At 44.2% G+C, this 71153-nt stretch overlaps 3 protein-coding genes across 5 annotated transcripts; 1 reads left to right on the forward strand and 2 right to left on the reverse strand.

Annotated features, from left to right (window-relative positions):
* Positions 1-4076: 4076 nt before the first annotated feature.
* Znf263 (zinc finger protein 263) lies at positions 4077-11230 on the reverse strand. Of its 2 annotated transcripts, XM_032913057.1 has the most exons (6): positions 10212-11230; positions 8988-9168; positions 8445-8518; positions 8043-8166; positions 6569-6685; positions 4077-6105 (listed from the first exon to the last, which is right to left on the reverse strand). In XM_032913057.1, exons 1-6 carry the CDS (start codon positions 10602-10604, stop codon positions 4952-4954), a joined length of 2043 nt encoding a protein of 680 aa, XP_032768948.1. In that variant the 5' UTR covers positions 10605-11230; the 3' UTR covers positions 4077-4951. The 2 variants fall into 2 exon arrangements, with proteins under 2 accessions (XP_032768948.1, XP_032768949.1); XM_032913058.1 differs by lacking the exons at positions 8445-8518; positions 8988-9168 and having other exon boundaries at positions 10212-11228.
* Positions 11231-27049: 15819 nt separating this feature from the next.
* Positions 27050-37180, forward strand: Mefv (MEFV innate immuity regulator, pyrin). Of its 2 annotated transcripts, XM_032913346.1 has the most exons (10): positions 27085-27361; positions 29305-30153; positions 31457-31797; positions 32157-32252; positions 33015-33233; positions 33632-33654; positions 35276-35391; positions 35563-35855; positions 36210-36241; positions 36404-36934. In XM_032913346.1, the coding sequence occupies exons 1-10, from the start codon at positions 27085-27087 to the stop codon at positions 36711-36713; spliced, it is 2556 nt and encodes an 851-aa protein (XP_032769237.1). In that variant the 3' UTR covers positions 36714-36934. The 2 variants fall into 2 exon arrangements, with proteins under 2 accessions (XP_032769238.1, XP_032769237.1); XM_032913347.1 differs by having other exon boundaries at positions 27050-27361; positions 36210-37180.
* Positions 37181-58556: 21376 nt separating this feature from the next.
* Positions 58557-59519, reverse strand: LOC116909347 (olfactory receptor 1361-like). The gene has a single exon (XM_032912895.1). It carries the CDS (start codon positions 59517-59519, stop codon positions 58557-58559), a length of 963 nt encoding a protein of 320 aa, XP_032768786.1.
* Positions 59520-71153: the final 11634 nt, after the last annotated feature.

Consider the following 71153-nt stretch of genomic DNA (forward strand, 5'->3'; position numbering starts at 1 on the left):
GGAGGAAGGGGCTCCTCCTAAGCCCCTAAAAGGAACGCATAATGAGCTAAGCTGGCCACGAACAGATTTATGACTGCCTACATGGTCTTATTACCCATAGGGAAGTACAACCAAAAAGAATTAAAATATTACAAGACGGGAGCTAGACAGTTGGCTCAGTGGTTAAGAACATTGGCTGTTCTTCAGGTGATCCACGTTCAATTTCTAGTCCCTATATGGTAGTCCGTTCTAGCCCAGGGGATCTCAGCTCCCCCTGCACCATGCCTGCCTGAATGCTGCCATGTTTCTGCCTTGATGACAATGGACTGAACCTCTGAACCTGTAAGCCAGCCAAGAATTAAATGTTGTCTTTATAAGAGTTGCCTTGGTTATGGTGTCTCTTCACAGCAGTAAAACCCTAAGACAGAAGTTGCTACCAGGGACTGGGGTGTTGCTGCGATAGACCTGACCATGCTTTTGTTTGGAAGAATGTTGATTTGGGGGGGGGACTTTGGATTTAGAAAGCCATAGAATGTTTTAAGTGGAGCTTAATGAGCCATCCTAGTAGGAATATGGAAGGCTTTGTTGTTGTGAGTTATTTCAATTGTGCAGACCTGGCCCAAGAGGTTTCAGTGGAGAACAACTTCAATATGTGGCCTAGAGACTATTTTTGTAGTATTTTAGTGACGAACATGGCTACTTTTGGCCCTAGTCTGAGGAGTCTGCCTGAGGCTAAGGAGAAGAGACTCAGATAAATTGCACTGACAAAGGAAGTCTCAAAAAAGCCCAGCAGAGACTTTGTTCTCTGGTTAAGTCTGATAAAGAGCATTTTGAACAAGCATAGCAAGCTTAGAAAGGAAAAATATATAAGGTAGAGTTTGAGTATTAAAGGGGCACCAGGAAGTGAAATAGAACTGAATCCTGTGTTCAAGGGTATTAAATTGAATTAACGGAGTGGTGACCTTGGGGCAAGATCCTACCCAGCTAAATTTAGATCCAGGCATGGTTCTACATACTTTTAATCCCAGGAGATAAAGCCAAGCAGATCTCTAAGTTCAAGGCCCATCTGAGACAGATGGAGTTATAGGTGAAGAAAAGCTTAAATTCAGGCACAGTGGTACACACTTTGATCCCAGTAGCCAAGCATGCAGATCTCTGAGTTCACGGTCAGTCTACAGAGCAAGATCCAGGACAGCCAAGCTTAGGCAGTGAAGGAGTTGGAAAAGAGGAAGCTAGTGATTGAACAAGGGGGCCATGTTCCAGCTCCAGCAAGCAGCAGAACACAGCAGTTTCAGCCATGTGGCTCTGGCTTTAGAGCCAAGAATAGAAGGGACTACAGGGACAATTAATGCTGGTTAACTGGAGCTAAGAAATTAGTGGTGATTAAGAAGAGAGCAGCATTGGGGTTGGGGATTTGGCTCAGTGGTAGAGTGCTTGCCTAGGGAAGCGGGTCCCCAGCTCGAAAAAAAAAAAAAAAAAAAAAAAAAAAAAAAAAAAAAAAAAAAAAAAAGAAGAGAGCAGCATCACTGTGATGAAATTTTCTGGGAAGTTATTTTCTGAGAACACAAAGAAGCTGTGTTCCAGAGACAGTCAAGGTTGTACCTCATGCTGTGGCTGTACTTGGTAATGTGTAAGAATCACCCAGGTGGTACTGGTTTTGAAGGCATGAAGGGGTCATGAAGAGCAGAAGGCTTGGTACTGAGAGGCCAAGAAAGGCCGTCGGTGAAAGAAAGTGCAGCCTCAGTTGTAGTTGATGGCCCAGGACTGAAGGGGTCATGCAAAGGAGTTGAGGCTTGACACCAGGAAGAGAGCCTGAGAGAGGCTTTTGGTGAAGTAAGTCCAGTGTATTATAGATGCCAGTACCGTGGGATGATCACCAAGAACAGCAGTGGTAGTGGATTGGATCAACCTGAGCTTAGAGAGGGCAGGGCTGCAGAGGTGACTCAGCTCTTTGGAGCCCTTTGGAGCCGCCCAGACCATGTATAGATTCCCGACACTGAAACAAGAAGCTTTAATATTGAAGTTGCCTTGGAGAGCCCAAGATGCTAAAGATGCCCAAGTCGTAAGATACCTGCAGAGGAAAGCTGCTAACAGGGATTGGAACCAGCCCAGGGCAGAGAAATTTGTTGCAGTCAACAAAGATGAGAAAGGAGTTGGAGATCTGAAGATCACTTTGACGTCAGACATGGAGATGCAGAGTTTGGAGTTTGCCCAGCTGGTTTCCTGTCTTGCTTTGGGGATTGCAGTTAAGTGATTGGATGGATCTCAGAAGAGATCTTAAACTTTGGACTTTTAACATTGTTGAGAGTGCTATAGACTATGGAAGTTGGACTAAATGTATTTTGTATTAGACTGTGTTTAGGTATGGCCCCCATAGATTCATATATTTGAACAAGTCTATAGAGGCCAGGGAGTAGAATATGATGGTTTGTATATGCTTGGCCCAGGGTGTGACACTATTAGGAGATGTGGCCTTGTTGGAATAGGTGTGTCATTGTGGGTGTGAGCTTTAATAAGCCTTGTCCTAGCTGCCTGGAAGCCGGTATCTGCTAGCAGCCTTCAGATGAACTAGTAGACCTCTCAGCTCCTCTTGCACCATGCCTGCCTGGATGCTGCTATGCTCCTGCCTTGATGATAATGGACTGAACCTCTGAACCTGTAAGGCAGCCTCAATTAAATGCTGTCCTTATAAAAGTTGCGTTGGTCATGGTGTCTGTTCACAGCAAAAAAAAAAAAAAAAAAAAATAAATAAATAAATAAAATAAAATAAAATAAAATAAAATAAAAAAAGGGGCCCTAACCCCTAACTAAGACAATGGCTCCTGAGGAATGGCACTATAGGTCCTCTGTCCTCCACATATCCACACAGTTAAGAAAACTCCAGGCTCAGGAGACTGTTCCTATCTGGCTCTCCTATATGTAGCACCAACAAACTCACTAACTTAGCTGGGGTGACACTTACCTACATCTGCCCAGGAAAAGGTACACAACGCAGCAGCACCAGCCAGGCCATGCACTATCTATCTGCATGGGGATTTTACAGTGTGTGTGTACACAATCCAAGTGATAAGCTGCTTGGTGGCACAGCAAGTGTAGACCATCCCATCCACTTCGTGGCACCAGGAGCATATTAGTCCTGTCCTACTCATGGGACCAAGACCCTGTTCCTACACTGCAGATTCTATATTAATCTGTAGTTAATCTACATTAATCTCCTCACCTTCCTTCCCTGCCCTCAGTCCTCAGACCACCACTTCTTACCAGCGGGAAGAAACTCCCTTAAGATAAAGGGAAATAAGACAATGATAATGTTTTTAAAAGTTGGCCCAGAAAACCCAGCTTTTGACACACTAATCTGAACCAAGAGCTGGGGTAAGAATGAGGACTGTTTTGACAGACTGCTGCTAATCCACTGGTCCACCATCTTTCCCCACAGAATAGCTAGATTAGTTAGACAGTTGGATAGATTTCTCTGGAGATGGTGAGATGGCTTCTTGGCATCTGACTGACTACTCCTAGAGTGCTGGGTTCTAAGTTTCTCCACTCTGTGGGAGGTGGTGGTGAACTCCTTTAATCCCAGCACTTGGGAGGCAGAGGCAGGCAGATCTCCAGGTTTGAGACTAGCCTGGTCTACAAATGAATTCCAGGACAGCCAGGGCTACACTGAGAAACCAACTTGAAGAGATAAAGCATATAAAAAAAGATAAACACTCCTATTATTCCTACCCCAAGCCCACCTTCTATGATATAATGCTTTCCTCCTAATTTTGTCCCGATTTTGATTACCACACCATCAATGATCAATGGTGTCGTGAAGACCATCATTAGATTCCCTCCTGGGAACAAGTTTTGCAAGACAAAAATATTCTGTCTTTAAAAAGCCTGATCTGGCTAGGCAGTGGTGGTGCACGAATATAATCCCTACATTCAGGAGGCAAGGCAGGTGGATCTCTCAGTTCGAGCCAGCCTGGTCTACAGAGTGAGTTCCAGGATAACCAGAGCTACCCAGAGAAACCCCATCTCCAAAAGAACCCACACAAGAAAAGAGAAGTTTGAACCATATGAACACAAAGTCCCTCAATAAAGATTCATACATATTCATGTTTCCTTGGAGATATTTATTATAAACCCTCCAAACATTCTCAACGGGGACATAATTCCTAATTTCTCTAGGATCTGTTTTTTGTATCTGATGAAATCATGGAACCTTCCACTCATAATCATGTCTATAGAGCTCTAGGTACCTTTCAACAGGTGGAAGAAAGTCTCAAATCTCTAGAAAGGTAGACTGTAATCACATACCCTTAATCTGCAAAATGCTGGGTTCTTCTGTGGATTCCACATTATGTTCACTCTAGTTCACTTTTTATGCCAATGAACACCCCAACCAAACTACTCAGAGGGGTGTTGCAATGGCAGAATTGGACTGCCCAGGACTTCCCAGCCAGGGCCTTAAAATAAAACAAAACAAAACAAAAAAACAAAACAAAACAAAACAAAAAAACCCCCTGCAACTTAAAACTGGGTCTTGTTGACCTTAAACTGGCCTCACAGGACCTAGCCCTTCTTTGGTCTTAAGGGCCTCAGGAGGCCAAGTTCTCCTGCTTAATGTCACAAATAAGGGGCTGAAGCCATAGGTAGCCCCAAAATTGATGGGATAGATACTAGACTCAGTACTGCACCCAAACCATACTTGGGAAAAACAATAAAGGTAGATGTATCTGAAAATAGGATGAACTTCATAGAAAACCGTCCCCGAGCAGGCTACCTCAAAGTCCTTAAATTCTTTCTTACTTCTGAAGACTGAACTTTTTAGTTTTAAGCTAGTTCTTCACCTCTGCACCTCCCTTAAAAAAGTCCCATTTTCTCTTTATATTAATTACCAGCAAAATACACCAAAGGAGGCAGAAAATATCAGCTCTGGAAAGTCAGCTTTCTGCTAAAACTGAGGCAAAATGAAATCCCACCATTTCTAACCAGTGTGCGTTCTTTGATGACTTGTAAGGCGTGAGCTCCGAGAGAAGCTTTCTCCACATTCAGAACATTTATATGGTCTTTCTCCTGTATGGGTTCTCAGGTGACGAATCCGGTTGGAACTGTGAGAAAAACTGTCTCCACACTCGTGACAAGTATAAGGTTTTTCTCCTGTGTGAATTCTCTGGTGCCTGATTAAGTTAGATCTGTGAGAGAAGTTTTCCCCACAAAGGATACACTTATATGGTTTTTCTCCTGTGTGTGTTCTCTGATGTCTGGTAAGGTGCATGCCCTGCCGGAAACTTTTCCCACAAGTGGAACATTCAAAGAGTTTCTTCTCCACTCTGTGGTTTGTAAGAAAGGGGGCACTGTCATTTATGCCTTGCCCACACTCAGGCAAAGGGTCAAGTCTCTCTTTCTCATGGGTTCTTTCATGAATAACAAGATGTGAACTCCGAGAGAAACTTTTGCCACATTCACTACAGCGATAGGGCCTCTCTCCAGTGTGGATCCTCTGGTGCCGAAGCAGGTTAGAGCTGTGAGCAAAGATCTCCCCACACTCAGGGCACTTGTAGGGCTTCTCCCCCGTGTGTGTCCTCTGGTGTCTGTTGAGGTTGGAGTTGCAAGAGAAGCTTTTTCCACAGACATTGCACTGGAAGGGCTTTTCCCCCGTGTGGGTACGCTGATGGCGGGTGAGGTGGGTATTCTGACTGAAGCACTTCCCACATTCAAGGCACTTATGAGCTTCCTCTCCTACATGTGTTCTGTGCAGTGACAGAAAATGTGGGTGTCCACCAAAGACTTCACCACACTCCACATCCATACACAGCTTTTCTGCTGCGTGTATTCTCTGGTGCCTAATTAGGTTTGAGTTATTAGAAAAGTTCTTGCCACACAAGGCACACAAATGGAGTTTCTTGGGCTGTTCTTTTGCTTGTACCAGTCCTCTACAACTTGGGGTTCCCATTAAGGCCTCCTCTATTTTGTCCTCTGGCGGACAGTCCCAATGTCCTTCTCTGTCATCAAGTCTTCCCTGCTCCGGACTCCAGGGCACCTCCCTTCTAGCCTGGCCAGGCAGCAGCACTGGAGGATGGGTACTTTCAGGGGAGACAGACTCAACGCGCCTTTCCTGGTTCTCAAACTTTTCCACTCCTAGTGAGAGAGAAAAAATAAAGCCCTAAGTTATTTTACAGTGGAAAAAAAAATCTCCACATACCTTTCAGCAAAAGGCCCAGAGAACAGAGTTCTCTCTCAATTTCCCAGCCTGTCCTTTTAAGTAAAGTATGCCAGAGAAGCACATGGAGATTCAAAGACTCAGAGCTCAGACGACTCTTAGATTACCATTTTTAGCCCCCCGCCCCCACCCCTACCTCACTTTCCAATTAGCTCTTCTCTCCTGGTATGGATCACAGCTAAGACTAGAATGTAGTCAGTCAGTCTAAGACTGAGCACCTCCTCAAATCCACAGTCCACATTCCTCACTTACCGTGCTGGTGGAAGAGGGTGCAGGAGACAAAGCAGCAGCTATTGCCCCATGTGCAACACTGGCCATGCACTCAAATCCCAAGATGTCACACACAGCCTTGGGGGGGGGGTGTCTATCTTCACTTCTTACCTAGAACTGGGTTTCTGGGGTTCATGCCTTCCTTGCAAGTCTGGACACTTGGATCCCATGGCTTCCCTCCTTGTTCCACTTGGGAGCTCGAGACCTCCTGACTGGGAATGCAGGACTCTGTTCACATTGAAAGAAACACATCAGCACACTCTTCTACTAAGTAGAGAAAACAAACAGAGCCTTGTTTCCTGCCCGGAGCAGAGAAACAAACTCTCCCTGAGTCTGACTTATATCACTTGGGAGTCACACTAAAAAAAGCATTTCCAGCAGTTACTTTCTAGGAAAAAGGAACTTCTCTAGGAGAAGACTGTGGATTTTTTAAAAAATATTTTCAAAGAACTTGAATTTTTAAAACCAGAATATACAATTTGTAATTCAAATTAGTATAAAATAAATAAAATAGGATGATCACTTCTTTGAAAATCAACTTAGTATAATAAGAGTGTTGGCTACTTATAGACAGAACTAAATTAACTGCAAAACTCTGGGAGAAAACATGAAATCAACTGGGAGAGAACCTGGACTCTTAGAAGACAGTGATATTAAAACTTTGTAAATCTTCCTGTGCTGTGCTAAATAGAGAAGCCAACACCTCGCCCAACCTCTAACAAAACAGACTCAACCTAATCTCTCATCATCGCTGGCACAGCAATGAAAAGTGATGCAACCCAGAAGGTCCCAAAAAAGGAAAACAAAAGGCAGCAGAGCTCTGCACAATCAGTGCAAATGAATTCACAGATCTACGTAGCCTTATATAAACATGGAGGGGAATGACAGCAGTGTGATTTCTTCTTGCTGCATGCTTCAATATAAACAATCGTACTGTCCACACTGCCTTACATTACCTCCAATTTTTTATTACAGAGAAGCTGAGGAACTATGTAAGTTATATATACTCCACTTACATTCAGCTATCAGTTTGTCTTATTTTATTAGCATCATTTTAAGCCTTTGCATAACTGTTCAACATACAGATATACATTAATGAATGCATTGTCTATCCTATTATGTGTGTATTCGTGTGGTGTATGTATTGTTCCAACTGTTCACAAGTTCCCCTTCCCTTCCTGGAGAGCCAATAAACTGGTAAGTCGGTAGTCCTGGATTTTCTGACTCTGACTGAAATGTCAACAAAGCACAGGAGGCATAAATGCTGAGTGAGTGCAGGAGCACTTCCACTGCACGGGAGAGGGAGGGATAGGGGTCTGTGGTCACTGGACATGATGTGTGCTGCCTCTGGAAGTTCTCTCCAGTTCAGACTCTGCCTTAAACTCTAACAATGCAAATACAGTCTAAGGATGCCATTAAGTCTACCAACTGTGCAGATGTTTAACTAAGTATTAAGATAAAAAAAAATGTTAGAGCAAGGAGTGGGGCTGTTGACAAAACTCAGAGCTCATGTCAGAGGGTGTGTGTTCAAGGAGCAGGACAGTCTGGTCATAAATGCCATCATCCCAGAGAGAGAAGTTCTTACCTAGTGTCCCCACGTTCTCATAACTATCTTGCACCATATCCCTTGAGGGAGCTCTCTTACTATGGTCCTGATGGTCCCACTCCTGAGAGATGTACATTGCCATGTCCTCGAGGCTCTCGGGCAACTGAAACAATACAAGACCCCCTTTAGCATCACATGCAATAATCCCTAAGGACAATTAAGCAGAGTCACAGTTCACAGGGTAAAACCCAGGAGTGCCAAGAACACTCATGTCATGGGGGAAGCCTGTAAGTGATGGGTTGAAAAGACAAAGAAAATAAGGGCGATATCTGATCAAAAAGAAAATATCCTCCTAGTAGCAGAGGGGAGCCTCCCACCCCAGAAGCAGAGGAGAAGAGGAGACTTAATTCTGGGGAGAGGCAATGAGAACTTCCACATCACCTGGGTCCCAGTCACATCCTTATCGTCCACATTCCCTTCAGGAGGAAAGAGAGAGAGCCAGGGAGCAGAGAATGCTGAAGATAACAGAGAACACAATGAGAACAGTAACACCAAATCTTGGCAGCCCACAGATTATTACAAGACAATACGCACTCCTCAACTACAAGTCTCAGCTTTTAGGACTGACATTAAACAGAAAGTAGCAAAAGGTGTACTAAGGTGACTTAAAGTAATGGAGTTATAGTAAAGGCATGTGAGCCATCCTTCATCCTGGCCAACGGATTCTAATCACACACTCCCACATCTCATCTCACTGTAATTTGCCTGTTCTGTACACAAAAGGGCTTTACTAAGAGATTCCCCCTTTCCCTCCCATCCAACCTTCACAGAATTTATACCACCACTTTTAGGTTTTTCAGAGCACAACTGAGAACCGTCATTCAGAAATCCTTTCTCCTTGACAGCTGTACTACATTCTTCGAGGGTGAGGGGCAACCCCAAAGCCCCTCCTCCCTCCCACCTGCCCAGATAACTGTCCCTCACCCCTCTCCTTTACAGCCTGGGAGTCCCTTTTGGGGCTGGGGTCTAGCAGCTCCTGCAGCCTGGGGCCAGGGCTTCGCTCAGTCTCCATTGGCTCCAGCTTGAAGCTCGGTGACTCTCCTGCTGTTTCCAGTGGCAAAGGCTCCTCCAAAAGCACTTCTGCTCCCCGCCCTTGGTTTGTGACCTGGGAACCAACCCACATCACTCATCATCACAACGGGGCTGACAGAAATGGAAATTAGTACAGGATTCTTAGGACGCACCCTCAACAGAGAATCAGACTGTCTCTTTGGTCTTGACCAAGAGGATGGTTTATGCTAAGGGCTTTTAGACTGTAAGAGAAAATGGGGGAGGGATGGGAGCATGAAAACTGACGGTCCGCTGCCAGGGAAGACCTTCTCAACATACTCTACTGATACATCTCACTTCTGCTTGCTCTCTCTCACCTTTTCTAGATGCTCCCACGTTTCACTACTAGACAAGGTGAACTTAACAGGCAGTGACCATAGCCCCTGAGTGCTTAGCTGTTTTTCAAAGTTCAATTAGCAGAGATCCAGTTCTGTACTGGAAACTATAGACGAAGATATACTGGGTGTTAACCAGTAAGTATAGGCCTGGGGTGGTGGGACAGGCCTGTGGGAATCACAGTAGTGGGGAGGTTGAAGCAGGAGGATTGCCTTGAGTTTAAGCCTGGGCGACATAACCAGATTCTGCCTGTAATCCAAGAACTCAGAATTTGGGAAAACTGAAGGTGGAGAATCACCACTGGTCTGCAGCCAAGCTGAACAACACAGTGAGTCAGTCAGCCTGGGCTACATAAGACTGTCACAAAACAAACCCCTCAAAGAAGTGGCAGAAGGTGTCATCCAAACGACATACTTTTCTCCTCGAAATTATCCCCAAACAGTACTGTGGCCAACAGAAAAACAGGACCAAACAGACTAAGTAGTCCGCCCAAAGTCACAAAGCTAGAAACCAGTGAGAAACTTTCTAACTACAGAACTAAATACTGGTAGAGCAACGCCTACATGTTGAAACAAAGTCTTCCTCACTTCCTATTATCGTCATATGGGGAAAATCTGGAAGAAAAGGATCCAGATAAGCTACAAACAATCCCTCTTCTTTAAGTAAAGTCTACTCAGGACAATCAAGTATATTCGACTACAAAAAAAGGCTAGCACAATGACCCAATTTTCCAGGCCAAACGACGGGTAAAACAGCTGTCACCTGTTGCCTCAGTTTCCCAAGTTCTTTCTGCATACGCTCCACAAGGGTTACTGCTTCTTCGCCGCTCTCTGGGCGCAGCTCCTGCACCCTGCTCTGAATCTCTTGGGGAAGGATAGTCAAGAACTGCTCCAGCACCAATAGCTCCAGTATCTGCTCCTTGGTGCGCATCTCCGGCCGTAGCCACCCATGGCAAAGCTCCTGAAGCTGGTTAAGGGCCTCTCGGGGACCAGAGGCGTCTTGAAAGCGGAACCGTCGAAAACGCAGATGGGAGGCCTCGGGGCTGGGCTCTGGTTCAGGCGGGGGTACCTCCTGGCTCCAGGTACAGTCCTCTTCCAATTTCACTATCAGGAGCCCTTCTGGCTCCTGGGAGCTCGGACCCGCAGCCATACTCATGTCCCCAGAGTGCCTAGGTCCCGAAACCAGCTACGTCCGCCTTGAAAGACGCCCTAGGTTCTGTACAACAGCAGGCCACGGCTGCTGTAGCCGAGAGACCCCGGGCTCCTAATCCCGCTGGAAGAACCCAGGTCCAGATCTTGGCAATAATAGGCCTGCAGCGTCGCCACCTGACCGGCTTCCCAGGCCCACACAGAACTTATGTCTCAGGCCCGCGGCGCAAGTCTCAGCGCGCGAGTTAGGCGTCATAAGCCAACGGCTGCAAGTCAGGACGGACTTCCGGTTCACGTTTCGTTTGCGCTGTCTTTCATTGGGTCGGGTCTAGCCACGTACTCACGGTCCACCTTTTTTGCTCTTTGCATAAAAGAGCGGGAGGAGGAGAACAGTCCGCTCGCGGTAAAAGGCGGGGCTAAGGCTAAGCAGTGGGCGGGGCCTCCAGGTGGGAAGCGGTAGCGGTGGGACTCTCTTGGCGGATGTGGCCCGGACAGATTTTTGTAGTAAAGTTTGCAAAAAGGTAAATTCCCCAGCCACGCTTGAACAAGACTCCAGCGGCGTTAGAGTGTCATGCCGGGGCCCAGAAGCGTAACAAAGAAAACCTTTCCGAAGGCCGAGCCCAACGTCCCGGAAACCTACAGCCGGAAACAGACCGGTGGACTGTGCTTCCAGGGCTCGAGGTGCGTGGGGACTGCTGGGAAATGTAGTCCATGGCGCGCCCTTGTTATTGCACCTACACTGTGGATCGAGCAGGTCTAAGCGGGCTGCTTTTGCCTCCCTGTGAGCAGTGGTCCCTAGTTCTTCAACTTTAGGCAGCTGGTCGACCCAGAAGAACGCTTCTTCTGGTATGAATTTCTTTCGCCATTCTCCCAGTGCAGGTCTAAGGCTTAGTTCTGGAAAGCATATCGGCTATGACGATCGTCCTGAGGTCAGAAGGGAAGGAAACACCAAGGACTTCCTTATTTTTGGAAGAGAGAATTGCCGGGGCCTGAGACTGGAGCTGTCACAGACAGGTCGTGAAGTCTTCAGATTCTAGGAAGTTTGTCACGAAAACCAGTAATCACTTATTGGACACGTACTTACATTGTTGGCTATTCACTGCAACTCAAGAGGCAGGAAAAGCCTTCTTTGCCCAGGTCTCCCTTTGTGAACTTTGTTTACTTTGTAAGACCTCAAGGCAGGAAAGTGAACATACCACCACCACGGCAACCTGGAGCTCCAGCAGCTAGGTCCTGCCCCAGACTTCCTTAATGGTCCCTAAACCTAACAGTTGTTTTCTAACCGCTGTAACTCTCATTCCCAGGTCTGAGGAGGAAGAGTAGCCAGGCCCCACCCTACAAGACACACAAACACATACACCCCACCAATCCTCGAGCTCGGTATAGAAACCCACCAAGCCCTGAGCAAACCCCACCAATCTTTGAGCTCCCTCAAGCTGAGGATTTGAAATTTCACCAGTCCCCACCCTGGAAAGCTGGGGTCGGGTGGGGGTTGGGAGAGACTAAAAATCCTATACAAGCCCTACCTACCACTCAGTTCCTTGCTTTCCTCTTTCCTGAGCGGAAACAGACACCCTTCTGGATTTTTTCTTTCCCAATTAGTCTCTTGTATGAGAGGTTCATTGTGCGGTGTGACTTTTGGCTTCCGATTGCCAGTGTGTCTTTCCCTTCAGAGCTTCAGTCTACGTACATGAAATAGAAATCGCGTGGAGTAGATCGTAAAGTCCTGTGATTGCGGCCTTGAGTGTCGTGGTGTCTGCTTAAATCCAACAACTCATACCAAGTCAATGCAGATGACAGGTGTTTTGTAATCACTGCTGCTGATCAATCAGGGCTGCAGAACAGACTCAGGAGCTGAACTCCGACCTTGAGAGGATGTTGTACAGCGTATTTAAAGGATGAAACCATAAAGCAAGGGGGAGTGGGGTGGGCTGTACCACTGTTCAGTTTTCTGTCATAAGGGGTTGAGAAAGGGAGTTTCCGTCAATCAGGTTAGGAGTACGTTCCTGGTCCTGGGAACATGAACTTAGTTTGACCCTGCCAGTAAGATGGAGAAGTTGTCCCTGAGGTGTCTGGACTCAGATAACTGTTTCCTTATAATAGGAGCTGTTTATTGGGAGGTCCTCAGCTCTCCTAGGGCCTGGGACCTTGAATTTAGGTCCTATGATTAAATGGAGTCTAAAAAGGAATTGGTAGTATTTAGAATAAGTTTCTTTTGCATGTTCCCAACAGTGTCAGTTAAGTCACTTGCCTCAGGTCATACAGATAACCTATCACAGAAGCTTAGGCTGTGGAAATACGGTCTGCTTTGGATGACTGCATGTGGTTTCATTACAGGTACAAAGGCCTGCAGGCTGCCATGGCAAATGCCTGTCTATCCAGACACTAGGTAGTAGGTGGGCTGGTATAGGTTCATTCAGAAAAATCTGAAGGCTTGTGAGGTTGGGCTGGAGAGATGACCCAGCAGTTAAGAGCAGTAGCTGACCTTCTAGGGACCTGGATTCTGTTCCTAGCAACAGAAGGTGGCTCACACAACCCTCAGTTCCAGGGGATCTAGCACCCTCTACTGGCCCCCCAGGGCATCCGTGATTGATAGGTATATAAGTGCAGATGCAGGTCAAATTTAATGGTTAATGACCTGGTGGACTGAGACACTCAGGGAAGTTGACTTGATTGTTAGGATCCTGGAAGCTTCTCATATGATCCTCCTTTTGGAGTCACCTTTCAGACTGCAGGTAAACTGACCTGCAAATGGAATCTGCAAACCCCCAACCCCCAATGCTATGGAGCAGTCTCCTGTAGTGAGGAGAAGCTCTGGCCATCAGCTGTTCTGATTAAAGGACAATTCTGCTTCGGTAGCGGTCAGTCTCCTCATTTATTTCTGCGCTGCCTCAATTCTAGTTTAGCAAAAACACTCATGTATATAAAAATAAATCTTGTTAAAAAAGAAAAGTTTGCGAGGCCCAGCATCCCCTATGATCATCCTCATGTATTTTAGACATTCCTGTCTCCAGGGACTATAGACTGACTCCAAAACCATGCATTATGTGATCCCAAACAGTTTATCTCATCTCACAAAGATTTCTCTCCTGGTCTGGAGTAATATTTTACCACTTCTGAGCCTGGGTGGTGGGGAACCAATGTGAAAGTCATAGAGCAGTGCTCTGTGTACATTATGAGCTTGGATCAGGACCAAAAGAAGGAAAATTGAGGGGCCATAAGAAGGGGAGAAGTTCTCACATCAGGATCTGGCTGGAAGTCAGAAAATTCAACACAGCTAATAAAAGTATTTACAGAAACTGGCCATGGTCATACATGTTCATAACTCATCCTAACATCCAGAGAACCAGAACAGGAGGATCAGAAGCTTGGCCTGAGCTATATAAGACCCTGTCCAGGAATAAATACAGCACCATGTGTTCTATACTTCTTTGTAAAGTTTTGCTTAGTCTTTAAATTCTCTGTATGGCTGTTACCAAAACCCTGTTCATTTCTTTCGAGATGCTCACACCCACGTCTCGGGTGCATAGTTTTGTCTTTTTTTTCTTTTCAATTCTTTACCTGAAACATGTAAAGAGATGCTTTACATTACACTTAAGTACAACTGAGAACAGAACTTGTAGTGAAATTCTAGTAGAGTGATCATACCCAGGGTAAACATTAGAATGAATTCATGGTTTTCCTTGTCTAGGGCAGACATCAGAGTGAATAGTTGTTTTCTAGAAGTACTTTGACCTCAAACAAGTCACTGTGGAAAAGAGTGTTTTCTGTTATCTGTGGAGCTGTTTTTCTGAAGGAGCTTCCTAGCCTTTGCACGACGTTGGTTATATGACAGTCGTGGCACACCTGGAATGTCTCGCAGTATTGAGTGCTACACAGTAAGGACTAAAGTTGCAGGGCCACGATCTTTTCCTTCATGAAACATAGAGATTAGGGGCTTATGGAGGAGGAACTTGTTTTTAGCCCCCAAAGCATTTATGTAATAATAAATGTGCTTCTGCACAGCTGTTCAAGGTTCAGGTCTTGGAGGCTGCTCCCTGCTGTCTCAGAGCCTGATTACATTCTCCTTCCGTCCCCCTGTGTAAGTCAGAATACTGACAAGAACCACACCAGGATGTAGTAGTACTGTTTGCGTTGTCAGCACAGCAGGCCTCCCAGAGGTGGTGGTAGTGATCAGATGGTGGTGAACATTGCAGATCCACTGAGACAAACTGTCAACAGCAGCGTTAAGCCCAACACTTCCTGCCAATCCCACCCTCCCAGCATTCCTTATTTTTTCTCTTTCAGCACTGAGTGTTCTTATTTTTGCTCCTCTAGCTTCCGTGGATGACCTGCTGTCTTGTCTTTTGCTTCAGCCTGCACAATCACTTCTTTCTCCACTTTGCTCTCATGGCACGGTAGTTTTGAAAAGGATCATGAGGCGAAGGCCAAGAGAACCTATTGTCTTATTTGTAGGGAGTGAAGAAAGACCTCAGTGAATGTGTATTGTTTGACTTGGCCATGGCCATGTCAAGGATCCCAGTGCCTCAGACTCATGGGAGTGGCAAAACCTTCCTCAGGTCTAAGTATGAATGTTGATGGTGTGTGCAGAAAATGTCTACCACAACTTCCTTCATCCTGTCCCCACACTAGATATTTATAGTCTGAAGTCAGCTCCCCTACAGAACCTGATCCTACCAAGATTACCTAAATCCGCCTCCTTGTCGAGCTGTTGTCTGTTTATCTGTAGGTAATAGTCAGCTTCCTTGTTTGACTGCAATGACTCCACCTCCCTGTTCAGGTACATTTAATGATTGTGCTGAGCTTCTCCATCAGAGAGCTCAGTCCACCCGAGCCTGGCTATTCTGTGTGCCAGTGAGTTTGTCTTTTCTTCATTCTGTCACAGACCCAGTCAGCTCAATCCATGGGACAATGCATAGAAACTTATGGGTATCTATTTATATCCTTCTCTTTTCCTTCCCCACCCTGACCCCATGAGAATGTGCCTGTGTGTGCTGCGTATGCTGTGTGTGTGTGTGTGTGTGTGTGTGTGTGTGTGTGTGCTGTGTGTGTGTGTGTTGGCTGCTTATATGTATGTGTACCATATTTGTGCCCAGTGCCCAAGGAGATCAGAAAAGGATGCCAAACTGAGAGTTTAAGACGTGTAGCCTTGGCTTGCTGGAAACTTACTGTACAAAGCCCATAGCTCTGGGAAAGTCTCTAAATATACTTAACTTGCCTTTTGTTTTCTGTAGCTCCACTTCTGACGAACTGTTCTTGTTAAATAAAATATGTCAGCCTGTGATTTGGTTTTTTTTGTGCTTAAAAACTCACGCAGAGAAAGGCTTGGGGCTTCACTGGGATCTCGAACACCCAGTGCAGTCACTGGCTGGCCAATAAAGACTTTCTATTGGCTTAAACCCTTGTCTAAGCAGTCTTCTCTTATGGATACCCCACCACACTGGCACTGTTATCCTAGCACTTGAGAAATGGAGGCTAAAGTGCTACTAAACAGGGGGGAAGTCACATGTAACCCCAAGAAGCCAAGTACAGCTAATGGAAGTAGCCAAATTAATAGTAAAAAGCAGAAAAAGATTTATTCAATGTTGCAGCAACGAGGAGAAGGAAGAGAAATCCAGTGACATCCTCCAGTCCACCCGAATTCCAGTGCTGAGGAGAGGTGACAGTTTAAAAAAGGACTAGGGATGTGATGTGCTCCTCTAAGCTGCTCCTGCCATGTGATCCTGCCCACCACCGACCCCTCCGTGTCTGGGTTTCAGTCTTATCCTGTATGGTGATCTGACTACATTAGAACTGTGGGAAATATCTTTCCAATACTCTGGCTGGCAATTTTTTCCCTCACTCAGCATGAGATTCCTAGGGAAATTCCCGTCTCTTTGGGGTCCATTGTTTCAACAATCTGGTTGAGAGACTCGAGCATTTCTTTAGAATATTTTCATTTCTGCTGGGCCACTTACAAAAGGAGAAAGCATTCAAAGCCAACCTCAGCTACATGGGAAGTTGAGGCCACCTTGGGCTATGTGACTTTCTCTGTTGTGATAAGGTAAGGCAGTGCGGGGTCTCCTCTACCTTGTATCCTTGCTGACAACATTTCAGGTTTAACTCGAGTTTGACCTCCCTGATGGAGAATCCCACGGAGAATTACCGAGCTCTATTCTAGGAACCCGAGGCCAGGACGCCCCAGCTAATTTGCGTTAGCTTCTCTTAAATCGCCTGCTTGCGCAACACTCCCTCTCCAGCTAACCACTTATCTTAGCTTCTGCCCAGGACACCCTTCACCCTGTTGAAGAACAGAGGCTTTCTTCTACTGTACTTTTAAAATACCAGGGGCTAGGGATATAGCTCAGTGTTTGTAGAACACTTGTCTAGAATACCAAGCCAGCCCACTGTCCCACAAAGCCTTCTGTTCTGTTGTGCTGAGTTTCCTTATCATGGCCATGCAAGTATTTCTGTTTATTGTCTGTCCGCACTTTCCCATAACAATGCAAACTCTGTGAGAGCTGTACCTGTTTGTCTTTGCACCTGTAGTACCTAGAATGGCGCTCGGCAACACGACTTAAATGTACGGTCTCACGAGGTCTCTTCCTTGTTAAGTTTTCAACACATCAAATAACTCTTCTAAAGAAGGTGACTGACTGTTCTCAGATTTCTGAGAATGGAAGGACTTCCAAGAATACCTTGTTTTGGAATTTCCAGTGCTAGAACCGAGCAAACTGTGTTTTGGTCCCACAAGCGGATCTGTCATTTTACTTCTAAATAAAGATTTCCTCATCTATAAAGAACAAGGTAAACCAGTGCCTATAATTGTACCTGTAATTACAACGCACGGGAGCTGAAGGCAGTAGGATCAGAAAGCCCAGGTCGTTCTTAGCTACTTGACAAGTTTGAGGCAGTCTGGGCTACACGAGCCTTTATTTCAAAAAGGAAAGCAAATACAATCCCCCAAACAAAAGTTAGGAATGGAGCTCGGTACTGTATGGCTTCTCGTTTCATCCCTGTACTGCAAAAATAAAATGAATAAATAAATAAGGGGAAAAGACAGGAAGAAAGGAATGGGGAGAAAAAGAAAAGTGCCTACCTAACAGTTGAGTGGTGATTAAGGGAATGCATATGTATAAAATAACATTTTGCGTGTGTGTGCGTGTGTGTGCTTTCTCTGCATTTTCTCTCTTCCTCCTTTCTTCACACTCTTCCTCTTCCTCTTCCCCTCTGTCTCCCTCCCCATGGCAACTTCTCTGAACCCTTCCTGTGTGGTCAGTAAACTGGTGCCCCGAGTAAACCTACGTTAATTTGGCTTGAATTGGCTCATTTTATTGGTAGAGAATAACTTACCAACATCAGCTAACATCTGGATGGTCTCTCCTGATGGGAACTTGGTCCTGGCAGCCATTTGCCCACGGACCTGTTCCAAACAGCTGGTAGATGATTATCAAAGAGGTAGGGCGGTCTTGCTGGGTCATTGGTTCCAAGACTTAATAGGAACGTTCTGAGGTGACCCAAGCAAGGATGAGGAACTGCCTCAGGTGACTAAGTGGCCAAGAGCACTGGGAATTATAGGAATCAGAGCTCCTGATTAGGCCGTCAGGAGGTGCTAGGTGTCAACAGTTACACGAGAGCTTCCTGGGTGTGTATCCTATCAGCTGTCCGTCCTGTAAGTACTATGGCCGCTGACCAGGGCCACTTGGTTGTGTACCAATGGGCTGAGCTTCCTCTTTCTTGATACAACTCTTGGGTTAGCAGGAAGCTGTGAAGATTAAGGAAGAGAAGGCGGAAAGTACAGCGTGCACATCATTATTAAATGTAGGAAGTGAAGCTTGTGTGTGTAGTCTCATGGTTTCTCTTTCTTCCTTTGGGCTACTTTGTGGGTTCTTCATTGATCTCTCTCCTAACACTGTCTTCTCTGGCTCAGCTCAGCCTCTCCTGGCTTGACTGTCACCGTCAGTCTTCTCAGTCTGCTGGCCCAATTCATTTTCAACTGTCTCTCATTTTCACACTGCTCAATCTTTCTCTTCTCTAGCCCCACCCAAATCTTTCTTCCTGTATCAACTGTCTCCTGGACCCTACTCCCCAGTCCTACTACTCGCTCCTCTGCTGGCTTTTTAGATCACCTCCTGTTCCCAGAAGTCCAAGAGCCAACTGACACCGAAGAGCATAGGTTCATTTAAAGGGCCAGGCACATAAAATATTTCATACCACAAGGAAGTTCTTAGAGACTGCATGTGAGAAAATCAGCTGCCAATCTAAATAAAGGTGGCCTGAGCTATCTGGTGCCAGAGTGTGTGAACAGCATTTCTTGGTACAACCACACATCGAGGGTTCCACACGTCCCTCCGGTCTTGAACCTGGCTGGGGATGAACTTGATGCCAAGCCACACAGGGTGGATGGAGGATGTCACCCAGGGATCTGCCAGCTGCCTGGCCAGCCTGCAATGGGAGTCAACCACAATGTGCGAGTGGGAGAGAAAGAGAAGTGGAGCACCTTGAGCATTATGAAGAGAGACAGAACTGGAGACTCCAGGGTTAGAGAAGGGTAGTCTGTTGTAATTGTCCAGTCCCGCAACCTGGGGCTGTGGTGAGGTCCCAGCTCGAGTTGCTTTGGAGGGGTACATCTGAATGCATGGCTACACAGTGGCAGGGCTTATATTACCTATATAATTATAATCATATAATTATATATTAGCCAGTCCGTGGATTATATTACCACTAGCAATCATGGGGATGCCCCTGGTCAGGGCAGCCACCAGGGACCAGTGGGTGTCCAGGGGTTGTGCATAACTGGCCCTGCCCCTCACTGGATGCAGTGCTCTGGAGAGCTGAGCTACCTCTTGTTAGCAGCCGCATTGGGGAGAACAGGCCCTATGCATGGCCCAGATGCACAGCGGAACTGGTCTTGGTGGTGGTGGGAAGGAGGGGGTGGGCGTGTAGTGAGTGAGCCCCGAGGGCGTGAATGTGAGAGAGCTGATCCTGACACTCATCTGCCCTGAGGTGGTGGTGGGGTGGGGGTGATGCGCCTCCCCCAACCCCCTGCATTCCTCATTGTCTGCAGCGGTTGGGACTGGCCCTGTCCATCACTAGCTGCAGCACTCTGGAGAGTGGGTGGAGCCTGCATCTTAACACAGTAGAACTGGCCTTGATGGCGAAGGTATGAGTGAGCCAGCCCGAGGATGTGGGAGCAGGAGAGTTGTTCTGCCTCCTCCCAGTCGGCCACACTTGGGCGAGTGGTCCAGCATTGAGCAGCACGGTGGAACTGGCTCTGGAAGTGTGGGTGCGGGTGAGCTGGCCTTGAGAGCGGGAGAGCTGGCCACGCCTCCTGCTGAGGGCTGGCCACGCCTCCTGCTGAGGGCTGACCACGCTTCTGCTGATGGCTGCTTTGGGTGGTCTAGCTGGAGTAGTGCTGGTGAGCTAGCCCTGGTAGTGGGCATGAGGAAGAGCTGAGTGGGCTGACCCATTCAGCTGCCACCCAGGCACAGATCCAGGGCTCTGAACTGGCCCACCCCCAAATCAATATCATCTGCAAATGGTTGGGACATGTGAAAGGGCCAGTCCTGTTGTTTCAAGGCTGCAGGATCTCCGTGATACAGGGCAACAACAGGATAACTGGGAGGAGTCCTGATGAGGATCTAATCAATGCTGATGGTGTCACAGACGTCAGAAACCTCAAACCAGAGCAATGACTCATTGCAAGTGAAGATGTGTGGTCAGAGGGATGTACTGTGGGACACACTGTGACACACTGTAGCTTCCAGGATGAGATGTATTTTTATGTTCTTTTTTTGTTTTTTTTTGGTATGTGTGTTTTATTTGGGAGTGGGGAGGCTGCAAGGGCAAATGGGTGTGAGGGGATGGGGAGATGAGTGGGACTCAGTGCATGATGCGAAACCCACAAAAAGTCAATAAAAAGTTAAAAAAAATTAACACATTTCCAAGTTCTGTCAGAGTGAGTGTCAGGTCTGTTTTGACACCTCTCCCTCCACCTGACTCTAGAGCTTCACTTTGCCAATCATTTACTCTAGATATTCAAGCCTTTGTTAGGTTTGGGTCTTTTAAAAAGGAGATTTTTTTAAAAAAAAGTTTTATTTGTGTGCATATGTGCATGTGTGCATACGTGTATGTGTGCATACGTGTGTGTGCCCACGGAGGCCAGAAAGGAACATGACCTCTCTTGGAGTTAGAGCTTTTAAACTGCCCAACATGGGTGCTGTAAAGCCAATGCAGGTCCTCTGAGAGAGCTGCAGAGATCCTGGAGCGCGGTCCTCACGTGAGGAGATTTCTGAGTGCTTGTGAGAAAACTCTAAGACACCAAGAGCTTTGTGCTCTCACTTCCTTCTAAAGCGTAGTGTTGTTCTTGAATTGTGCTTTCCTGCCCTCCAATGTGTATCGAAGAGGAGTGAGTTCACTTCAGAGTTTTCATTACAATAGCTATTGATGTTTGCTCTATGGGAAACCATGTTTTTTTAGACGTGTGCAGCTTGCCTTCGTGGTTGTACACTACTCATGTGACTCCTCTTAACCCTCAGAGTCTACATTGTCTGATGCTCTGAATGAAGTTGGCCATGACATGAGACTCTAGTCCGCCTCCTTCTTAGGCTCCACTCTCCCAAGTCCCACTGCCTACAGAGACGTACAGAGACATCTGCCATCCCAGAGCCTGCGTTGGTCATTTTGATACAGCTGTTTGGGCTTATCAAAGTATGTTGTGACTTTTAACAAATCCCATTTGTCATGGGTACATTTACATTTTGGCTTCCTATAAAATCATTTGCATTTCAGGGTTTCGAAATGTGTAACATTTTATGTATCGAATCCTGTAGAAAGCACAATGTCAGTGCTGCAGTCCAGGAGTGGATTCGGGGTTGGGATCCAATGGTGAACAAACTATTAATGACCATAGAACATTTACCAGATTCCTTACTGGGAAAAGCTAACTAAGCAAAGCCTGGAATCTCACTTCAACCTCAAATGATTGTACATTCAATGTCTCAGATTTGTCCCTTAAAATTAACTATACTGAGGACAAGCAGACACGAGAGTATGCCCCTATAGTCCTCACACAAGGGAGGAGACAGGAAGACCAGAAGTAAGTTTACGCTGGCTACTTAGTGAGTTCAAGGCTGGCCTGGACAACAAAACAAAATAAAAGGATAAGAATATAGTGGGAGCAGGGAGAGTGGACGTTTGCCTCACAATGAGACCCATTATTTTCTTTCTTCCCATTAATTTATTTATTGATTCACTTTATATCCTGATCCCAGCCCCCATATCCCTTCTCTCCATCCCCTTTTCCCTTCTTTGGTAAGAGGAAGCACCCCTTTCCCATAACAACCCATACTAGCACATCAAGTCACTGCAGGACTGGGCACATCCTCTCCCACCATGGCCAGATAAGGCAGCCCAATTAGGGGAATCGAATCCACACAAAGGCAACAGAGTCAGGGATAGGCCCTGCTCCAGTTGGGGAATCTGCATGAAGACTAAGCTGCACATCTGCTACATATGTGCTGGAGGCCTAGATCCAGGTCATGCATGCTCTTTGGTTTGTGGTACAGACTCTGGGAGCCCCCACGGTCCAGGTTAGTTGACTTTTGTTGGTCTTTTATGCCCTCTGGGTCCCTCAACTCTTTCTTCGGCTTGTCCACAAGACTCCTTGAGCTCTCTTTAATGTTTCCCTGTGGGTCTCTGCATCTGTTTTGGTCAGTTGTCGGGCAGAGTCTCTCAGAGGACAGTCGTGGTAGGCTCCCATCTGCAGGGTATCATGATAGTGTTAGAGCTTGGTTCTCTCTTATGGAATGGGTCTTGAGTTGTGCTCGTCACGGACTGGCTATTCCTTCAGTCTCTGCTTCATCTTTGTCCTTGCACTTCTTGTAGGCAGGACAAATTTTGGGTTGAAGGTTTCGTGGGTGGAGACATGTTATTTTCAACTCCAGACCAACATAAGAAATCTTCCATGACCTTCCCAGCCATTCCTTCTGTTGACTCAATAACAGACATATTAAATACCATCCCTTATCTTACTGTTTTGGAGGACAGGCTAGATATTCCGTTAGGGGCTAAGCGCATTACGCATGACCTTAAGACAATCTTTTGGAGCTGGAGAGATGACCCAGCAGTTAAGAGCACTTGTTCCTCTTCAACAAAGTTTGATTCCTAGAACCTACATGGAACAATTCATCTGTAACTCTAGCTCCAGGAGATCGGACAGCCTCTTCTGGCTGTGATCACCTGCAGGTGATCCCAGATAACCAAGCCAACAAGCTCAGTCAGCGTTTCCTTAGGCAGCGCTAACTGGATTCAGTAAGTTAAAAAAAATGCCTGAAGATGGGAGGGTGATGTATCGGGGGAGTATCTTGAGCAAATAGGAAGGGGTAGTAGTTATGATCAAGACACATTGTATATATATATAAAATAATCAAAGAATAACACTAATATCCCCAAAAAACAAAACAAAACAAAACCAAAGGAAAAACTCATTACCGTTCAATTTTCACTTATAAACACTTAAAACATGTCACCACGGCTTTAATCCTAGTTTTACATTTTTATCAAAAGCCCCTAAAAATGAAACTTTTGCGACTCTCTCTTGACCTCTGAAGACCCTAGCAGCATCAAAACATTGCCTTGCAGAAGTCTCTGACTCAGAATTGCCTGTGTTACAAAAGAAGGAGCTACAATGGTAAAGTATGTGGCTGGAAATCCCCGTTCGCAGCCTCCCCATCCTGTGGTAGGTGCTCCAAGGAGTTTCCTGATGAGTCAAGGAGGAGTCACAGATCAGAGGAACCTGCAGCAGCCTGCATGTCACAAACCCTCACCACTTCTCCTGCAGCTGCCTCACTCAGTCAATGTGGGAGGTCCAAGCTCAGCATGGGCCAGTCCCACTCCTGGGCAGGTGGTCCTGGGGTGCATAACAAAGCAAGCCTGGGAACAAGCCAGAAAGCAGCGTTTCTCTGTGGCTTCTTCATTTCCTGCCTCAAGTTCCTTTGATGGTGGACTGAGATGTGGAAGTATAGCCAGATACTTGGTTTAGATCATGGTGTTTATCAAGCAATAGGAACCCTTTGTAAAAGACGGCATGGACATTGTTTTTTGTCTTCTTTGACATTCTGACTAAACTCAATATTGCTCAACAAGGGCTTAGAAAAGTTCCGATTGGTTTGGCTTAGTTTATTTTGCAAGGGGAGCTATTTTCTTTGAGTAACGTAAACCTACAGAAAAGTTTCTTACAAAGGGTAATTTTCCAGCATTTCAAGACTCTGGGTTGTTCCACACATCCCCCAGTTTTTGAGAACCAGTTTCAAAACAAAGAAACTATCGCTTTAACAAAAAAAAATCAAATAGCCTGAGATGTCAGTGCTCGCCGGCAAGCCCCAGCACTTAGGAGGGGGGAAGAGATCAAGGCTATTCCGAGTACACATAGCAAATTCAGGGAGACCCTGGGTTATACGGAGGTCCATTACAAACGAAAACCTCAAAAAGCCTGGTGGGGCCTCCAAGCACTAATGTGAACACTCAAAAGGCTGAGGCAGGGGGTCAGGAATTCAAGGTCATCACACGACATTACAAGTTCCATGCTCACTTCTAAGCGAGAGCAGGTGTCCTCAACCAAACAAGCCAGAAGCTACCTTGGACATCTCCCACCTAGCGTGTTACTGTCTCTGTCGTCGTATGACTTTTCTCACAATAAATAATTCAAAAGTTACTGAATTCTTTCCTCCGGTACTGCCAGCCTTCCATGATTAGGACATGAACTCCCCAGGGACAGAGAAAGCATCCATCTCCAGTCACCGGCACCCTCCATTTTTGTGACTTCAGCCTCCATGCAAGGGTTGTACAGAGAACAGTCATCCCCATGGACCTCCTCTTAAACTTCTCCTCTACAAACTCACCCAACAAAATATTGTTTTACCTCTAAAATATTTCCAAATCTCATTGTCATCACACAGACTCAGGTTTGTAAACAACGCACTTGCACTTTGGGAAGTGAGAAGCAACTTGAACTATTTAGATGAAAGCGTTCAATATTGACCTGAACGTAAAAGACTAGATTGACATTGTATTTAGAAAATGATGCTTTAAAAAGTGGGGAATGGGTGTAGAAAATGTAATATGTATAATATACATATATAAGTTTCTCAGTAATAAAGAATAAAATTATATATCATTGTCAGGAAATGGACGCAAGTGAGGATGAGCATGTTAAATGAATTAAGTCAATCTCAGGAAGGTAGCATATTTCTTTCACTTATGGATTCTAGTTTTTGGATAGGTACTTAAAATCGTGTATGTATATGTGACATGAAAGTAGAAAAAACATTGTCTGGGGAACAAAAGGGATCAAGACAGGGAGGGGACAGGAGGAATCTTTTCTAAGTATATTATATAGTTTATGAAATGACTTTATCTAATCCAGAACTAGAGACAGTGGCTATACATCAATGCAAATTAACTCATTAGTTTAAAAATGTTTCTATGAATAAAACACCAACATCAGATTAAAATGGGAAAAAAATCAACATCTCAAATGAAAGCAAAGCAAAAGGAGCGTGAGACACTGTTGGGACAAATGGAGAAGCTTCGTAGCTAGTTGTTCTCATGTAGCATTGCTTTCTTGAGTATAAAGCATTGTGGTTACTTCCATAGCACCTTTGGAGGGCCAGCAAGGTGGGTTTGGTGCTTATCCCACAACCATAAAGATCCAAGTTCACATCTTTAGCACGGATGTAATAAAAAGTTATGCATGCTGGGACATGTGTGTAATCCCAGTGCCAGAGTGAGGGAGACCCCTGGGGGCTCTAGACCACTCAGTCTAGTTGAGTCGGTGAGCTCCAAGTTCAAGTAAGAAACCCTGTCTCAAATAAATAAATAAATAAATAAATAAATAAATAAATAAATGGGATGGAAATCGATGACAGAAGACGCACGGTGTCAACCTCTGGCCTCTATGAAGCACACGTTCCCACGCATCCACCCGCACACGCGTGCACACACAGATCACCGACACGTACGCAATAACGTAATGTATTATTAGGAGTACTTAGGGTATTGTTCTAGTTTGGATTCTGTTGCTGTGATACATACCAAAAGCAATTTGAGAAGGAGAGGGTTTGTTTCACCTTCCAGGTTACAGTGCATGGTCAAAGGAAGCCAAGACAGACAATAAAGCAAGAGCCTGAAGTAGAGATGGTGGAGGAACACTTACCGGCTGGCTCCTTGGCTTGAATTTTGGCTACCCCACCCCCTCTCTTTCCTCTGTTTTTCCAAGACAGGGTTTCTCTTTGTAACAGCCCTGGCTGTTCTGGAACTCACTTTGGGGACCAGGCTGACCTTGAACTTGTAGAAATTCTCTTGCCTTTGTCTCCCAAGTGCTGGCATTAAAGACATGTGCATCCAGGGTCACCCGGCTTCTGTTGCATTTCTTGTACATGCCAACCGTACCTGTTTAGGATGGTATCACCCACAGTGGGCTGGGCGCTCCTACATTGGATCTCAACCAAGAAAATGCTCGACATACACGTCTACGGGTCAATCTGATGGAGGCAGTTTTTCAGTTATGCCTACGGGCCAATCTGATGGAGGCAGTTTTTCAGTTATGCCTACGGACCAATCTGATGGAGGCAGTTTTTCAGTTCAGGTTCCCTCTTCCGGAACATGTCAGGTTGGCCGCTAACATCAGTTACCACAGATATATCTAGGATGTTTAGAAAGGTAGATAATAACACTTTCTATTTATTATCAAATGATTGAGAAAAAGGTAAAGAAGGCCACAGAAACTGTAACACAGAAGCATCCCAAGCACCCTAGGGAGTGCCTAGAGAATATGTGTCAAAGGGCACAGGGAAGAGCACCCTGACTCCCAGGGAGCAAGGGTCAAGTCAGCCGTGGGAACAGATGCATAAGAATTCTGGTGACAACCGTGGCCCTCACGTCCCCGTTTGAAGACTCTACGCTGCTAGATAGACCGGACATGAACCAGGCAGACTGGAAAGGTGTTGCAGTGCCTTTCTGGCTTCTGCTTTCTTGAGAAGGCAGATAGTGTTCATTGCTGTCTGTTCCTTCACCTCCATTGGCCCTGGAGGTCTATAAACCCCAAGAGTTGAAAGAGAGCCAACTCCACGAAAGATCATCATTCTCCTTCTCTTCCACAGCCCAGGGTCCTGAGAGCAAGCAAGAGCACAAGAGCAGCAGGAGGGTCTGGCTCTCAATCCCAGAACCTCCCTAGAGCCTGTCCTGCCTTTTGTTCGACCAGGACTTAGGCTGGCAAAGTGGAGACCTCCTCATTGGAAAAGGCTGGATCCTCAAAGAAAGCATGCAGCGGGCCAGACCTCGGACACGCCCTCATCGTTACTCTCAGTTCCCACCAAAGCCTATGTGCTTCCTGTGCCTTGTCCGTTATTTCACAAGCTGTTTCTTGCTTGTTCTGAAGTTGCAGGAGAGAAGTCTTCATTTTCTGTCAGAAGCCACGTAGCTGGCTGTAGTCCTTCCCGGCCTGCATCATGGCCAATACCCGTGTTGACCATCTGCTAAACACCCTGGAGGAGCTGCTGCCCTATGAATTCGAGAAATTCAAGTTTAAGTTGCACACCACCAGCCTGGAGAAGGGCCACTCTCGGATCCCCCTGAGCCTCGTGAAGATGGCCAGGCCAATAAAGCTGACCAGGCTCCTGCTAACCTACTATGGGGAAGAGTATGCTGTAAGGCTGACCCTGCAGATCCTGCGGGCCACCAACCAGCGCCAACTAGCAGAGGAGCTGCACAAGGCCACAGGCCCAGGTAAGTAGGCAGTCAAGTCTCTTCCCAGCGGAGGAGGGGAGGAAAGCTCAGACACACGCTCACTGGCTTAGGGGTTAGGAAGACCCTGTCTTCCGTAGCCTGAGCAGTACGAACCAGCATGCCTCATCCTTCTCTCTGGCTCTTGTCGTCCACTCAGTGAAGCTCTCAAGTTCCCAAAGACATTAACAATACAAACTGATATTCCCATTGTGGATGAGACTCAGGACAGGTGGCGTACGAACGGAGCAGAACCTTTTCAACTAATAAACACGTCCAGACTACCATCAGGTTAGCAGGAAGGGCTGGAGATTCAACCATCGTTACGTATCTGAAAATCTCATTACCCACCTAATTTCAGTTTAGGGTTTTTCTTTAGCATACTTTACAAGGATATTTAAACATTCTTTACTTTTAATGAAAGGTTTCCTCAAATCAAAACATAGATTGTTAATTGTAGGTTATCTTTACTATGTAGACTTGGAAATTAAGCTTTATCTGCCATTTCAATATCCGGAAATTGAAGGCAAACTTGCTTGCTGTTTTTGTTTTTGTTTTTTTTTTGGTTTTGGTTTTTAGACAGGATCTCACTATATAGACCAAACTAGCTTCAAACTCAGAGATCCCCCTGCCTCTGGGTCCAGAGTGCTGAGGTTAGAAAGTGTACACCACCACACCTGTTCCAAATGGTTTTCAAGTACCTTTGTGACCTGAGGTTTTCTTCAGTCTGTGCAATGACTAAAAAAGATTCATTTCTATAAGTTCCTTTTTTTAATTAATTAATTTTGTGTGTGTGGGTATTTTGTCTGCATGTATGTAGATGCACCACTTGCAATCTTTTTTTTTTTTTTTTTTTTATTAACTTGAGTATTTCTTATTTACATTTGAATGTTATTCCTTTCCCGGTTTCAGGCAAACATCCCCTAATCCCTCCCCTCCCTTCTTTTTATGGGTGTTCCCTCCCCACCCTCCCCCATTGCTGCCCTCCCCCAACAGTCTAGTTCACTGGGGGTTCAGTCTTAGCAGGACCCAGGGCTTCCCCTTCCACTGGTGATCTTACTAGGCTATTCATTGCTACCTATGAAGTCAGAGTCCAGGGTCAGTCCATGTATAGTCTTTGGGTAGTGGCTTAGTCCCTGGAAGCTCTGGTTGCTTGGCCTTGTTGTTCATATGGGGTCTCGAGCCCCTTCAAGCTCTTCCAGTTCTTTCTCTGATTCCTTCAACGGGGGTCCTATTCTCAGTTCAGTGGTTTGCTGCTGGCATACGCCTCTGTGTTTGCTGTATTCTGGCTGTGTCTCTCAGGAGCGATCTACATCCGGCTCCTGTCGGCCTGCACTTTTTGCTTCATCCATCTTGTCTAATTGGGTGGCTGTATATGGATGGGCCACATGCACCACTTGCAATCTTAAAGTCCACAAAAGCCAGAAGAGGGAATCAGATGAGTCACAGATGGCTGTGAGCCACCATGTGAATGCTGGGAACTGAATCTGGGGGCTCTAGAGGAGCCTCTGATGCTCTAACTTCTGAGCCGTCTCTCTGTCTCTCCAGGCTCCAATTTTAACTTTATTTTGGTTATATACTTGTGTCTGTCTGCATATGTAAGTGAGCATTAGCATGCCCTGGCATATAGGTCAGGGGACAACTTGAAGGAATAGATTCTCTCTTTCCTTTGTGGGTTCTGGAGGTCAAACTCAATTTGTCGAGCTTGTTGGGAGGGGCCTTTGCTTACGGAGCTGGTCTGCTGCCATCATTTTCTGTTTGCTTTGTTTTATAAGTCAAATTTTACAGCCATAGTCATGCCTACATCCGTACAGCAGTCCTCTGCTGCTGTCTAGAATGTTCAGCTCTTCGCTTTTAATAACTTCTAAGGGATTCCTCTCTTCCTTCCTCCAACCCCAGTCTTGAATACGGCATGGCTTCATGACTGTATCCGATTGTCTTTCTAGAACATTTGACTGAAGAAAATGGAGTTGGCGGTTCTGTGCAGTCTTCTGCAGAGAATAAGGCCAAGGGTGTGAAGGGATCAGAAGTCCCTGAAGAGGATGAGGCACAGCAGAATGATGATGAATCAGACATCCTGCCACCCATCCAGGCAGAAGTGGGGAAGGGACCCCAGAAGAAATCACTGGCCAAAAGGAAGGATCAGAGGGGCCCTGAGAGCCTGGACCCACAGACCAAGCCAGGGGCCAGGAGTGCAGCACCACTCTATAGGAGAACCCTGGTGACCCAGTCCCCGGGGGACAAGGAGAACAGAGCAGGTGCTCAGCTCCGCAGGAATGCCAGCTCTGCAGGGAGGCTGCAAGGACTCTACAGCAATGTCCCAGGGAGGAGAGAGATCAAGAAGGCTGAAGTGTATTTGCCTTCAGGAAAGAAGCGACCCAGGAGCCTTGAAATTACCACTTACTCAAGAGAAGGAGAACCCCCAAATTCAGAAGCTCTTCCGACTCAAGAGGAAACAAGAAACGGCGGTCTCATTCGTACGAGAACAGCCACCCTGAATGGAAGGACTACGGGGACTCTGGAAAAGGGTGTAGGGATTCCAGAGCATTCCATGATGCTGGATGAAGAAACATCCAGAAACATGTCTTCCAAAATATCGTTGACTAGGGAGAAGAGATGCACTGTGTCATGGACAGAAAATGGAAACGGGGGTCCAGAAGCCCCAGAGACCTTGGGAGAGACGGTCAGCAGCATACTCTGTGACTCCTGCAATCCAAAAGCGCTGCTGTCATTAGGTGAAAAACTGGCCCAGACTCCAGAAGACCCAGCCTCTTTAGGACAGGCAGCTTCTAAAGGTATCCTCCCCAGCGCTGCAGAAAACGCGATGCAGGCCCAGAAAAATGCACATTTACACATCTTGCACAACAGGTTGCATCAAATTTCGGTTAGTGCTGGAGCCCGCCGAAGTTCCTGTATAGAGAGGCACAGGCTGGGCTAAGAATCTAGAAAGGAATTGGTTACAATGTTGCTTTCCCACGGGGACCCAACAGGGTAATCTTGGGCCAGAGACGCCACTAATCACCTTTCTCTGGGCAGGGAGAGATGTTGACCAAAACTCTCTTACTGGGAAATTAGTCATCAGGATTATGTTTGTGTGTGAGAGACAGAAACCACCAGCTTAGGTGCACAGCACAGAAGCTTGTTCCTCTTTTACACAAATGGGACCGCAACTAAGACTTCTGCTGAGCTGAGCTGTTTTTCTGCCTCAGTTTGTTTTTTTTTTCTTCTTCTTAAATTTATAACGTCGCCTGGTTCCACTCACAAGTATGGAAGGATAAAAGGGATGTCATAATGTAGAAAAGGGAGTTGGGGGCACAGAGGGTCAATGGGGACACCATGATACAGAGAAGGCTTTTAAAAGTTTCTAGAAGCTGTCTGTCCTCGCTCACTTCCCTTTGACTAGAATTTGATCAAATGACTTCTGGTAACAGCACCGGAGGCTGAAAATAGTTCCTTCTAGGGCACTATGATTTTTGCCTGTGAGCCAAATTCCTGAGCCAGGGAGGGAGAGCTAATGGAGTGTGTGTTTCTATGTCTTCTGTGTCTCCTGTCATTTCTGATGTGTAGAGACACAGCCTGCAGCCTTGGAGCAGAACTTTCAGAATTGTTCTGTCACCCGCTTTGCTTTTATTATGATTCTTGAATGGGAGCAGAGGATTTATCCAGCACACAGGTTTGTTTTTTTTGGTAGGAGTGAGGATCTGTCTGTCAATGAATGTGATCAGCCCCAGGAGCTCTGCCTTGAGTTGTGGGCAATCTGTGATAGTTTGATATAGGAAAGCAAATGCTATCAGCAAGTTTTGCTTTCTTTCACATGACCCATTAGATCTGTGTCTTTGCAAGGGGAAAGTATAGGGTTTGTACTAAAGGGCCACCGGTATCTCACAGAATAAATGCCCCAGGATGCCGGGCTGGAAGAGCAGAAAGTTTTGCTCGCAGCCTCAGTAACCTGCTGACAATCTCGTTTGGATGGAAGTCAGAGAAAAGCATGCTGGGAAGTAGCCAGATCTGAGAATATTGGCGCCCTATGAACAATTGCTCTCTTGTAAAAATCTTGGGTATGCCACTGAGGAGATTTTTCCACTTCTGTGTCTCCAGGAAGGTCACGGGACAAGGTTGCATGCCCTCTTTGCCACACCCAAGGAGAACTGCCTGCTGAGGCCTGTGTGCAAAGTTCCTGTAGCTGCTCGGTGGCTCCTGGGGACCCCAAGGCCTCAGGCAGACACTCCATATGCTTCCAGTGCCAAAGCTCGCGTGCAGGAAAGAGCTGTGAAGCCCAGAGCCCCCAGTTCCTACCACAGTGCCCACGTCACATGAAGCAGGTGCAGCTGCTCTTCTGTGAGGACCACAGGGAGCCCATCTGCCTCATCTGCAGGCTGAGCCAGGAGCATCAAGGACATCGGGTGCGCCCCATAGAGGAGGCTGCACTACAGTACAAGGTAAGGTGTTCGTTGCCTGGCCCCATCTCTCCCTGGGAATTGGACACTTGGGGGCTTTGTGTTCTTTATCCAACCCCTCTGGGATGTGGGTCCATTAGTCAGGATTCCTGGGCTGTAAATGATCAAAACAAGATAAACTGGGACAGCAAAGAAGGAAGAAACCCTTCCCCGACTCCCCGTCCCCAATCTCTTGCTTTCAATTGCAGCTCCCCTCGCTTCAATTGCAGCTCCCCTCGCTTCAATTGCAGCTCCCCTCGCCTGGGCTCTGCTGCTAGTAGCCGAGTCTTTCCTCTAGAATTGATACAGGCTAAAAATGGCAAGAGTCAAGTGCGAGCACCTTAACCAGTACTTTTCTCCAGGAGCAGATCCGGAAGCAGTTGGAGCGCCTGCGGGAGATGAGGGGATATGTGGAGGAGCACAAGCTTCCGGCAGACAAGAAAACAGAGGACTTCCTGGTGAGGCCCTGGGCCAGTCCTTGCCTGTTCACACCCCCGCCACGCCCCCCGCAGAAACTGGGGACTGAGAGTGAAGCCTGGTTTCTTAGAGTCTGTTCCCACTCACAGGGCAACAGGGATGGTCACCTGTGGTTGAGTATCAGTGATGACGGTAGGAAGGCCTAAGGCAAGCTCATTCTTGTAGCTCCCTGGCAGGGAGGAGGGATAGCTTAAGTAGTTAAACTTTAAATTGCTGTGAAGAGACACCCTGACCAAGGCAACTTACGACAGAAAGCATTTAATTGGTGGCTTATGGTTCTAGAAGGTTAGAGTCCATGACCATCATGGCTGGAAGCATGGCATCAGGCAGGCAGGCTTGATGCTGAAGCAGTAACTGAGAGCTTACAGCTAATCTAAATGCATTAGGCCAAGAGAGAGGGGGATAGGGAGAGTAGAAAGAGACAGGGACAGAGACAGACAGAGAGAGACAGAGACAGTCAGAGAGACAGGGGAAACAGATGGGAAGAGACAAAGAAAATTGGAAATGGCATGGGCTTCTGAAACCTCAAAGCTCAACCTCCCCAAGGCCACACCTCCTAATCCTTCCCAAACAGTTCCACCAACTGTGGACCAAACATTCAAATATATGAGCCTTATAAGAGTCATTCTCGTTCAAACTTGACACCGAGAGAACCCGCCTCTCATCTATCAGATGAACTTGGAGGGCATCCCTAGATACATACATCCCTAGATACATACATCTCCCAATTCTATGTTCCCCAGAAACAAACAGAAACTCAGAAACAGAGGATATCATGTCCACTTGAGAAGCTATTCCAATTCCTGGAGCAGCAAGAGCAACTCTTTGTGACCTGGCTGCAGGAGCTAGTCCAGACCATCGGCAAGGTCCGAGAGACATACTACACCCAGGTTTCCCTACTGGATAAGCTGATTGGAGAACTAGAGGCCAAGCAAGACCAGCCAGAGTGGGAGCTCATGCAGGTCAGTGTGAGTGTACCTGTACTTGCCTGCTGCGAACAATGGCATGACTCGGGCTCTTACTACCCCCACTCCTCTCAAGCCAGGAAGTAGTGCCATTAAGGCCTGGAATGGGACTTGGTTTCAATGACCCACAGTGTCTCTTGGGCTCATGCCTCTTTGATGAGGTCTCTCAGAAGCCCAGAACACCTAGCACCACCCAAGAAAAGACCAGAAGAACGTGAGGGTGGTTGCACTGTGGGGTCAAGCAAGGCTTCCATCCTTGTGATTAGAATTACCATGAAGGAGAAATGAGCCTGTTTACTGGCACCCTAGGACTGGGAGTCAGAGAGCAGTTTGCATCCAGGGAGTCACAACTCTTGGAGACCGTTAATGGAGATCTTCCCTTTTTTCTCTCCTAGGACATTGGAGCCACCTTGCACAGGTGCAGAGAGGTCCCATGGTATCCCCTTGGGTGTCTAGCAGAAAGCATTTGGATGATACAGTCTTAGGAAGGAGCTGGGTCTGTAACCCAGAGCTCCTGTTTCCTGAAGCTTCCTGAGGCCATCATTCCTGGATTTGCGTGGGAAGAACAAAATGGGAGTCTAACCAAGTGGGGGTGGGGAGGGCAGGAAAGGATTACTGGGAAGAAAGAATGTATCCCAGTCCTGCCTAACCCAAGTGGTGCTTCCCTAAGAAACCTCTCGGATGGATGCTTTTTGTTTCGTGACAGGGTTCCCAGAACTGCCTCTAATCTCAAGCACTTTGGGAGGGGGATGTCCCTGGGGGTTGATTTGAAGGTGGGTGAAGCCAAGCAGGCAGGGGAAGAGAAAGGTGAGCTAGAAAAGGCTACATCCCGGAGTCACTTAGGAACTTTACAAAATCCTGGTTTCCAGGCCTCAGCCACAGTGACTAAATCCCAGTCCCGAGGCTGGGAGTTGGGGGTTAGTGGGATTTAAAAATGATTTTTCCACTAAAATATGCAGATCATAAAATCTCAATTATTTTATGCCTGCAGCGCACTAATGCTAATACATCTGTGTTGGCGTGCACCTGCTTGCACCATCTAACTCCATAACCTTTTTGTCTTCCCACACAAGAACTCTGTACCCTTGAACCCTAACTCCTCATCCTCCCTCCCCTGTCTCCTGGCAACCACCAGTCTGGTTTTCCCTGCTTATTAGGTTGACTGTTCTAAACACCCCATGTCGTCAGAACCATGCGAGTTGTCCCTTAGCCTTCAGCTTGCTTTCATGCCACAGCTCATTCGTGCTGTAACCGCGTCAGAATTCCACTCTATTTAACTGCCAAGAGACTCCCCTTTGGACGCAGCTACCACAGAGTATTTGTTGACGGACATTTGGACTGTTTTTGCCTTTGGGCTATTGGGAGCGGTGTTTTTATGTGCACAGTACAAGTGCTGCTCCAGACTCTGCCTTTAGTTTCTCAGATTTTTGCACCTACTGTATTTCCGCCCCATCGAGAGATTTTAAGGAACTTGCACACTATTTCCAGTGGTATATGTGTCATTTTATATCCCCTCCCGAGGTGCTCATTATTCCACCTCTTTGTCATCAACTTATAACTTCCCCTTACTGTTTTTCATTGCTGTTATAATGGCCACTCTAATGGGAGTGAACTGGCATTAGTTCTTTTTTTTCTCTTTCAATAGAAGTAGTAAAGTATAATTCATTTGACACAGAGAACTCTGACAGCAAGACTAACTCAGTTTTTCTTTTCTTTTCTTTTCTTTTCTCTTCTTTTCTTTTCTTTTTTTTGGAGCTGGGGACCGAACCCAGGGCCTTGGGCTTGCTAGGCAAGTGCTCTACCACTGAGCTAAATCCCCAACCCCGACTAACTCAGTTTTAAGGCTGCCATTTAAACTCACTGTGATCTTTATAGCAGTAGTTCAAAGACACCCAGTGTGCAGCTGAAGGTGAGGACCAGTGTCAGAGTTTTGATTCTAGGAAAGACTTCTTGGTGTCACCTGAGCCGGGACGGTCTGTCACCTCATGGGGCTGCAGACGACATCTTGTCCTCTCTGGCTGACAATCTCTTGTCTCTAGGGCTGAGACGATGACTGCCTCTGAGCTGTTGGGCATTCCTCCAGGCGTTAAAGAAAAATTGCACCTGCTCTACCAGAAATCAAAGTCCGCAGAGAAGAATATGCAGCGTTTCTCAGGTCAGCGAGCTCGGAGGGAGGTGGAAAGTACCCACTCGTTTCCTCCTTGGGGTTCAGGCAGCTCAGATTCACTTCCCCACCAACAAATCGTTTCTGACCCTGCCTGCAGCTTCTTTCTGTTCTAACTCGTTCACTCACTCAGTTTCTTCCATTCTCCTTCCTCTATTTTAGAAATGCTGGGCTCCGAAATGGCATTCAGCGCTTCAGATGTAGCAACACGGGAAGGGTGCAGGCCTAGCACAACCAAGGCCCAGGCCTTGATCCCCACCGTTCACCTAAAGTGTGATGGTGCACACACACAGGATTTCAATGTAATACTTTGCCCAGAGCTGGAAGCTGGAGGATCAGAACCTCAAGATTACCTTCATCCCTCGTCAGCTCAAGACACACCTGAGCTACACGAGATCCATTCTCAGAACAACAAAAGAAAATTTAAATCTTTCCTGAAGTGGAAACCTTCCTTCGTAAGTATGGTGGTAACAAGCTCATCAAGGGTTTTTGTAATTATCCTTTATCTGTTGCTCTGGGGAACTATTCAGAAGGGGGAGGGGTGGGGATACACCTAGAACTGAAGCATAAAACAGGTCATAAAAGGCTTCACAGCTCTGCTTGGTCTCTCTGTGTTTGCCTTGTTGATCGAGGTAACAGCTTCAGTGTTTAGGGTGCCTGGGAGATCTTGGCTGATAACTAACATAGGCTTCAGAGCCCTAAGGAGGAGAATCCTCATCTTTCCTTGTGGGGAGAGTATAATTCAGACCTCCTGAATGGACATACTTAAAACTTTATTCCATCTTTCTTTCCCCCCTCCCCCTCTGTAGTCCAGAACTGACAGGTGCTTAAGAACATGCTGGTAAATGCCTAAATCAAGGCAAGTACTGGCTTTGGTACACCGGGTCCCTGTATGTTCCTGTCCCCTACCGCAATCTCAGTAAACTCCCTCTTCCTTAGATTGGGAGCGCCTTGGGAGAAGCCCACACATCCCCATCCCAGCTAGGTCTTCTTCTTCCTGCAGTTGTCGTGATTGGGACCTAGCAGCTGCTCACCCCAGCCTCATCTTCTGTGGTGATACGAAGAGTGCATGGACCTGCTGCCTGACATTCTCCAGAGGTTCTAAAGTTACATCACCACGCTGGGGACTACTCCTGTCTTGGACTCCAGTGGCTGTCACTGGGAGGTGGAGTATGGAGACAAGACAGTTCAGAGTCCCAGGAACTTGCAACGCTCTGGCGAGCAGGAAGGGGAATATAACTCTGTGGAGAATGGCTCCTGGTGGTAATAATAGCAACGCAACAGGAAGGCACATTTCTCCAGCCTGTGAATGAGGGTGGCCCCAAGCAGGCGGGCAGCTTTCTAGACTACACAGCTAGGAGCAACATGACATGTACCTGGCCTCTGGCTTCTCCCCTCCAGTTCCTGTCAACCTGCCTTTAACCCTGGGGACATGATGAAGAAAAACATAGCTCTTTGGACCCTCAGTCCTGTCAGTGACCAGATACTTCACTGAGTGCCCAACACTGTGCCAACATTCTGGCTTATGCCTCACATTCATGCACTCGGAAGTCATTAAAAAGGTGTCAGTTGGTGCAAGGAATGTAATGAGTAGGAAGATAATATCAGTGTGAAACTGAGAAACTGAGAGGCTGAGGTAGGATGGTACCCGTGAGTTTGGGTCTAACCGGATGGATTCGGGTTACTCTGACTGGGGTCCAGCCTCCGTACGAAAAGAAAAAATAATACTGTACTTGTATTATTTAGTACTATTATTGCTATAATAAAATATTCTGACAAAGCAACTGGGGGAGGAGGCATTTATTCTGATTCATAGTTGAAGGGTTAGAACATCCTGGCAGAGGGCCACATGGCAGGCACGTGAGGCAGATGACCACATTGCATCTGCCATCAAGAGGCAGAGAGTGATGGCCTTCAAAAGCCTGTCTTTTCCCTTCACTATGCCGTCTAGGACTCAAGCCTAGGGAATGTTGCCACCCACATTTATAGGGTAGATCTTCCCTCCTCGACCAACCTACTCAAGGTACACTCTCACACACATGCCCAGGCGCTTGTCCCATGCGTGACACTAAATCCTGACGAGTTGACAACATTAGCCAATACAGTATGCAAGAAGCACAGTAAACCCTAGCAGAGGAACTCCGATACTGTCGATCAAAGGCGAAGGGGCCGTCCACCACAACGACATCCCGTGGTGGTGAGAAGAGGAAGTGCGTGGCTGTTTCACAACACAGCCAGAATTGGTACTCTCAGACATTCTTGAGACAGAGGAGCCATTCCATGTTCCTTCCCCAGGAAGAATATGCCCATCATTCTGTCTGCCCTGGTCTTGAGGACACATAAAACCTAAAGAGAAGAAAAGTGAGCAGACTCCCAAGAGGAGCATGCTCTCCTTGCTTCGTTTGTTTTCTTAAGGAAGCATCTTTCTGGCTTTAAAGGCGATGTCTTTACAGGAACCAGCACATTTAAGCTTCCGTATCATGTACTGTATTTCCAATGCTCTCCCTCCCGCCTCCAGGCCCAACCATGGTCCAGAGACCCTTACATTCTACTAGATCTCAGACCTGAAGAGAATTATGTATCCGTTTCCTTTCGGGCAGTCTGCTGCTATTCCTATTATTATAAAATACCCTTTTGCAACTTGTCTTTTAATTTATTCTATTTGCTGTCTTGTGTCGTACTACATTGACATCTAGTGATTTAAACATAACTATGAAGGCAGGCTGTACATACTTTACTGGGTAACAATACTACCTTTTTGTGTGTGCGCGCCCGTCTGCATGATTGTTCACATATGTGTGAATGTGGGGTATATGGCACACGAGAGTGGAGATCAATCTCAAGCCATTCTTCAGATGCATCTGTTAGCAACCAGCCATCTCTACCGCCAACCCCTAGGGGCCCAGCAACAACAGGGTAAGTCCTTATTAGCTGCCAAGATGGGACACATTCCCGTTGTCACTACCAGTCACATATCCTCCCCTGTGCATGAGCTCCATCCCCTTATAAAAGGCTGGTCCCTCCGTTCCCTGCTGTCTTTCCCTCTACCATCACCCAGAGGCAGTCGCTGTGTACCCCTTGCCCAATAAACTTCCCATGTGAGATCTGTCACATGCTGTGACTTTATGGCATCCATCGCTTGCTTAGATGATAGCATTCTGTCAAGGAACTCAGAAGGCTCTCCTGGTGCTCGTGCTCCCCATCGTGGGTCAAAACAACACACCAGGATCCTATTTCCAGTTCACCTGCAACAGGTTCACTTTCTGCCTGATTAGACACTCCATGCAACACAGTTGTTAAGTCCCCCCCCCCCCCGCCTGGTCGGCATAAACACTTCCCTGGATTCGAGGGAGTGACTGTTGAGTGTCCGGCATTCCTCTGGTATTCTTGGAAATGGGAGTAACCCGAGCCCTGGTCTTTAAGGCTATGGTTCAACCTCCTCGCTGACCATCACTGCTGACCTTTTCCTTTGGGCAAGGCTTCGTTTTTCCAGCTCAGTCTCTCTCTCTCTCTCTCTCTCTCTCTCTCTCTCTCTCTCTCTCTCTCCTTTCCCTCCCTCCCTTGTCCAGTGCTGTAACTTTTCAGAATATCATTTGCAATGCCAGCAGTGTCAAAAGACAAAGGTTTTTCATTTCTTAAATTCACAACCTCCTTATGCAGGGCTAATAAATCTAAAGAAGTATCGGTATTGTGCTAAATACCCCGAAGTTACTTTTTACTCTGGTCCAATTATGCCAATTCTCATTATACATTTTTGGAGTTTTACAAATCCATAGATATTGATCAAGACTCCAAATGCCTTCTGACTTTTGTTCCTTGTACCTGATCTCCCATAATCCACACTATATCACGCAATTCATCAATTCTTGGTTCTAGCTGTCTATCCAAATCCTCTTGTATGGTCAGGGCACTGGTTACATTTTCTGCAAGATGATTAACAAAACTTGCTGTGCTAAAGCTAATGCAGAATTAGTACCGCTGGTTCTCAGTGTTCTGAGAGCAGCAACACTGGCAATGATCAGCCCAACCGTACATTTGCTCCTCGCCAGAGCACGATCTAGTTCTTCCAATATTTGTTTCCCATTTCCAATATTTGTTTCTGAATACCAGGATTCAGATAAATTTACAGGGACTCTGGTTGATGCACTATCATGACAGATTGCCCATTATACAGTACAGACACACAATTGGACAAAAGACAGTGAAAACAAGAAACATTGAACTCATTATCAGAGCTTACAACAAAGGTAACATTCACAATTATGAAAAGATTAGGTGGGGTAACCCAGGCTGCCACATTTACCTTCACCCCAGAACCCGTTCCAGTTTTATCCACAGCAAACCTAACATCATGCAAGGCAGCTGCCAATTTCCAAATACGTCTCTGAAAATGTTCAGAGCCAGCCTTCCAAATGCCCACTGTCATTTCCTTTTGTTCAATATCAAATTGATTTGTAGAGTAGTCCATGATTGAGCTGGTATAACCAGGCACATTAAAGGAAAGAGGAGAATCATTATAACAACTTCTCCATTTGATTGTGTTTTTGAAGGCAGGTTCCACAGTTTTCATGTTCTCTGTCCTGCAAGATCTAAAAGCCTGAGGCAAGGCAGCCTGTCCGGTCTGAGACATCGGCACTCCCATCTTCATGCTTGCACTACAGTCTTAGAGACATTCTTCTTCCAAGTCTGAGTGTCCACAGAAACATCCAGCACTGGTACTATTTCTAGTAAAACAAATAGGTAGGCCCTGACCTATAGCAGTGTAACTCACTCTCAGACTAAGGGAATCCTAACAGCTGAGTATTATTAGAGGTCACAAGTACTTCTGGCTTTGACCACACATAAGTATGTAGCTAAGGTGGGTCAGGCACATATGCCCAGTATAGCTTCCCTGTCATTATTGTCAGGGCACCCAGCAAAGTCACAGTCAGCATCATTCTTTGTCCCAGCATCAGTATGTCTCACCAATCTCTCTGGCAGCCACTGTGCTCCTTCAGCATCCTGCAAAAAACCACAAACATGCCCTGTTTCCCCCTATTAATACTGGATCAGGACCATGCTATATGCCAGTGAGTGGATCCTTCCATCTCACCTGGGCATAAGTATGCATAGTTGTAGGGTGCCACAGACACTCACAGCAGAGAGTCCCTTGGCATCCAAGGTTAAGTATGGGCCACATGTGGGGCAGGCTCTGAATGGGCGTTCCTTCAGTCTCTGTTCTAAACTTTGCCTCCCTATTACCTCCCAAGGGTATTCTTGTTCCCCTTTTAAAGAAGGAGTGAAGCGTCTGCATTTTGGTCATCCTTCTTGAGTTTCATGTGTTCTGTGCATCTAGGGGAATTCGAGCATTTGGACTAATAGCCACTTATCAGTGAGGGCATACCATGTGTGTTTTTCTGTGATTGGGTTACCTCACTCAGGATGATATTTTCCAGTTCCATTCATCTTCCTATGAATTTCATAAAGTCATTGTTTTTGATAGTTGAGTAGTATTCCACTGTGTAGATGTACTACATTTTCTGTATCCATTCCTCTGTTGAAGGGCATCTGGGTTCTTTCCAGCTTCTGGCTATTATAAATAAGGCTGCTATGAACATAGTGGAGCATGTGTCTTTGTTATATGTTGGGGCATCTTTTGGGTATATGCCCAAGAAAGGTATAGCTGGGTCCTCAGGTAGTTCAATGTCCAATTTTCTGAGGAACCTCCAGACTGATTTCAGAATGGTTGTACCAGTCTGCAATCCCACCAACAATGGAGGAGTGTTCCTCTTTGCATTTACCAACTTTAAACATCTTTCATTTGAAGCATTTTTATTTTCCCTGTATTTATCAATCTCAAATATTTTCCATGAACATTTTTTATTAGACCTTGACCTGCTGGATCATAAGTCATCTATGTCAGAGCTTAGAGTTGCTGCCTCTGCAGCCACCTAAAAATGGAGGGTCAGGGGTGAGCTCTGGGTGCCACTTTGGACTGCATATATATTTTTTTTTTTTGCTTTCTCTCTTCTTTGTCCCCTTGAAAGGGGGAAGGACCGATTCTCTGATTTTCATTCTCTCTCCTAGCTCTAATCAAGCTTCAAAGATTAAAAGTACAGGAACTTTTACCTAGTCCCTGCACAGCATAACAATTTTGAAGGCTTTCTCCAACTTTCTTTCAGTTTGCTAAATTTATGGTACTTTGTTCAGGAAACTAAGGACAGACCTTGTCTACAAAATGTGAAAAAAAAAAAAAACCAATGTAATTGCTTTCACCCTACTTCAGCAAAGCTTATTAAACATTTGCACAAAAAGCATATGGCCATTCCCATTTTCTTTCCTTTCTTTTCTTTTTCCTTTTTTCCTTTTTCTCTTTTTGACTTTTACTTTTTACGAGCTCCCTTACCTTTTCTGAGCTCCCTAATCCTTGTTTTCCTATATCTTTTACTCCTGAAGGTTAATCACCCCTGCCAACCCTTACTTTCACTTTTCCTGAGCTGTGTCCTTCACTGCACCTCCTATAGGCAAGCCTCATGCTGGGCGCCATTCTGATGTAGCCAGCCAGCCAGTCAACATGGAACCACGACTAGGAGAGTGAGGGTGATTATAGGAAAGGCAGAAAGCAGATGTAAGAGACAGGGATGGGAGGGCGGCAGGTCAATTCCTCGCCAGCAGCACGTGTACTGTCTCAGTGGCTTCCTAAGGCAAGCAACACAAAGCAGGGCCAACTCCAGGAAGATAAACAACGACCACCAATGCTTACATGGCAAGTTTACGTACACAGTGCCTATGTTTGACTAAGGCCGTTTCCTCCAGGCCAGTCCAGTCTCTCAAGGATGTATGCATGAGCAGAGGAACTTGGTAGGGTATGACACACATCTTAACTAAAAACAAAGGCAGCTGTCAGCAGATTCGTTTTTGATTAATAATAAAGAAGTCAGCCAAAGTTAACTCTGAAAGTGTTTCCCACACTCCCCTTGTTTTCATATGTCCAACTTTCTCTGTGTCTGGGTGGCGAATCTCCTTGTACCTGACTCCCAGAGTTCCTTTGTCAGATGTCCCACCTTCTATTCTACCTTCTTCTAAAGGCCATAGACTTTTTATTTTGATCAATCAGAAGGTGCCTTAAGCAGGCAAGGAAGGACAAAGACACATCTTCACAGAGTGTACAAAATCATCACCCCAACAGAGGAGACTTTTGTACTGGGAGTTTTTCCAGATTCCAAGCTTGGCCAGGACTATCCAACCAAGTAAGAAAGTCATGGAGTCCTTGGTTGTTGTGAGAGTTCAAGCCTTCAGAGCAATGCTGAGAAGCACGTGGATGCTTCACAAGAGAAGAGGCTGGTACTGGGGAGTAATAGATGCTCTGCATTAGCCATGATTTAAGTTAGATAATGGATTTTGAAAAAGGAGTCCTGGGCTAGGGATGTAGCTCAGTTGGTAGAGTGCTGTTTGCCTACTAAAGCCCTGGGTTTGATTCCCTAGCACTTTGCAAAGCACGAGAGGTGAAGATTAGATTAGAAATTTCTAATGTCTCAGAATATTCTGTGTGCACACATTTTTGTATTATCAACCTTACCCAGGGATGCTGAATGGAAGTTTCGTTGTTGTTTTTGTTTTTCTGAGACAGGTTTTCTCCATATAGCTCTGACTGTCCTGGAACTTGCTCTGTAGACCAGGCTGGCTTCAAACTTGCGGAGATCTGACTGTCCCCCAACTCCCCCTCTTCAAAGTGCTGGGATTAAAGCCGTGTGCTACCACTGTGTGGCTGGAAATGTTTCTTTAAGGTTTTATTTTACGTATGTGATTGTTTTGCCTGCATGTATAGCTGTGCACCATGTCCATGCCTCCCACAGAGGCCAGAACTGGAGTTACCAAAGTTGTGAGCTGCCACGTAGATGCTGCAAATTGAACCCAGGTCTTCTGGGTGAGCAGCCAATGCTCTTAAATCTTTGAGCCATCTCTCCAGCCCCAGAAAGTGTCTTTTTGACATTTCTCCAATTTCTTTACTTTAGAGAGGATATCATTTTTTCCCAGCATATTTGGAAAACACAGCTGTAGGCTTCTATTTATAGCTATGACATAAAATGAGATTGTGTTTAGCTCGCAGTGGGAAGAGACAGGATTAGAAATGAGGTCCCTTCCTTTCTCCTCAGACCCAGGATTTCATCTGCCTAGGCACATCCCATTAAAGAATTCTGTTTTCAAAGAAAAATCAAAATAGCTACCCACTTTACAGGTCTCTTTAACAAAATGTTAGCATTAAGGAGGGCAAATACATTAATGGAGAAGGAGTATTATACACAAATACACAAAAGCAAATGTGGGGAAAAAAAGGAAATTTATAAAGAAAACCATTGCAACAATAGTGTCTAAGCTTGTTCACACCTTATTTCAGTTTTCTCTTATTTTGGTTGAAAATCAGAGGTACTTGGAAGAGGGAGAAAAACATAGTCATTCAAACTGATGAATTTTAAGACATCCATACCTGATGGATACTATAGGTGTTCTGTAATGAATTGAAATTTGCATACAATTTTTAACACTAGATAATGGCAAATACAACATTTGTAAAATGTATTTTTCGTTCTGATCTACGAGTTAGTTAATGTCTGGTGGAGTGACTAACTTGCTGTACATACTGATGACAATGGCAGCTAGGTTTTTATGTAGACCTGAATATAAACTGAGTATTACTGTAACTAGTTTTACATTTATTTGCAGTTGCCATTATTAAAACAATATAAGAAGGGAGCCGGGTATGTATATACAGGATTAATGCATAGAAAATGGTAAGTAACTTGCTACAAAACAGCGGCCAGAAATGGGACTTAAAAATAATCATAGTTAAAACTTTTAATATTTCATCTTTTAAGTAAGAAGCGTTCAATTTTCTTTGTGAATGAAAGAGGGTGGAAATGTCTTTTAAATGTATAGAGATTGGATTAATTATCAAGTGGTCTTCAATGTTTGTGAGAGTTTAGAATTTTTGTGTTGTTCTTGGCTTCCTTGAATTTAGTCCTCCTAGGTAATCACTTGATTGAAATATTTGCAAGTTGCTTGAAGGATTCTTTTTCATAGTGAAGAGATCCCATATAGACTTATCTTAGGTCTCATGGGACTCAAAATTACTGTTTCCTGAGTTATCTCTAAGCAAGGACACTCTGGCCTGAAGTTGTAAGCAGAGTGTCTAGTAAAGTCACTGAGTTTTCAGTAATGACAGCTTCTTCTTTTCCCAATGCAAACCAAAACAAACAAAACACTGAAACCTGAAAAGTTACCATGTTTAAATCAAAGTTTTATCACATGAATACAAAATACAACTTAATAATCATTTAAGGATTGAAGTTATTCTTAAAATCTACTAATCAGATCAAAATAAAAGAAACTCAGTGAATTTTTTAAAAGTCTAGTAAGGGAGCTAGAGAGATGACTTAGCAGGTAAGAGCATTTGTTCCTTCAAAGGACCCAGGTTTGATCCCCAGCACCCACCCTGTCCATGCTAGAGTAGCTGTGGCCTTGTTGGAGGAAGAATGTCACTGTGGGAGTGGGCTTTGGGATATTCTATGCTCAAGTCACACCTAGTGTGGTTCAAAGTCTTCTCCTGCTGTCTGTGGATCAAGATGTAGAGCTCTCAGCTCCTCCTCTAGCACCATGCCTGCCTGCACCCTGCCATGCTTCCCGCCATGATGATGATGGACTGAACCTCTGAAACTATAATCCAGCCCCAATTAAATGTTTGCCATTATAAGAGTTGCCTTGGTCATGACGTCTCTTCGTAGAAATAAAACTGTAACTAAGACAGGATCTCTGTGTAACCCAGGCTGACCTCATGTTCTCTCCATTGCCAAGGATGACCCTGAGCTCCTTACCTTCTTGCTTCTCATCTTCTGAGTACCGAGATCACAAGGAGGCATTGCCCTGTTTGGTTTAGGTGGTGCTAGAACTTGAACCCAGGCCTTATTACATTTGAAGCAAGCACTGTGTCAACTGAGCTATATAGCCAGATTCTGAAAATAAAAAACATTGAGCTAATGAAGGGAAGAGAAAACAAATTAGAATTGCATGATTTCTTATGGAACACTATCAGAACCTCGTGTCTATTTCAGCGTTTATGATGAGGGACAGGCCTGGTGGCTCAAGCCTGTAATCACAGAACTTGAAAGTCCAAGGTAGGCAGATCTCTGAATTGGAGGCTATGTAGCCTAATCTACACAGCAGGTTTCAGACCAGCTATGTTTACATAATAACTTTGTCAAAAAGAATAAAAAAAGAAAAATAGAAACTATGGTGCACACTAAAATTATTCTCAGAAGAAAATTCATAGTTGTTCACATTACTTAATATTATAATTCATATGTATTAATTTTTCACTGATGATAATTAAGCCTCTAAAATTAAGGCTCCTTCCAGTCTTCATCTGTGCACCCCGGAGTTAACCCTGTGGCACAGCTCTCCAGATCCAAATCCCACGTGGAGAGAACTAGTTTCCCGGGAGAGCTGACACTGCTAAGTCCACAAGTGAGATGAACATTCTTTGCTCTAATAACTAGCCAAAGAGGGACCTGCCAGGAGATCACAGGGTTCAGGAACTGTGGAGCAACTGGGGACAGGTTCCCTCCAGTCTCCGTCGGCACACCCTGAACTTAACCCTGCGGCATAGCTTTCCAGACTCAAAGCCTGCATGGAAAGAGCTGGTATCTCAGGAGTGCTGACACGCCTAAGATCTCAGGCTCACAGGCCCATAGGAGGGACAGGCTCCAGTCAGAGACAGCAAGACCAACTAACACCAGAGACAACAAGTTGTTGAGTGGCAAGCACGAGAACCTAAGCAACAGAAACCAAGGCTACTTGGCATCATCAGAACCCAGTTCTCCCACCACAGAAAGTACTGGAGATCTACAACACACAGGTAAATAGGTAGAAGCCTTTAAAGAGGAAAAACAAAAATCCCTTAAAGATTTACATGAAAACAGAACCAAATAGGCAAAGGAATTGAATAAAACCATCCAGGATCTAAAAATGGAAATAGAAACAAAGAAATCACAAAGGGAGACAACCCCGGAGATAGAAAACCGAGGATAGAGACCAGGAGTTGTAGATGAAAGCATCACTAACAGAATACAAGAGATAGAAGAGAGAATCTCAGGTGCAGAAGATGCCATAGAAAACATTGATTCAACAGATGAAGAAAATGCAAAATGCAAAAAGCTCCTAACCCAAAACACTCAGGAAATCCAGGACACAATGAGAATACCAAACCTAAGGATAATGTAGAAGAAAGAGAAGATTCCCAATTCAAAAGGTCAGTAAATATCTTCAACAGGATTATAGAAGAAAACTTTCCTAACCTAAAGAGATGCAAAAAACATACAAGAAGCCTACAGAACTCCAAATAGACTGGAAGAAAAAAGAAATTCTTTCTGTCCATGATAAAACACCAAATGCACAAAGAATATCAAAAGCAGTAGGGGAAAAAGGTCAAGTAACATAAAGACAGACCTATCAGAATTACACCAGACATCTCACCAGAGATTCTAAAAGCCAGAAGATCCTGGGCAGTTGTCATGCAGACCTTAGAACACAAACGCCAGTCCAGGCTACTACACCCAGTAAAACTCTCAATTACCTTAGATGGAGAAACCTAGATATTCCATGACAAAACCAAATTTACACAATATCTTTCCACAAATTCAGCCCTACAAAGGATAATAGATGGAAAACTCCATCACAAGGAGGGAAACTACACCATGGAAAAACCAAAAAAGTAAACTTTCAACAAACCCAAAAGAAGATACCTGTACAAACATAATTCCACCTCTAAGAACAAAAATAGCAGGAAGCAACAATTACTTTTCATTAATATCTCTTAATGTCAATGGATTCAATTCCCCAATAAAAAGACATAGACTAACAAACTGGATACACAACGAGGACTCTGCATTCTGCTGCCTACAGGAAACCTCAGAGACAAAGACAGACACTACCTCAAAGTAAAAGGCTGGAAAATAATTTTCCAAGCAAAAGCTCTCAAAAAAAAAAAAACAAGCCAGAGTAGCCATTTTAATATCAAATGAAATTGACTTTCAACCAAAAGTTATCAAAAAAGATAAGGAAAAAACACTTCATACTCATCAAAGGAAAAAGAAATCTACCAAGATGTACTCTTAATTCTGAACATCTATGCTCCAAATGCAAGGGTACCTACATTCATAAAAGAAACCTTACTAAAGCTCAAAGCACATATTGCACCCCACAGAATAATAGTGGGAGACTTCAAAACACCACTTTCATCAATGGACAGATCATGGAAACAGAAACCAAACAGACACAGTAAGGATGGGAGGCACTGGTTATCAGAGGCCAGGAAAGAAACCATCCTTCATATCCCTGCCCGGAAGACCCCCAAACAAGTGTGAGGATTTTTTGGGGATTGCTGGATTTTGTAGGCTTTGGATTCCCAGGTTTACCAAGCTAGTGCCCCCCCACCCATCCTTTTATTAAGGCTAGACAGCCCTTTTTCTGAGGTGAGGGAGAACAACAGGCATTTGATGCAATTAAGAGGACCCCCTTTGGTATCACCTGCACTCGAGCTGCCTGACATCAGCAAGCCCTTTCTTTTCATTGTGTCTGAGAACTGAGGGATGGCTAAGGGGGTGATGACCCAATCACTGGGCCCATGGAATATCCCTATTGCTTACCTGTCAAAGAAACTGGACCGGGTAGTGGCTGGATGGCCTACCTGTCTGAGAATAATAGCGCCGCCGGTGGCAGGCCTGGTCTAGGATTTAGATAAGCTGACTTTAGGACAGGATTTGACTGTCACACCCCCACCCCCCATGCTCTTGAGAGCGTAGTGTGCCAGCCCCCCCTCTGTGACCCACTACCAGACTTTGTTGCTGAATTCGGATGGAGTCACTTTCAAACCCTCAAGCTGGCTACTACATTACCTGACCCCGATCCTGAGGTACCTGCCCACAACTGTTTGCAGGTCCTGGCAGGGGAACAGGGACGGTGGAAAGATCTCTCTGACCAGTCACTGCCCGATGCTGAGGTTACCTGGTTCACTGACGGCAGCAGCTTTCTCCTAGATGGGCCGTGCAAGGCCTGAGCAGCTGTAGTAGATGGGCAACAAGTGCTCTGGGCAGTATCATTGCCCCCTGGAACATCAGCCCAGAAAGCCTAACTAATTGCACTCATCAAGGCCTTAGATCTGGGAGCTGGAAAGAAAATTAACATCTACACCAATAGCAGGTATGCTTTCAACACTGCTCATGTGCATGGCACGATATACCAGCAGAGGGGTTCCCTGACATCCAACGGCAAGGAAATTAAGAACAAAGCCGAGATCAAGGTACTCTTAGAGACTCTCCTTAAACCACAAAAAGTGAACACCATCCATTGCCCAGGCCACCAAAAAGTAGAGACTTTCGTAGCTAAGGGAAACAACTTTGCAGGTAAAATGGCAAAAGAGGTTGCTTCTAATGACCTGGCCACAGTTACAGTTCAACTAATAAAGACAAAGAAAAGGGGTGGTGGTGGGGTAAATGACTGGACTAAGGGCTAGCCCCTTCTATAGTAATCCCCAGAGGATGCAGTTCAGATCTCTGGTTACCCCACTAACTATTACCTTAAAGAAGAAGGATAATGGAAGACACAAGGAAGAAAAGTTATTTTGCTTCAGGCCCAAGCAAGAGATCTGCTTCCCCAGATTCACCAATGGTCTCATCTGGGCACTGAGAAATGAGTGCAAGCAGTCAAGGGTTCCTGAGTGTTCATCATGGACCTGAGGTACCTGGCAGAAGAAGAAGTAGAAAGATGCCAGGTTTGTCAACAAGTGAATGCCTACCACACCAAGGTAGGGAAAGGAAAAAGACCTAGAGGAAGCAGGCCAGGAGTCTTTTGGGAAATAGATTTTACTGAGATCAAGCCTGGGAAATATGGTTACAAATATTTACTAGTTTTTGTAGAGAGATACCTTTTCAGGATGGGTGGAGATCTTTCCTATCAAACAGGAGACCGCCACAGTGGTGGCAAAGAAAATACTAGAAGAGATTTTTCCCAGGTTTGGAGCACCTGAGGTAATAAGATCAGGTAATGGGCTTGTCTTTATATCTCAGGTAAGTAGGGACTTGCTAAGATCTTGGGACTTAATTGGAAACTCCATTGTGCACATTGTACCCAGAGTTCAGGGCAGGTAGAAAGGATGAATAGAACTCTAAAAGAGAGCTTAACTATATTAGCCTTGGAGACTGGTGAGGACTGGATGATTCTCCTTCCCTTTGCCCTATATAAGATATATAATGGGGGAATTCTAGCCCCCATTGTGTCCAGCCTACAACAGCTATTAAGGTCAGAGTTACCCAATAGGCTCATGACTATGTTTGGCCTAAATTATGTGCCCTCTGTGAAGCAGGCCTGGTTCCAGAACTACACAGGTAAAAAGAGACTGGGTCTATATGAAGAGATCTCACCAAGGTGTGACTAAACCGAGGTAAAAAGGACATTTCATCATCCTGTTGACTATGATCACCACCTGGGTGCATTACAACCACACCAGACCTGCTTCTCCACTAAAGAAGACTACCTGGCCCCAGCTGTACCAAAATAGAGGGTTCAAAAAGACATCAACCCCCTCAAGTTAAAGTTGTCTCAGTCTCAGTCCTGAGTCTATTGTCCCTGCTAACTCTATGTCCATATGTACTGTGTGTCTTAATCCCCCCTGTTATGAAGGTACCCCAGCTGGACCCTTGATAATTTTACCTTTATTTCTGACTTTTGGCCCCTGCATTTTAAATTGCTTAGTAGATTTTACAAGAGAATATAGTCAGTCCAGTAAATGATCTTAAGACAATGCTATATGCAGCTGGGAGCAGGGAAGCAAGAGTATGAGCTAGAGGACTATAAGCTCCAAGATTGAAGCTATGCTAAAAGAAAAAAGGGGAATGAAAGAGCCAGAGTTGGGGTCAATCTAAGGCCAGTGGGAAAAATCCCATCACAAACCTCCGAGCACAAGGTCCCCTCCCTTCCAGGAAGAAAAAGAAGCTGGTTTAGTTCCTGGAACAGCTGCAAGTCAAACTATCACACAAAGCTACTTGTGACTCCCAACCGACCCCCAAACCCTTGGAAAAGTTCTGAATGGTACACTGAGTTGATTTGAAAGTTGTTTTGACCCACCAAATGTGCATAGTACCCTGCCTAATTACCATTGTGTAAATTCTGACCCAATTGTTTGCAAGGAATATAATCCCCTGTTAAAATCTGCTCGGGGATGTCTCTCCTTTGAAATGATATGACCCCAACATGTTGGAATGATTAAACTCCTCTTGCATTTGCATCAATCACTGCCTCTGTGAGTCTCGTTTCAGGAGGTCCTGGTAGAGGTCTAATTCGAACCTCACAATGTTTAAATCAAAGATTTATCCCATGAACACAAAATACAACTTATAGTCATTTAAGGACAGAAGTTACACTTAAAGTCTAATAATTGGATAAAAAAAACCTCAGTGATTTTTTAAAAAAAAAGTCTAAAAAAAAAAAAGTCTGGTAAGAGAGCTAGAGAGATGTCTCAGCAGGTAAAAGCATTTGTTTGTTTCAGAAGACCCAGGTTTGATCTCCAGCACTCACATGGTAGCTCACAACCATTCATAACTCCAGGTCTAAGGGATCTGATACACATGAAACATAAAAATGCATGTGATCAAAATACACATACATATTGTCTTAGTCTCTATTCTATTGTGGTGAAGAGACAACATGACTAACAAAATTCTCATTTAAAAGAGCATTTAATTGGGGGGTGGGATTGCTTACAGTTTCAGAGGTTTCATCCACTATCATGGTGGGAAGCATGATGACATGCCGGCAGGTGCTGAAGCAATATCTGAGAACTGTATCTTCATCCAGTTAGGCAGATGGGCAGAGAGAGTCTGGACCTGGTGTGGGCTTTTGAAATCCAATCTCACTTCCAGTGACACACTCCCTCCAACAAGGCTACATATGCTCCAATAGGGCATACCTCCTAATGATTATAATCCTTTCAAATAGGGTCACTCACTGATGACTAAGCAGTCAAATATCTGAGCCTATGAGAGCTCTTCTTATTCTAACCACCACATACAAAAATAAAATATATTTTAAAAACACTTCTACGAATATATTATAATAAAAATTATGATTATTTTCACGGTTACTGAAAGGATAAAATTCAAATAGTTTATTCGTAAGCATATCCAATCCAATCCAATTCATACAACACAACACAATACAACACAACACAATACAATACAATACAATCCATAAGAATATCCAATACAAGTTTTTCAATCCCTTCAATCAATGTTGAAGTGCATAAAAGCACTTCAACATTGATTGAAGGGATTGAATCAACAAGTACCTTATCATTGAACTATAGTTTCTGATTTAAAAAAATGTTTTTTATGTGTATGTGATCAACAAGTACTTTATTACTGAACTATAGTTTCTGATTTAAAAAAATGTTTTCCCTTTAAAAGTTTCATGTATCTTAGGCTGACCTGGAACTTCTGGTCCTCCTGCCTTTATCTCCTGAATGCTAGGAATGTGCCTCCACACCCAGTTTATGTGGTACTGGAGATTAAACCCAGGAGTTTGTTCATGCTGGATGGGCATTCTACCAATGGGCCTTAGTCATCAGTTCTTAAAATGTCTTCTTAATGGAAGACATTCGCACTAAAATTGAGGTCCCAATGAAGAGATGCCACCAGCAATGCTACTATTTAGCATTTTGTCACAGATTCTAACTTGTGCAGGTAAATGAATAAGAAATCAGATACATTGGGGTTTGAGAGAAAAACTCTATGTATCATTTAAATGTGTAGCTGGGAAACCCTACAGCATGTCTGAAAAGACAGAGCATTCAGTAAGTTAATGGAGTATAAAATTGACAAACAGAAAGTAATTTTCATATATGCAAAAAGATTTAACACGTAAAAAGGACAGTGAAAACCCCACTAAAATGGTAACATTAAACTAAAAGTTACTATTTTATTAAATGCCTAAGAATAAGCTTCTTGCATGTAAAAAATTTTAAAGATTAAAAAAGTTGTTTTGAATGAACGGAAGGAAACTTTGTTTTATGAAGCTTTAACATTGTAAGAAAGTTATTTCTCCCTGAATTGAGTACCTTCCTATACAACCCCTAAACGCTGGGATTGTAGCCATGAACCACCATGCCAGGTTGAGTCAGCCAGGGCAGTGAACCCAGCACACTGTGAATGCCAACAGGCACCCTATCAACAGCTGTTTCCTCAGTTTCCTTAATATTCAAGAGTTGGTGTTAAAGAAAAAAAAAAACTGCTGGTAATTTATTAAAGTTGAAAACAAAACCGAAACCTAACATTTATTAAACCTATTAAAAATGTCTTATACAGTAGTAAGATAAGAAAACAGAATTAAGAGAAATAAATATTAGAAAAGAAGGGAAACAGTGTCATTTAAGTCTTTAAAAAAGGAGTAGATCCACTAATATATTTTTGGGATGCGGACGATGATAGGTTTTTGTTTTAGAGACAAACTCTTATTGTGGCGCCCTGGCTGAACTGGAGCTGGCTGTGTAGACCAGGCTGGCCATAAATTTAGAGATCTGCTTTGCCTTCAAGTGCCAGGGTTAAAATGTGGGACACTATGCCCAGGTCCACTTTATTTTTAGAAGTCTTATTAGTCACTAAAGCTAGTGCTGTTTGTGTTTGACTGGCTGTCCACTGAGCATACTGTCTGCATCTGACCTCTGTGTTTACAGGTGCATACCACCATGCTTAGCTTTACACAGGCTCTGACGTTTAAACTCAGGCCCTCATGCTCACCTTGCATGCTACCCACTGAACCACCTCCTTAGACTAGGATTCCATAGTGAAGTATAAGCTGAATACAGAAAAGTCTATGTGTTATAAAAGCTAAAGTTTTCATATAACTTAGTTAACTACCATTCAAAATTTCTGTACTGAGTACCTCTGGAATTGTCCAGGGTCACAACCTGGTCATCACTCATGCTGAAGAAAAGCACTGTTGAATTTTAGTACAATAATTTTATTGTATCTGTGATAGAAATCTCTTTAGTTGGCCAAAGATGTGCATGAACGTGCCATGCCTTCTTGAATGTTGATTATTTGGATTGTTTTAAGCTTTTCTTTGCTGTAGTTGTGCAGTGTGTAGTGTCTGGAAGCAGTCCCTCTTACAAGTGCCTTCTCACTAGACGCCCAAAGACTATGAACAACATCCTTTGACTCCTAGTACTTAGGTAGTGCTCCACAGAGAAAATCTCTAAAAACTTAATTGTGCCTATTACAGAACATGAAATTGTTTAGAATTCATTTTTTAAACGAAAAGGCTTGTGTCCAACAGGGGTGGAAAGACTTATTAGTCATTATCCCACATTCAATAAGAATTGAAATGGAGTTATTGTCTACTAGTCCTGAGATTTCTGACTTTAAAATCATGTTTGTTTATTGCACTGTTGTTTTTGTAGCCCTGGCTGACCTGGAACTTGCTAGGTAGAGCAGCCTGCCTATAAAATTGAGACCCAGCTTATCAAGGATACTGTTCCATAAGAAACCTAATGCTCCATGTCCAATGCTGTCATAAGTCTCAACAGTGTAACATTCTCTATCTCAGCAGTCATTGAGAGTAATCTTAGGGGTGAAGATCTTCAGAAACAAGACTGCAGAGATAAGTCTTCAGATACTGATGCAATGGGCTGTTTCTGGATTTCTCAGCAACCACAAGCTTGCCAAAAAGGAAGAATAAACTCACAGAAGAGAAAGCGAGAAGTCTTCTAGTTACAACAGAAAATATTGCTCCAGTAAACAATCTCTTGAAACATGTGGCCACTAATATAGCCATATTTACTCAACATGAGAAAACAAAGAGATTGTACACAAGGCCCAAGTGGAAAGTAGGATCACGAAAGTCTTAATTTATTTCCCACCAGAGGAGTCATACTGGTGAAAAACCTAAGACTAGGCAACAGTGAGAGAGGATTCAATCATAAAAGAAACCTAAATAAGTACACATGTTAGATATTCACACTACTCAAGTGGCAGTAAAGGCTTTCCCTGCTATGGATACCCTTTATAAATGCTCTAGATCCTCAAGTCAGGAAAATGGCCCAGGCACCTGCCTGAGGAGCTCTAGTAGCCAGGACTCTCCCCAGACCTCACTAACCTATATTTCTAGCCTCTGGAACTATCATAAAGGTCACCTTCAGTCACTCAACAGGACACTCCTGTAGGTTGATACTTATATGCTGGTGAGTGCTGGCAGAAATTAGGTCAAGGCCATGATTGGATAGTAACAATGTTAAGGTGGGGGACAAAGTTTTAGTAAGGTGAGAGAGAAGGGAAAGTGAGAAAATCAAGATGGAGATAGAGAAGGACGACCCAATCCGGGTGGTCTTAAATGACCCTAGGTAGTTATGTGTATTTCTTAAGGGATGGATTTCTATAGGTCAATTTATCTTATCTAGGTGAACAGTTTAAATCCTTATCAATTGGTTGTGAGTTTATTGTGTGGATGTATTGTGGATTGAGAATTTAACAAATAAATCTGATTGATAAATTATAGTTTATTGAATCCTGATTTCACTGGGTAGTTGGGAGTTTATACTTTAACTACCAGGGGTGGTTGTTGGGAGTGTGGGCAAAGTCCCTGGCAGGAAGCTGCAATAGACCTGCCCATGCTGGACTTGTAGAGCCCTGATTTTACCAGGTAGCTGAAACCAGAGAGTTCACAGCTACTAGTGAGCCACTGGGGAGATACTAGCCAGAGATAAATTATGGGTAGCTCCATATGGCTGTCCAGTACAGGAACTAACTCTAGGGTCCAGCAAGGTGCCATGCTCACAGACTGCCAGGGTCTGAGAGTACTTGGGGGCAGTGTGGAGCCACTGAGATAAAAGTACCCTGAGTGCCTTGCGGTCCTACAATGCCGGTGCTACCGGGGGATAAAAAGTTACCCAATTTTTAATATTTACTGCACATCCTCCCCTGATTATGCTAATTTAGGTGAAAAGTCTGAAAGAAAGCCACCAATCCCTGAACTGGAAAATCCACCAATCCGCGAGCTTCCACCACCTCAGGACCACCAATACACATGCTGGAAATCTCCACCCTAGAAAGCTCCACCTTACAAAATCCCCCATATAAGGACGGCACTTTGTAAGATTCCTGGCTATCTGCGTCCTAATGGGAGAATAGGTAGTCACTCCTGGATTTGTCCTTCTTCTCCCAGGACCCTCCAATAAATCTCTTTAATGAGATTTGCTGTCTGGTGAGACTCTCCCATTGGTAGAAGAGAAAAAGCAAAGAAGAGAAGACAGGACAAAGTGAAGAGAAGGAGCAGGGCTGGGTCTCTTCAGCTCCTTAGGTCAGCTGAGGATCCACTCCCTTGGAGCTTGAACGTTTCTGCTGAGGAGGCTTCCTCTCAGAATTATGTGGTTCCTGGACTCCAATGTCTCAGGATGCTTTTCCATTGGGACTCTGTCCCACCTCAGAACTATGTGAGGGTGGCTCCTGGGCTCCCATGTCTTAGGATGCTCTTCCACTGGGACACTGTCCCAACTCAACTGTGTGTTCCCTGGGCAACCAAGTACCAGAACACGTTTTCGTCTGAGCTGAAAGACCAACAAATAAGTCTATACAGGGAGCAACCTTATTCCAGTTCTCAGAGTGGGGAAAAAACTAAATCAGAATTTTCATCGGAGTAGCCATGAAGGAATCCAAGTGAGGGTAAAAAAATATAAATGTCTAGAATGTGGAAAAACCTTCCCCCCAAATGAAGAAATTGTGCTTCATCTGCAGAGTCCATGAGACTGAGAGGCCATACAGTTGTGGGAGGAATAAAACAAAGAAACAAAGAAACATGGGAGAAGATTTGATCACATGAGAGAATTCACTCAGTTAATAAGATCCAGGAGCAGGTATGGGACCAGGAAATGGCCCATCTCAGCCTGAAAAATTTTGTAAAAAACTCAAATGTTTTGAGATTAAAGAACACTTTGAAATAAATGGACTAAAGTAGCATAGTTTGCTGAAATGTATTAGATATTGAAAAACATGCAAGTAAAATTTAGCTTACTAAAAATTTCCAGATAAACCAAGAGAGGTGAGCAGGAACTCTGTGTCTTCTAGCGCATGTATAAGCAAAGAGATCTGTAAGTAAGGGATTTATCTATCCGTTTCTGCAGCAAAGTGCCTGAGAAAATTCAGAGACTCTGTGTCTGACATCCCAGTCCACATTTGCTTGGCCTTGTTGCTTTGGATTTATGCAGCTCCACATTTCAAGGTGGACTTGTGTGTTGGAGAGGTCTGTTCATCTCATGGCATCCTGAAAGCAAAGAAGAGCACAGGAGAGGATTTGGGAGTCCAAAATCTCCTTCAGGATCTGCTTATGACCTGACATCTTTGCAGTCAGTCTTACCCACCACTTCCCAATAGCAACCAGATTTGTAACACATGAACCTGAGACCAGGTATCAGAAATCCCTGAGTAAGCATTACTACTAATCCCCTTGACATTAAAGAATGATAACAAGAGCTGGAGAGATGGCTCAGTGGTTAAGAGGCTGGCTGTCATTCCAGAGGAACTGGTTTGGTTCCCGGCATTCATGTAGCAGCCAATGTCTGTAACTCCAGTGCCGGAAGATGCAATACTGATCTCTGGTCTTCCCAGGAACTGCACATATACAGTACACAGTCAAACATCAGGCAAAGCATCCTTACACATAAATAAGGATCTCAAAAAAAAAAAAAGAATGATAAAGGAATACTATGAAGAAATCTTCTCACAAATTTAAAAACCTAGGTGAAACAGAATAGTTCTTTTAAAAAATTATTTATTTTCATTTAATGTGTACTGGAGTTTGTCCTACATGTATGCTTGTGTGATGGAATAGGATCCACAGGACTTGTGGTACTGACACTTACAAGCTGCCATATTGCTGCTGGGAATTAAACCTGGGTCCTTTGGGAGAACAGCCAATGCTCTTAAACACTGAGCCATCTCTCCAGCCCCTAGAGCAGTTCTTTTAAAGACACAATCTGTGTTGAGCCTTACCGAGGAAGAAATGGTCTGAACTGATGTACTCACCTTGGCAGCTTGGGGCTTCTTTTCAGATGGGCTCATTGCAAGGACTGTGTTGTAAGAAGGGAAGCTTGGCACAGGCATGCAGGAGCTGGGGGGGCACGTGTTGAAAGTTTTTCTGATGAACACAGAGAGTTTCATAGAACAGTCATAGCAAGAAAAGTCTCTAGAATTGTGACATCACAGACACAAAGGGCCATTAAGGAATGACCTCAGATTACATAAACAAAAGTATTGTCCTAACCACAAAATGACTGACATTGCACGATGACACAAATGACCAGTCAGAGCTCAAGTTTATCTGTTCCTTTCTTCCAGCTGGATACATTAAAAGAGCCAATCACCAGCATCCTGATGGCAGCATCCCATCGGAAGCAGCAGTCAAACCCCAATTCCTTTCCAACATTACCCCAAAACCCTCAGAGCTTATCATAATGTCCTTTAGCAGGTTCCAACTGAAACACCCCACTGGTCCCCAAACATGCCTATTCTTCCCTTTTGTAATCAGAAGTAAGAGTAGCTGTGTTTGTGGTGTCTTCTGTTGGGATGGCATTCACGATTGAAATAAAGCGATTTGCTTGAAACGTTTTCTGAGCAGGAGAGAGAGCTCAGCAGTCACTTGCTGTTCTGCCAGAGGAACCAGATTTGGTTTCCAGGACCCACATTGTGTGATTGACAAAGATCTGTAACTCAACTCTAGAGAATCCTCTTCCATTCTTCTTGGACACCTATATACAGGTGGACACACACACACACACACACACACACACACACACACACACACACATTTTATACACACATGTGGTACACACACAAATTCTTAATCTTTCAAAGAGAGTTAATTTTTATATTTATTTTGGCATGACTAGGGAATTAAATCCGAACTTTGTATGGACTCAGGAAGTGCTCTACAACTGAGCTGTATACCGAATGTCTAATCACCTCTCACCTCTTGTCTACAACATGGATTTTATTCTCCCAAGAGATATAGCAGACACTTTCCTAACAAAAAAATTCTAAGTTTCACACAGTAGATTACTAAAATGGTTTTCTGGAAATTAATTATGTATGTGATTTTCTTAGCCTTATTGGTAGATGTAGATTCAAGGTAAACACTTTCCTTAAAGCCCCTTTCATGTCTCTGTTCCTCAGGCTGTAGATAAAAGGGTTCAGCATGGGGGTCACAACTGTGTACATCATGGCAGTTGCCATGTCTTTCCCAGCAAAGTGGGAGGATGAGGGGTTGAAATACAGGGATATGATGGTGCCATAGAAGAGGCAGACCACAGCCAGGTGTGAGACACAGGTGGAGAAGGCTTTCCATCCTCCCCTAGGGGATGAGACTCTCAGGACAGCACAGGTGATGTGGATGTAGGAGATCAAAATGCAGAAAAATGGGGTGACTACTATCATAGTTCCCTCTGTAAGAATCATCAGGTCATTGAGATGTGTGTCTGAGCAGGAGAGTTTCAGGAGGGGAGTTGCATCACAGAAGAAGTGGGGGATGATGTTGTCCCCACAAAAGGAGAGTTGAGCCATCAGCAGTGTGTGCAACAGAGCATTCAGGTTTGTTAACACCCAGGACCCCACAATAAGAAGGACACAGAGCTTATTGGTCATCTTTGTTGTGTAGTGTAAAGGGTGGCATATGGCCACAAATCGGTCATAGGACATCACAGCCAGCAGGAAATTGTCCATATCAGCAAACACACAGAGAAAATACAACTGTGTGAGACACCCAGAGAAGGAAATAGTTTGACTCCTGAGCATGTGATTGGCCAATACTTTGGGGACAGTGGTGGAGGAGAAGCAGACATCCGTAAAGGACAGGATCATGATGAAGAAGTACATGGGGGTGTGCAGGCGGGAGTCTGTGCTGATGGCCAGGATGATGAGCAGGTTTCCTAGGACAGTGGCCAGGTACATAGTGAGGAAGAGCAGGAAGAGGAGCTGCTGCTGCTGGGGCTGCCTGGAGAGTCCCAGGAGGAGGAACTCGGTGACACTGGACTGGTTGGTGCTGCTCATGAGTCTGAGTCCAACTACATAAAGGAGAAGCAGAGGTCAGAAGGCCATCTTCAGGTTTGGATGTTACAACCAGGTTCACATTAATCCTTCATAAGAGTTTCTAAATTAAGATCCATTCCTATTTTCTACACAATCAATTTACAAATCCCAGTTTTAGGTCATGTTGGTTCCCCAGAGTGAACCATTTAGTCTTATTGGAAATAACATACAAACATTCATGCACATACACCACTCTTACCAGTATCTGGTAACATTTTGTGTCTTCCTCCCACTCCTTAGAAGCTCAAACGAAAAGAGAAGCATCCAGTTAATGTATTGATCTCAAGCTCCTACTGGTGGAAAAGAGTGAACAGAACTTGTTGCAGAAAGAACATTGGCCTCTCTACTACTGTGAAAATACTTGGACGGACCAGTTCCAATTTTTTCCTTAGAGTTTCTGGGCAGTAGTGTTCTTTATTCTAAATATTTGAAAGTCTTGGAAATATAGAAAGTTTTTGAGAAGGTGACGAGTGGATGATCACCTTCCCACTTCTGTGTCAGAAGGAGGTCTGGGAGAATTAGACAGGTATTTACTACAGCATGAAGTCCCACTGGGGATAAAGTCCCTGAGTATCTCATTAAAGACCAGCACAAAGTAGTTGTGTAAGCCTGCTCTTGGTCCCTCTTGACCAACAAGTGTGGAACATATCTAAGCTCACAGTCAGAACTTGGGAATGAAGCGATATGCATGGAGACAAATCCCAGGAGAATTCCTGGAGAGTGATCTAAGCCTGTAGGGTTGAAGAATCTGTACCCATTCTTCTTCCTCTCAATACAGAAAATGAAGTTATGGCATTATCTGAGGGAACATCCGTTCTTCTTCATATTTGGTCACTTACCACATAAGGAGTATGCAACATTTGCTTGTAGGCAGCCCTGGGAGTAACTGGCATCACAGGGTTTGGTTCAATCTTGTAAAACATCCAGTGTTAAGTTCAATGAAAGAAAATGTAGATGAGAGTGTATAGTTCTTCATGGCTAAAGGCAATCAATGCTCAGAGAACCTACATCCTTGGGGATGGTGACTTCTGAGCCCACAGTAATGGAACCAAAATCCATAGCATCTTGAGTGCAGATTCAACAGTTTCCTTTATACTCTCCATCCCTTCCCTAGAGATGATTCATGACAGGACTTCAAAATCTAGCATTGGGACATCCTAAGTGTTACTTGTCTTGTCCATGTATATTCAGAAGCTTACCACCTTTTTCCATTTGCAGATGAACAAGCAAAATTCTCAGAAATGACAACAAAAACTGCAAACACACAAGAGTAATGGAAGGAAGTTGGGGAAAGTCCTACTTGCTATTGAGTTCAAGATTTGGGGCACTTCTAGTGACAGTGTTGATAAGGCTTTCATTTCCAGTCAGTGTCAAACAGTAAAAGCCAATTCTCTCTCAGCTAAGCCAGGGAAGTAGTTGATAAAAGTGATAGCCTGTGCTGGCTTATACCTCTCATCCAGACACACTGAAGTCTGAGGGAACAAGATTGCTGTCTTGTTCCAGGCTAGCCTTATCTACATATCAGACCCAGTCTTATAAAAATAAAAACAGCACATAGGAAAAGACATTAGAAAATTGAGAGATGGCTCAGTGGTTTTGTGTACTTGTTGTTCTTGGAGAGTGACCAGGTTCCACTCCCAGTACCCATAGTGTTTCTCTTCCATCCATAACACCAGTTTCAGGTAATCTGAGATCTAACAGCATCTAATAATAATCCCCTTGGACATGTACATGGTATACCTGCGTATATATGCAGGCAAATCACATGCACATATGTCTTTTTTTAAAAAAAAATGAAAACTATAATGGCTATGTAGTCTGGATTACATAGGCCTGTCTCACTATCAAAAAACAAAACAAACAAGAAGAAACAGTAATAAAAAAGAAAACCTAGCTGGACGGTGGTAGCGCATGTCTTTGATTCCAGATTAGGGAGATGATCCAGAGAGAGGTGATCTATGTGAATTCCATACCAGCCTGGCCTACAGAGTAAGTATCAGAAAATCCATGGCTGTTAGAGTGAAAGTCTCTCAAATACCACCTGTAGAAACAAACAAATAAACAAATAAATAAAATAGGAAAATGAAATTTAATGGTATAAATGAAATGCTATTAGTTGTTAGTTAATTCTTGCATCCACATGTTTAAACATATGTGCTGTCTGCTGTTAATCTATGTTTGAAATTATCTACAAAAACTTTAGATTAAAATCAGAACTTTTTTTTTCATCTTTATTGACTTGAGTATTTCTTATTTACATTTCAATTGTTATTCCCCTTCCCAGTTTCCGGGCCAACATCCCCCTAACCTCTCCCCCTCCCCTTCTCTGTGGGTGTTCCCCTAACCCATCCTCCCCCCATTACCACCCCCCCCAAGAATCATGTTCGCTGGGGGTTCAATCCTGGCAGGACCAAGGGCTTCCCCTTCCACTGGTGCTCTTACTAGGCTATTCATTGCTATCTATGCAGTTGGAGTCCAGGGTCAGTCCATGTATAGTCTTTGGGTAGTGGCTTGTCCCTGGAAGCTCTGGTTGGTTGGCATTGTTGTTCATAAGGAGTCTCGAGCCCCTTCAAGCTCTTTCAGTCCCTTCTATGATTCCTTCAATGGTGGTCCCGTTCTCAGTTCAGTGGTTTGCTGCTGGCATTTGCCTATGTATTTGCTGTATTCTGGCTGTGTCTCTTAGGATCTACATCCGGTTCCTGTTGGCATGCACTTCTTTGCTTCATCCATCTTATCTAGTTTGGTGGCTGTATAAGTATGGACCACATATGGGGCAAGCTCTGAATGGGTGTTCCTTCTGCCTCTGTTCTACACTTTGCCTCTCTATTCCCTCCCAAGGGTATTCTTGTTCCCCTTTTAAAGAAGGAGTGAAGCATTCACATTTTGATCATCCGTCTTGAGTTTCATGTGTTCTATGCATCTAGGGTAATTTGAGCATTTGGGCTAATAGCCACTTATCAATGAGTGCATACCATACTGTGATTGGGTTAGCTCACTCAGGATGATATTTTCCAGTTCCATCCATTTGCCTATGAATTTCATAAAGTCATTGTTTTTGATAGCTGAGTAATATTCCATTGTGTAGATGTACCACATTTTCTGTATCCATTCCTCTGTTGAAGGTCATCTGGGTTCTTTCCAGTTTCTGGCTATTATAAATATGCCTGCTATGAACATAGTGGAGCATGTATCTTATTATATGTTGGAGCATATTTTAGGTTTATGTCCAGGAGTGGTATAGCTGAGTCTTCAGGTGGAGTTGTGTCCAGTTTTCTGAGGAACCACCAAACTGATTTCCAGAGTGTCTGTACCAGTCTGCAATCCCACCAACAGTGGAGGAGTGTTCCTCTTTCTCCACATCCTCGCCAGCATTTGCTGTCACCTGAGTTTTTGATCTTAGCCATTCTCCCTGGTGTGAGGTGAAATCTCAGGGTTGTTTTGATTTGCATTTCCCTGATGACTAAAGATGTTGAACATTTCTTTAGGTGTTTCTTAGCCATTCGGCATTCCTCAGCTGTGAATTCTTTGTTTAGCTTAAAATAAAAAACTTTTCTGGCTGTGGTGGTGCATGCCTTTAATCCCAGCACTTGGAAAATGGAAGCAAGTAGGTCCCTGTAAACTTAAATGCTGTCTGGGCTACACAGAGAAACTTGTCTTAAGGAAGGAAAGAAGGAAGGGAGGAAGGAAGAAAGAAAAAAGAAAGAAAGAAGCAAGCAAGCAAGCAAAGAAACAATCATTACTTTAGCAAACATGGAAGGTGGCTGAGTAGGTAAAGTGCTTGCTGTATAGGCTTAAAGACCACAATTCAGATCCCAGCACCCACATTTATACCAAAGAAGTGCAGCAGCCAGCCTGTAATGTAAGTGCAAGAGTCAGAGAAGAGAACCTGGAGGAAATTTGTTAGGTAAACTAGCTGAGTTAGCAAGCTCTGGGTTCACTGAGAGGGTCTGCCTCCACATACAATGTAAAAAGAGATCAAAGAATCCCATGGGAGAGAGAGCTGAACACCCAGAAGTGCAGACAATCCTGAGACCGCAGGACAGATTGCCACTTCTGCCCACCTTTGCCCACATTCATGGCCCAAGAGGAAACTGCACAGTGCCTCTGGACACAGGAATATAGCAACAGTCAGCAGCAGGAAACTGCAGTCCAGGTCTGCGCACAGAACTGAACTGAACCGGTCAAACAGCTTCCTGCACTCAAATCCCGTTTCGGGTGAGGGTGGAGAGTTGGACACTCGGAAGTGTGGACACTCCTGAGAAACCAGAGGAGACTATTCTTTGCTCACATTCCTGACCAACAAAGAAAATGCCTAGTATCACCTGTGTCTCCTGTGCACAGGGACCTGAAAGCCAGCCTCAAGGAGCACCTACATGCCTGAGAGCAGAACACTCTGTTCCCAGAACCAGTTGAAAGAAAATAGGAAAAAAGGGTTACAGGAGTGCTGACACACAGTCCTACAGGAGGGCCAAGACACCTTCAGAATCAGCAAAACAAGCTAACACCAGAGACAACCTAATGGTGAGAGGCAAGCACAGGAACCCAAGCAACAGAAACGAAGACTACTTGGTATCATCAGAGACCAGTTCTCCCACCAAAGCAAATTCTGGATATCCAAACACACCAGAAAAGTAAGATTTAGATTTAAAATCACATTTTATCATGATGGAGGACTTTAACAAGGTCATAAATAACTCCCTTAAGGAAATACAGGACAACACAAGTAAACAAGTAGAAGCCCTTACAGAGGAAACACAAAAATCCCTTAAAGAATTACAGGAAAACACAACCAAACAGGAGAAGGAACTGAACAAAACCATCCAGAAGTTAAAAATGGAAATAGAAACAATAAAGAAAGCACAAAGGGAGATAACTCTGGAAATAGAAAATCTAGGGAAGAGATATCAGGAATCATAGATGCAAGCCTCACCAACAGAATATAAGAGATAGAAGAGAGAGTCTCAGGAGCAGAAGATACCATAAAAGATATTAACACAACTGTCAAAGATAATGTTAAATGGACATAGCTCCTAGCCCAGAACATACAGGAAATCCAGGACACAGTGAGAAGATCAAACCTAAGGATAATACATAAAGAAGAGAGTGAAGACTCCCAACTTAAAGGACCAGTAAATATTTTTAACAAAATTATAGAAGAAAACTTCCCTAACCTAAAGAAAGAGATGCCCATAAACATACAAGAAACCTACAGAACTCCAAATAGATTGGACCAGAAAAGGAATTCCTCCTGTCACATAAAAGTCAAAACAATGAATGCACAAAACAAAGAAAGGATATTAAAAGCAGTAATGGAAAAAGGTCAAGTAACATATAAAGCCAGACCTCTCAGAATTACACCAGACTTCTCACCAGAGACTATAAAAGCCTGATGATGCTGGACAGATGTCATACAGACCTTAAGAGAACACAAATGCCAGCCCAGGCTACTATATCCAGCAAAACTGTATTAATTAGTTGAATTAATTTTCAATTAACATAGAGGGAGAAACCAAGATATTTCATGACAAAACTAAATTTCCCAGTATCTTTCTACAAATCCAGCCCTACAAAGGATAATAGATGGAAAAGCCCAATACAAGGAGGGAAACTACACCCTAGAAAAAGCAAGAAAGAATCTCTTTGCAGCAAAACCAAAAGAAGAGAGACATGCAAACATAATCCCACCTCTAAATACGAAAAAAACAGGAAGCAACAATCAGTATTCCTTAATATCTCTCAACATCAATGGACTCAATTTCCCAATAAAAAGACATAGACTAACAGACTGCATACATAAAGAGGACCCAGCATTTTGCTGCTTACAGGAAACACACCTCAGAGACAAAGACAGACACTACCTCAGAGTAAAAGGCTGGAAAACAACTTTCCAAGCAAATGGTCCAAAGAAGCAAGCTGGAGTAGCCATTCTAATATCAAATAAAATCGACCTTCAACCTAAAGTCATCAAAAAAGATAAGGAATGACACTTCATATTCATCAAAGGTAAAATCCACCAAGATGCACTCTCAATCCTAAATATCTGTGCTCCAAATAAAAGGCACCTACATTCCTAAAAGAAACCTTACTTGTAGGGAGCGGCGCGGCAAAACAAAGATGGCGCCGACATCCAGCCCTGTCTGAATGTAGACAACTTACCGTGCATGGGCAGGCTTGTCCCCTTGCTAGGGCGGCCTTATGATAATGAGGTGATCTGGTGCCCTCCTGTGGTGAACAATAGTGCTGCGCATGTGCGGCTTTTGCACCTGGTGTCAGCCTGGCTGGGGCGGTACTATGCAAATGGGGTGGTTCATGCCTCGCCAATCTCTGGAGGACAAGTAGCTGGGATGACAGTGGGGTGATAGTGGGATGACTCATGCCCCGCCAATCCCTGAAAGATTATTAGCATACTGTTGTGTATATAAGGCGAGCAACTTTGCCGCTCATCGTCCCTGTGTTAACAATGAAGTGGTCCTGCAGTAAAGGCTGTTGAGAAGAATCCGACCGTGTTGCATCTTCCTTGCCGGCCGAGGTGGGCGCGACACTTACTAAAGCTAAAACCACACATTGCACCTCACACAATAGTAGGAGATTTCAACACCTAGTCTCATCAATGGACAGATCATGGAAACAGAAATCAAACAGAGACATAGAGAAACTAACAGAAGTTATGAACCAAATGGACTTAACAGATATGTATAGAACATTCTATCCTAAAATAAAAGGATATAACTTCTCAGCACCTCATGTTACCTTCTCCAAAATTGACCACATAATTGGTCACAAAAAAACCTCAACAGATACAGGAAGATAGAAGAAATCCCATGCATCGTATCAGATCACCACGGACTAAGACTGGTCTTCAATAACCAAATTAGCAAAAGAATGCCCACATATACATGAAAGTTGAACAATGCTCTACTCAATGATAACTTGGTCAAGAAAGAAATAGCAAAATAAATAACTTCTTAGAATTTAATGAAAATGAAGGTACAACATTCCCAAACTTATGGGACACAATGAAAGCTGTGCTAAGAGGAAAACTCATAGCTCTGAATGCCTGCAAAAAGAAACAGGAGAGAGCATACATCAGCAACAGGACAGCACACCTAAAAGCACCAGAACAAAAAGAAGCAAAGAGGAGTAGAAGGCAGGAAATATCAAACTCGGGGCTGAAATCAACCAAGTAGAAACAAAAAGTACTATATATAGAATCAAGAAAACCAAGAGCTGGTTCTTTGAGAAAATCAACAAGATAGATTAAACCCTTAGCCAGACTAAGCAGAGGGCACAGAGAGTGTGTCCAAATTAACAAAATCAGAAATGAAAAGGGAGACATAACAACAGAATCTCAGGAAATTCACAAAAATCATCAGATCCTACTACAAAAGGCTATATTCAACAAAACTGGAAAATCTGGAGGAAATGGACAATTTTCTAGACAAATACTAGGAACTAAAGCTAAATCTGGAACACGTAAACCATCTAAACAACTCCATAACTCCTAAAGAAATAGAAGCAGTTATTAAAAATCTCTCAACCCCAAAGAGCCCAGGACCAGATGGGTTTAGGGCAGAATTCTATCAGACTTTCACAGAAGACCTCATACCAATACTGTCCAAAGTATTCCACAAAATTGAAACAGACAGAGCACTACCAAATTCCTTCTATGAAGCCACAATTACTCTTATACCTAACCTACAAAAAGAGCGAACAAGGTAGAGAACTTCAGACCAATTTCCCTTATGAATATCAATGCAAAAATACTCAATAAAATTCTCTCAAATGGAGCATGTGGCTTGTTGTATGTTGGAGCATCTTTTGGGTAAAGGCCCAAGAGAGGTATAGCTGGGTCCTCAGGTAGTACAATGTCCAATTTTCTGAAGAACCTCCAGACTGATTTCCAGAGTGGTTGTACCAGTTTGCAATCCCACCAAGAATGGAGGTGTATTCCTCTTTCTCCACATCCTTGCCAGCATCTGTTGTCACCTGAGCTTTTGTTTTTTTGACCCAATTGATAAGATATAATTGCCCACTTAAACATACAAACCCGGTACCATCCATCCCTTGAGAACATTAATAACAACCTGTAAATACAGAGCGGAATCTTTACGTCAGCCTCCATCGTCCTGCCACGGTGTCTTCTTCTCACCCTCCTCTTCTCCCATTCCAGTCTCCTTCTCTTCCTTCAGACTTCTCTCCTGCCCATCTTTCCTTCTCCTCCAATGACAGGCCTCCTTCTATCCTGTACCTGCCCCTCACCTGTATTTTACAAATTCAATGGGGAGAAGTTTCTGGTGAAGACACCTGATTCCTGAGTACTTGACTAGGCAGCTGTCCTTGGGGAAGTGGAATTAGCATCAAAATACAGATAACTCCATGGCAAACCACAACATTTCCCCCTTTCCAGTCCAGTTAAAAAGCCTTTTCACTTATATATAAATTGAGTACAATTATTACCACTCTACAATTTGTAAAGCATATGACCTACTCAACACCCAGTCCATCACTATATCAGTTAAACAGAACATTTAGTTATCCATTACAACTTAAGAAAGGCTAAAATCTATATTATATCTCAGCTAGCTAGTATACTATCTGATAACTATCCAATAAAATATGTATATTCAGAGTCACCTGAGTTCTTTATCTTAGCCATTCTGACTGGTGTGAGGTGGAATCTCAGGGTTGTTTTGATTTGCATTTCCCTGATGACTAAGGATGTTGAACATTTCTTTAGGTGCTTTTTGGCCATTTGATAATCCTCAGCTAAGAATGTTTTGTTTAGCTCTGTACCCCATTTTTTAATAGGGTGATTTGGCTCTCTGGATTCTAACTTCTTGAGTTCTTTGTATATTTTGAATATTAGTCCTCTATCAGATATAGGATTGGTAAAGATCTTTGGTTGGCATTTTGGTTGGCAATCTGTTGGTTGCCATTTTGTCCTAATGGCAGTGTCCTTTGCCTTACAGTAGCTGTGCAGTTTTATGAGGTTCCAATTGTCCATTCTGGATCTCAGAGCATAAGCTATTGCTGTTCTCTTCAGGAAATTTTCCCCAGTGACCATGTGATCGAGACTCTTCCCCATTTTTTTCTTCTATTAGTTTGAGTGTATCTGGTTTGATGTGGAGGTCCTTGATCCACTTGGACTTAAGCTTTGTACAGGGTGATAAGAATGGATCAATTTGCATTCTTCTACATGCTGACCTCCAGTTGAACCAGCACCATTTGTTGAAAATGCTATCTTTCTTCCATTGGATGGTTTTAGATCCTTTGTCAAAGATTAAGTGGCTATAGGTGTGTGGACTCATTTCTGGGTCTTTGATTCTGTTTCACTGATCTACCTGCCTGTCTCTGTACCAATACCATGCAGATTTATCACTACTGCTCTGAAGTTAGGGATGGTGATTTGAAGTTCTTTTATGTTGAGTATAGTTCCTGCTGTCCTGGGTTTTTTGTTATTCCAAATGAATTTGCAAATTGCTCTTTCTACCTCTATGAAGAACTAAGTTGTAATTTTGATGGGGATTGCATTGAATCTGTAGATTGCTTTTGGTAAAATGGCCATTTTTGCTATATTAATCCTACCAATCCATGAGCATGGGAGGTCTTCTCAATTTGTCTTCTCCTTCTCCATCTTCTGAGATCTTCTCAATTTCTTTTTTCAGAGACTTGAAGTTCTAATCATACAGATCTTTCACTTGCTTGGTTAAAGTCACACTGAGGTATTTTATATTATTTGGGACTATTATGAAGGCTGTCATTTCCCTAATTTTTTCTCAGCCTGTGTATCTTTTGTGTAGAGGAAGGCTACTGATTTATTTGAGTAAACTTTATACCAAGCCACTTTGCTGAAGGTGTTTATCAGGTTTAGTAGTTCTCTGGTGGAACTTTTGGGGTCATTTAAGTATACTATCATATCATCTGCAAATAGTGATATTTTGACTTCTTCCTTTCCAAACTGTATCCCTGTGTGACCTCCTTTTGTTCTCAGATTGCTCTGACTAGGACTTCAAGAACTGTATTGAATAAGTAGGGAGAGAGTGGGAAGCCTTGTCTAGTCCCTGATTTTAGTGGGATTGCTTCAAGTTTCTCTCCATTTAGTTTAATGTTAGCTACTGGTTTGTTGTATATGGCTTTTACTATGTTTAGGTATGGGCCTTGAATTTCTGTCCCTTCCAGCCCTTTTATCATGATGGGGTGTTGAATTTTGTCAAATGCTTTCTCAGCATGTAATGAAATGATCATGTGGTTTTTTCTTTGAGTTTGTTTATATAGTGGATTATGTTGATGGATTTCAATATATTGAACCATCCCTGCATCCCTGAGAAAAAGTCTACTTGATCGTGATGGATGATCATTTTAATGTGTTCATGGATTCCATTTGTGAGAAACTTTTTAAATTTTTATTATATATGTCTTTACTTACATTTCAAAGGTTATTCCCCTTCCCAGTTTCCTGTCCATAAGTCCCCATTCCCTTCCCTCCCTCCCTCACATGGGTATTCCCCTTATACATCCCCCTTATTGCCTTCCTCCATATTCTCCTGCACTGGGGGTCCAATGTTCATAAGATTAAGGGCTTTCGCTTCCACTGGTGCCCCAACAAGGCTATTCTCTGCAACATGTGCAGTTGAAGCCCTGGGTCAGTCCATGCATAGTCTTTCAGTAGTGGTTTAGCCCCTGGAAGCTCTGGTTGGTTAGCATTGTTGTATTTATGGGGTTGCAAGCTCCTTCAACTCTTTCAATACTTCCTCTAATTCCCCCAAACTATTCTTAGTTCGGTGGTTTGCTGCTAGCATTAATCTCTATGTTGGACATGCTCTGGATGTGTCTCTCAGGAGAGATCTATATCCAGTCCCTTTCTGCATGCATTTTTTAGCTTCATCAATCTTATCTAGTTTTGGTGGCTGTATATATATGGGCCACATGTGTGTCAGGCTCTGAATGGCCATTCCTGGAGTCACTGCTCTAAACGTTGCTTCCATATCCCCTCCTATGAATATTTCCCCCTTCTAACAAGGAGTGGGAGCATCTGCATTTTGGTCATCCTTCTTCTTGAGCTTCCTGTGATCTATAGTTTGCATCTTGGGTAATTTGAGCTTTTTGGCTAATATCCACTTATCAGTGAGTACATACCAAGTGTGTTTTTCTATGATTGAGTAACCTCACTCAGGATGATATTTTCTAGTTCATTCCATTTGCTTATGAATTTCATGAAGTCATTTTTTTGATAGCTGAGTAGTACTCCATTGTGTAGATGTACCACATTTTTTAAATCCGTTCCTCTGTTGAAGGGCATCTGGGTTCTTTCCAGCTTCTGGCTATTATAAATAAGGCTGCTATGTACATAGTGGACAAGAACTTCAAATCTCTGATGAAAGAAATTGAGGAAGACCTCAGAAGATGGAAAGATCTTCCATGTTCATGGATTGGCAGGATTAATATAGTAAACGTGGCCATTTTACCAAAAGCAATCTACAGATTCAATGCAATCCCCATCAAAATTACAACTTAGTTCTTCATAGAGGTAGAAAGAGCAATTTGCAAATTCATTTGGAATAACAAAAAACCCAGGACAGCAGGAACTATACTCAA

Source organism: Rattus rattus, chromosome 9, assembly GCF_011064425.1.
Source record: "Rattus rattus isolate New Zealand chromosome 9, Rrattus_CSIRO_v1, whole genome shotgun sequence".
Lineage (NCBI taxonomy): Eukaryota > Metazoa > Chordata > Mammalia > Rodentia > Muridae > Rattus > Rattus rattus.

Bases quoted from the DNA above. Each gene is read 5' to 3' on its own strand.
- Znf263 (XM_032913057.1), bottom strand. From the start codon at position 10,604: ATGAGTATGGCTGCGGGTCCGAGCTCCCAGGAGCCAGAAGGGCTCCTG. The intron at 6,686-8,042 runs GTAAGAACTTCT...CAATGTGAACAG, and splicing joins TGAGAACGTGGGGACACTAG to AGTCCTGCATTCCCAGTCAG. The intron at 6,106-6,568 runs GTAAGAAGTGAA...CTCTCTCACTAG, and splicing joins CCCCAGAAACCCAGTTCTAG to GAGTGGAAAAGTTTGAGAAC.
- Mefv (XM_032913346.1), top strand. From the start codon at position 27,085: ATGGCCAATACCCGTGTTGACCATCTGCTAAACACCCTGGAGGAGCTG. The intron at 27,362-29,304 runs GTAAGTAGGCAG...TTGTCTTTCTAG, and splicing joins GCACAAGGCCACAGGCCCAG to AACATTTGACTGAAGAAAAT. The intron at 35,392-35,562 runs GTCAGCGAGCTC...CCTCTATTTTAG, and splicing joins GAATATGCAGCGTTTCTCAG to AAATGCTGGGCTCCGAAATG.
- LOC116909347 (XM_032912895.1), bottom strand. From the start codon at position 59,519: ATGAGCAGCACCAACCAGTCCAGTGTCACCGAGTTCCTCCTCCTGGGA.